The 71,697-nt window shown below is 46.1% G+C and overlaps 5 protein-coding genes and 1 pseudogene across 7 annotated transcripts; 1 reads left to right on the forward strand and 5 right to left on the reverse strand.

Annotated features, from left to right (window-relative positions):
• Positions 1-28,617: 28,617 nt before the first annotated feature.
• On the reverse strand, positions 28,618-35,421 carry LOC120688724 (annotated as a pseudogene).
• Positions 35,422-36,122: 701 nt separating this feature from the next.
• On the reverse strand, positions 36,123-37,184 carry LOC120688725 (putative cyclin-dependent kinase F-2). The gene has a single exon (XM_039971109.1). The coding sequence runs from the start codon at positions 37,182-37,184 to the stop codon at positions 36,123-36,125; it is 1,062 nt and encodes a 353-aa protein (XP_039827043.1).
• A 6,814-nt stretch (positions 37,185-43,998) lies between these two features.
• Positions 43,999-44,969, reverse strand: LOC120692983 (elastin-like). Its single transcript, XM_039976388.1, has one exon. The coding sequence runs from the start codon at positions 44,781-44,783 to the stop codon at positions 44,268-44,270; it is 516 nt and encodes a 171-aa protein (XP_039832322.1). The 5' UTR covers positions 44,784-44,969; the 3' UTR covers positions 43,999-44,267.
• Positions 44,970-49,726: 4,757 nt separating this feature from the next.
• LOC120691822 (thymocyte nuclear protein 1-like) lies at positions 49,727-57,474 on the reverse strand. Of its 2 annotated transcripts, none has more exons than XM_039975018.1 (3): positions 55,816-57,474; positions 50,271-51,684; positions 49,727-50,173 (listed from the first exon to the last, which is right to left on the reverse strand). In XM_039975018.1, the coding sequence occupies exon 2, from the start codon at positions 50,826-50,828 to the stop codon at positions 50,286-50,288; it is 543 nt and encodes a 180-aa protein (XP_039830952.1). In that variant the 5' UTR covers positions 50,829-51,684; positions 55,816-57,474; the 3' UTR covers positions 49,727-50,173; positions 50,271-50,285. The 2 variants fall into 2 exon arrangements, with proteins under 2 accessions (XP_039830952.1, XP_039830951.1); XM_039975017.1 differs by having other exon boundaries at positions 49,727-50,179.
• On the reverse strand, positions 53,858-57,634 carry LOC120691821 (thymocyte nuclear protein 1-like). Of its 2 annotated transcripts, none has more exons than XM_039975015.1 (3): positions 57,492-57,634; positions 54,402-55,601; positions 53,858-54,304 (listed from the first exon to the last, which is right to left on the reverse strand). In XM_039975015.1, exon 2 carries the CDS (start codon positions 54,957-54,959, stop codon positions 54,417-54,419), a length of 543 nt encoding a protein of 180 aa, XP_039830949.1. In that variant the 5' UTR covers positions 54,960-55,601; positions 57,492-57,634; the 3' UTR covers positions 53,858-54,304; positions 54,402-54,416. The 2 variants fall into 2 exon arrangements, with proteins under 2 accessions (XP_039830949.1, XP_039830948.1); XM_039975014.1 differs by having other exon boundaries at positions 53,858-54,310.
• A 1,733-nt stretch (positions 57,635-59,367) lies between these two features.
• LOC120692360 lies at positions 59,368-59,992 on the forward strand. The gene has a single exon (XM_039975631.1). The coding sequence runs from the start codon at positions 59,432-59,434 to the stop codon at positions 59,828-59,830; it is 399 nt and encodes a 132-aa protein (XP_039831565.1). The 5' UTR covers positions 59,368-59,431; the 3' UTR covers positions 59,831-59,992.
• The last annotated feature ends 11,705 nt before the right edge of the window (positions 59,993-71,697 follow it).

Here is a 71,697-nt window from a genome sequence, read left to right on the forward strand (position 1 = left end):
CGAACCGGAGGCCCGGGAGCGCGGCGCCGACCGCGGCGCGGATGAAGGGCGCCGGGTTCGCCTTGCACGGCGCCCCCTCCGGGGTGATGTAGGCGTAGGCGAAGCACCAGGCGAAGTAGCGCATCTCCGGGGGCGGCGAGGGGAGGTACACCACGGCGGTCTCCGGGCGGCTGGTGCGGCGCTCCCGCTCCGGGGTCACCGCGCGGACCGCGGTTGCCGGGATGGGGCGGTTGCCTTGCACGAACCTGTTGATGAAGTCCGGGCGGCCCGGGACGTCCACCTCCTCCGGCAGGGAGGTGGGGTGGGCGCTGCCTGAGCCTGACTGCATCTTGCGGTGGTCGTCCACACCTACGGCCAACGGCAGAGGGGAGGGGTCTGGGCGTCTGGCTGTGTGTGAAGGGATAACCTCGTCTTTATTAATACTAGCAGTCAAAAACTAAATTATTTTTAAATATTTCTATTTGGTTTGACATCTTGGAAATAGAAGGGATGACTTTTCGATTCCCGTGCATAATAACTTCTTAAAAAACGAAGAGTCATTGTACCAAAATAAAATAAGACTATCAAAAAAATAATTGAGGGATAAAATTGCGTTTCAAAATTTTGCAAAGACCGTTGTCTCCAAAGATTGTCGAGATTCACTCCGTTCGCTGTGCTGGTGTTGGTGGCTAGTGCTGGAGTAGTATGAGAGAAAAATATTATTGGCTGGCTGGTGACTGGAGGCTGGTGCTGGAGCTATATAAAAGGAAAATACTGTTGGCTGGCTGGAAAAACCAAACAACGAACAGAGTGATTAAGTGTCGCAAGCTTTTCTTTTAAAGATGCCACGTGTAGGCATGGGTCGTTGTTTTTAAATTTTGAATATTATCGGACCGTTGCGAGGACGAAGATTGACGTGGGTTGGATATAATCGTTGTGTTTGCATCAGTCAACTAGTAATATTTTTTCTCACAATAAATTAGCATCAAACATTAACCATCAATCAACCAATAATATTTTTCTTCCACAATAAATCAGCACCAACCACCAGACACAACCAACCGAACAAAACGAATGGAAAGAAAATTGACATAGTTCAGCCATGTTTTAAGATCTTTTACTTGTTCTTTAATTTTTCTAATAATCATTAAATCCAATTTGGGATTTACCTGCTAATTAGTTGGACTCATTTTGATCCATCCTACCTAAAATTATATACATGTAGAAAGCCTTTTTTTTGCATATCCCACCTACATTAAATGAATTTATACTACATCTTTATTAATTTAACAAATAATTTTCCTACCTATAATCTATCTTAGGGTTGTGTTGCAGGATTAGCACAAGAAAGAGTACGATATCTGACTCTACGATAACAGGCCAATCTTTTGACACCGATAACAGACCAATCTTTTGAGGAAACTTGAGGCTGGTAGGTGGACCATGTGGAGAGTGGAGTTAAAGGTCGGCTGCATCATCGGGTAGCATGCGGTCGACGCGACCACACCAAATACACACCCTGACGCCCTGCCTGGCCGGTGGTATGGTGGAGCGTATAGGCAGTTGGTGTGAGGTTTAAAGGATGCCGGAGACCTGGAGCGGAGTGATGCCATGGACGACGGATTGTGTCGGACTTGAGTGACTGTCATGTGAGTACAGATGTAGTATCTGTTTATATACATACATCTATTCCATACACACCACACACTATCTGTGTACAAACAACTCTACAACTATACACAGATCTAACACCACGTTCTTTTTGAGATCAGCAGAATCCTCCGATTCCATAAACGACGGACGCATCGCATTCCCTTTATGGCTCCACGCGCGAGAGACAAATAGTGAGAAAACCCCGCCCGAGCCAGCGCTCGAACGCGGGGGTTATCTGCAGGAAGCACCCGTGCGGCACGACTCGACTCGATTCGCTGCTACTCCTAGAAGGAAATTGTTGCACAGGACAGCGCGTGCGGTTTGGAGAGTCAAACCATCTCAATATTTGATCAAAATTATAGAGACAAACACAAAAATTTATAACATCAAATAAGTATATTATGAAAATATAACTAACAAAGAATATAATAATATTTAATTGGTTTCGTAAATATTATTATTTTATTGTATAAATTTGGTCAAACTTGAAAAAATTTGACTCTCCAAGATTTTTGGAATGACTTATAATTTGAAACGGCGGGAGTAGCTTCTTGTTTAGTTGCCTTCAAAATTTTAAAATTTTACAAGATTTCTTATCACATCGAATTTATAAACACATACATGAAGTATTAAATGTAGCTAAATAAAATAACTAATTATACAGTTTGTCTGTAATTTGCGAGACGAATCTTTCGAGTCTAGTTAATCTATGATCAAATAATAATTACTAAATATAAACGAAAGTGATACAGCATTTTACACCCCAAACTTTATACATCTAAACAACGGTCAGTACTACTACTAGCTGCTAGTACCCTGCACGAACTATATGTTTGTTTTAGGCCCATGCACGTACTCGTGCTGTAGAAGGAAATTCATACGCGTTCCCTCTTCCCGCGCGCGGGCTAGTTTAAGAAGCATGACGATGAGGACATGGGCTGAGCCCATGCAACGGCCTTGGTTGGCCCAACAGGATCTCCTGACACGGGATACAATACAACAGGAGTCTCTCTAATTTGTTTTTTTAATCAAAGTCATTCTCCAGAATTTTTTTTGGAAGGCGACTGAATTCTTTCATTCAGGATCCTTCATAACTTCCTTTTGGGAATAGGATCCTTCATAACTGGAATTGGTGACCTGTTCCTGCTCGATTCGCGTGACATTTGCTGCTGCAGTTGCGGAGCTATGCTGCAATCGTGCGTGCTCCTGCCGTCTATAGCATGCGCGTCCCGATCGGGGCGCGCGCACTGCCGCCCTGCCCGTGGAAGGCCGCGGCGGGGATTATGTATCGCTTCCTGAAGGTACCGGTACCGTGATTAGTATATATCAACTTCCTCAGGAATGGTATTAATGGACCATCAGCTAATGCGTACATGTATACTGACAATACAAGAGGAGAGAAATCTACATTCATGCAGAAGAGGACAACAAATATAACATGCATCCAATTTCATTAAAAAACTATAACTATTAAATCAAACATTCAAATTAAATTTAAGTGACATTATTATTTTTCTTATGACAAGATTTTCAAAACAAGATCATATTTTGCTATGTTTACATGATATTTTTAAAAAATATTTTTCTAATACTAAATAATTAATTTTAGATCATAGGAACAAATAATTTAACAACATGAGCAAATAATTATTGGTACGAATAAAATAATTAAACATAACGAATAAATAATATACAACAAACAAATAGTTATTGGTACAAATAAAAAAATAAATATAACAAACAAATAGTTATTGGTACAAATAAAATATAAAATATCACGAGCATTTGATTGTTAAGAATAATAATAAAAAATAAATATTACGAATAAAAGAGTCAACATCGCTGAAAAATTAAATCAAAAAAGAAATGGAAATGGAAAAGGAAAATCAAATCAAATCAAATCAAATGAAAAGAAAATAAGAAGAATGAATAGAAAATTTTGAAAGGATCAAAAAAGAAAAAAAAAGAAAAAAGTAACCTACCAATCTCCCACGCGGCCACGCAGCTGGTAAAAAAAAAGGAACTGATGGCCGAATTCAGCTCCTATGAACGTCTCCACATGAGCCTACCGTCGAGCAACTTGTCTCTTGCTCACTATGTCTTACCCTTACTCTGGGATTTAAGATATGGGAAACTCCAGGAAGATGAAGAAACACGACTGTACCTTACTTAATTAGACACAAAAGAGATGGTTAGCTCCAGCAGCAAAAGGAAATGTATATATTTATGCACAAATGGCTTGCCATCATGGACACTGTCGGTACCCCAGGACTGGGGTACCCCCTCTTGCTGTGTCTAGGCAAGAGTCTCGTAGTTATCCTTAACTACGCCCTGACGGCCGAGCAGCCGGACCCCTGTGGTCCGGAGCCCTACTCTCCCGGCAAACGGCCCCGGACCCGCTCCCCGCTTGGTCCGGTGACTCCACGTGTCCCGGGGGAGGTAGCCCTCAGCCAAAACAGCTAGGGGTCCCGGACCTCCCAGGGAGTACCGGACCCCCGCCGGGTCCTGGACCCCCATATACTATCCGGACCCCTCAGCGGGGTGGAACCGACACCCCGCCTAGGGCTGGTCCGGAGCCGCCACGTGTCCCCAGGTGCGGGCACGCGCGCGGGGCCGCGTGGCTTCCACTGGAAGACTCGCCTACCTACCACGTTCAATGCGGTAGGCGGAAGTGCGCTCTGCCACAGCAGAGCCCAAGGCGGCTTTTGCCAGGTTGCACTGTTGGTCGCGTGTACCAAGGCGCACAGTGCAGTCGCTGGCGCAGCCCACGCCGCGTATGTCAGTCTACTATGCCAGTTGGACACGACGGCTCGACTTCGCCCATTATGACGCTGAAAGCATCTAGGCCCCTAATTCGAGTTTTGGTAATTAATGACAACAGTTTGTGGATTAACGATTTCAGTTGAGATAATGAGTATAGGTTGATCCACGGATGAAAGAGATTTGATTGTGAACGTATGGAGTTTTGGAGATGATGAGCAAAGCTCGGGCTCAAGGCAAAGGTATAAAATAGGGCTTTTGTATTTTACCGGTCACAAGACGTTTAGTGGATGAAAAGTGACCAGATTTGTTGGATAGATAGCCGTACTATCAAGAGGGGTTGTGTACTCATGCTTGACGGGTCTTTAGTGCCATTTTGCTCAAAATGTCTAGTTGCATGCATGAGGGCTAACGGCGTTTTGAAAAGATTTGAAAAAGACTAAGTTTGAGAGCTGACTGAGTAACGGCGGACAGTCCGCACCAGAGGGGCGGACAGTCCGCGCCCGTTCCAGAGAGCTTGCAGAGTCTCTGGTGGGCTCGCGGACGGTCCGGCCCAGGTGGGCGGACGGTCCGCCACTGTTTTTCAAATGTGTACCAGAAAGGGTGTCTGTCTGGTGTGAGCTTCAAAGTTGAACGGCGGACAGTCCGCCCATGGGGCGCGAACGGTCCGCTGGCTAATCTCAGGTTTGTACCAGAGAGGATGTTTCTCTGGTTTGGGCTCAAAAGTTAAACTGCGGACGGTCCGCAGCTGAGGCGCGGACGGTCCGCATGCTAATCTCAAAGTTGTTCCAGAGACGATGTTAGTCTCTGGTGGTGTGGAATTCTTAACTGCGGACGGTCCGCCAGGGCTTAACGGCTAGTTCTGACATGTATTTATTGCACTCTAACTCACTGGTTTATAACGGCGGACAGTCCGGTTTTTTAAACGCGGACGGTCCGCGACTTCGCAGAAAAGAGTGTAACGGCTAGTTTTTTGAGGGGTGTCTATATATACCCAATGCCCGGCCATTAGGTGGCTCTCTTGGCCATTTGGACAGCATTCTTGACACATTAGAGCTAAGGCATCCCTCTCTCACACACACTTGCTTAGAGATAGCATTCTTGAGAGTGTGAGAGCTTCCTAGTGCATTGCATCAAGAGTTTGAGCTTTGTGGCATTAGGGAAACTTCAAGCAAGCGTCATCAACTTGTTACTCTTGGGAGTTGCCGCTCCCTAGACGGCTTGGAGAAGAGGATTTCGTGGAGCACCTCCAAGGAGATTGTTGAGGAGCCCCGATTTCGGTTGTGAGAGGTTTTGTGCTCACCTCACCGGAGTGGTGAAGAGCAACTCTAGTGGAATCGAGGTGTGGAGCAGTTTCTTGATTCAAGCCGGCTCAAGATTAAGAGGTTCTTGATAGAGGAGCGGTTGATTCTTGGAATCCACCTCAATGTGGATTAGGGGTGACCGGCAAGTCATCGACACCACGGGATAAACTCTTGTGTCAAGCTTGGTTACTTCTCTTGCTCACTTTAATTGTTGTTTTACTTGATGAACTTGATGAACTTTCATATGATGATCTTGTTGAAATGCTTAATGATGCCGATGAATTCATGACAAAAGAAAAAGCTAAGTTGAAGGATTTGAAGTTGAAGTTTACTTCTCTTCAAGATTCCTATGAGGAGCTAAAGACTTCTCATGAGAATCTCAAAGAAACTCATGAGAAGCTTGAGGAAGCTCACAATACCTTGCTTAGTCATGAAAGAAAAGCAACTTTAAGCATTGGTGTTAGTTGTGATTTAATTGATGATAAATCTTGTGGCTCTAGCTCTACTAGTTCTCTTTGCACCAAAATTGATAACCCTTCTTGCAATGAATCTCTCATTATGGAAAATGATTTGTTAAAGAAAGAGGTTACTTGCTTGACTAATGATTTGAGAAAATGCTATGATAGTAGAGCAAAGTTTAATCATTGTTGGGCAAGCCAAAAGTTCACCTTGAACAAGCAAGGGTTTGGATATATTCCTAAGAAAGGGAAGAAGGCTTTTGTGCAAACCAAAACTACTTTTGTGAAGAGTAGTGGCAAGCCATATTGTGAAAAATGCAAGAAGGTTGGTCATGTTGAGAAGAATTGCACCAACAAGAAAGTCATATCCTTTGATTCAAGTTACATGCTTATGAAAAATTCAAATGGCAATGTTAGTGCAAAATTTGTTGGGATACCTATAAATGGTGCTAAAAAGAATGCCATTTGGGTGCCAAAAGTCTTGGTCACCAATGTGGTCACTAACGTTCAAGGACCCAAGAAAGTTTGGGTACCTAAAAGAGTTACTTCCTCTTTGTAGGTGAATTACAAGTCCGGAGGAAGACATTGGGTGCTTGATAGTGGATGCACTCAACACATGACCGGAGATCAAATGATGTTTTCCTCTCTAGATGAGAATGTGGGTGGATATAGTGACATCATCTTTGGTGACAATAGCCGGGGCAAAGTCAAAGGAGTTGGTACAATTCCTATCTCAAGCAATTATTCTCTTTCAAATGTATTGTTGGTTGATTCTCTCAAGTTTAATCTCTTAGCGGTCACTCAACTTTGTGATTTTGGATATAAGTGTAGTTTCACTAAAGATGATGTTGTAGTGACTAGCTTGGATGGAAAAGATCTCATCTTTACGGGATTTAGACATGAGGATGTATATCTTGTGGATTTTGCTACTAAAGAGACAAACTTGTCCACTTGCTTATTCACTCAATCATCTTTGGGTTGGTTATGGCATAGAAGGCTTGGTCATGTTGGCATGAAGCAACTTAACCGACTTTTGAAGTATGATTTAGTAGTTGGCTTGAAGAATGTGAAGTTTGATAAAGATAAGCTTTGTAGTGCATGTCAAGTCGGAAAGCAAGTTGCAAATACTCATCCCACTAAGAGTGTCATGTCAACCGAGAGACCTTTGAAATTATTGCATATGGATTTATTTGGTCCTACAACATATAGAAGTATTGGTAGAAATTGCTATTGTCTTGTGGTAGTGGATGATTACTCAAGATATATATGGGTTTTCTTTCTTCATGACAAGGCCGATACATATGACACATTCAAGAAATTCTTTACAAGGGCCGAAAATAAATTTGAGCTCAAGGTGAAGAAAGTGAGGAGTGACAATGGAAGTAAGTTTAGAAACACAAGAGTTGAGGAATGGTGTGATGAGAAAGGAATCAAGCATGAATTCTCAACCAAGTACACTCCGGAACAAAATGGTCTTGTTGAGAGGAAAAATAGAATCTTGATTGATATGGCAAGATCAATGCTCTCTGAGTATAATGTTTCGGATAGCTTTTGGGCCGAAGCAATCAACACGGCTTGTCATGCCTCTAATAGATTGTATTGCCATAGATTTCATAACAAGACCCCATATGAGTTGCTCATTGGAAGGAAGCCAAATATATCATATTTTAGAGTGTTTGGTTGCAAATGCTATATTCTCAAGAAGGGAACTCGGTTATCAAAGTTTCAAAGCAAATGTGATGAGGGTTTTCTTCTTGGATATTCATCTTATAGCAAGGCTTATCGGGTCTACAACAAAACTCATGGCATTGCTGAAGAAGCATATGATGTTGAGTTTGATGAAACAAATGGTTCTCATAATGAACAAGAAAATCTTGATGATGTGAGAAGTGATGGCTTGAGAAATGCAATGAAAAATATGTCAATTGGTGATGTTAGACCAAGAGAAGAAGATGAAGATGAAGATGGTCCTTCTATCTCTATTAGAGTTAATCCTTCAACTTCTATCTCAAATGATCAAGCACAACAAATTGTACAAGATTCAAGTAATGATGATTCTCAAGTACAAGATCAAGTTGGTTCATCTAGTGCACCTCCTTCATCAACTCAAGAACCCATTGTTCCTCAAAGAATTCATCATGTTCTTGCAAAGGATCATCCGGTGGATCAAATCATGGGTGATATTAGTAAAGGTGTCCAAACTCGATCTCGCATTGCTTCATTTTGTGAACATTATTCTTTTGTATCTTTTCTTGAACCTAACCGTGTAGATGAAACATTGAGAGATCCGGATTGGGTGAATGCTATGCATGAAGAATTAAATAATTTCACCCGGAATCAAGTTTGGGATTTAGTTGAGAGGCCCAAGAATTATAATGTTATCGGCACTAAATGGGTCTTTAGAAACAAGCAAAATGAAGATGGAATGGTTGTGAGAAACAAGGCAAGATTGGTAGCTCAAGGCTTCACTCAAGTCGAAGGTTTGGATTTCAGTGAAACTTTTGCTCCCGTTGCTAGATTAGAAGCTATTAGAATTTTATTAGCTTATGCTTTCTCTCACAACATAAAACTTTTTCAAATGGATGTGAAAAGTGCTTTCTTGAATGGCAAGATTAGTGAACTTGTTTTTGTTGAGCAACCTCCCGGTTTTGAAGATCCCAAGAAGCCAAATCATGTATACAAGCTCTCTAAAGCTCTTTATGGTCTTAAGCAAGCTCCACGAGGTTGGTATAAAAGATTGAGGGACTTTCTAATCTCTAAGGGCATTAAAATTGGTAAGGTTGACACTACTTTGTTCACTAAAGATATTGGTAAAGATTTGTTTGTTTGTCAAATTTATGTTGATGATATTATCTTTGGTTCAACTAACCCAAGTTTTTGTGAGGAATTTGGTGAAATGATGTCTAGGGAATTTGAAATGTCCATGATTGGTGAATTGAGTTTCTTTCTTGGACTTCAAATCAAGCAACTCAAGGAAGGCACCTTTGTGTGTCAATCAAAATATGTGAAGGATATCTTGAAGAAATTTGGTATGGAAGATGCAAAACCAATCAAGACTCCTATGGCCACCAATGGGCATCTCAACCTAGATGAGGGAGGTAACCCGGTTGACCAAAAGCTTTACCGTTCTATGATTGGTAGTTTGCTTTATTTGACCGCATCTAGGCTCGACATCATGTTTTGTGTTTGCATGTGTGCACGATTTCAAGCCGCACCTAGACAATGTCATTTGACCGCCGTCAAAAGGATATTGAGATACTTGAAATATTCTCCTAATATTGGTTTGTGGTATCCCAAGGGTGCTCATTTTGATTTGGTTGGATTCTCGGATTCGGATTATGCGGGGTGCAAGGTTGATAGGAAAAGCACCTCCGGTGGTTGTCAATTTCTTGGAAGATCTCTTGTATTATGGTCATCAAAGAAGCAAAATTCCGTGGCTCTTTCAACCGCTGAAGCAGAATATATCTCGGCCGGAAGTTGTTGTGCACAATTATTATGGATGAAGCAAACTCTTCTTGACTATGGTGTGAAATTTGATGAAATTCTCTTGTTGTGTGATAATGAAAGTGCCGTGAAGATTGCCTCTAATCCGGTTCAACATTCAAGAACCAAGCATATTGATATCCGCCATCATTTTCTTAAAGATCATGTGAACAAGGGTGATATCAAGATTGATGGTATTGGCACGGATGATCAATTAGCCGATATATTTACCAAGCCTTTGGATGAATCTCGGTTTTGCAAATTGAGAAATGAGTTAAATATCATTGACTTCTCAAATGTGTCTTGAAAACTAGCACATGTGGCATATGGTTCTTTCTTGCACTAGTTGTTTCATTTTTCTGAATTTTTGAGGTATTTTTTAGCCATTTATGAGTTTTCATGATTCTACTCGATTTATTTTTGAATTCTTGTTGAAACTTGCTCATATGAGTCTTTTGAAGGTTTTCATGCAATATTTGAGATTTTTGGATTTTTATATGAGCAATGATCCCAAATTGAGGTTGGAATTGAGAAAGTTGGCACAATTCTGGACAGTCTGATATTTGGTACTGCGGACAGTCCGCGGGTAAGGGGCGGACAGTCCGCCGTTCATTAGACTTGTCCACCAGAGGCTCTGCATAGAAGTTCTCAACCTCAGAAATACATTGCGGACAGTCCGCCAAAGGACCGCGGACAGTCCGCCAAAGGACCGCGGACAGTCCGCCTGTGCTGGGCAAATTTTACCAGAGGCAGTTTCAGTCAGTTGGCAGTGTACAAAATTCAAAGGCGGACGGTCCGCCAGGATATCGCGGACAGTCCGCGACTGGACAGAAAGGTCGGGTCGGCCAGACTTTACTTATATTGGATGTCCCTCTCACTCCCCTCCACCAAACCGCACACAAACATCCAAAAGCTCTCTCTCTTTCTCTCTCAAGCACGTGGGGGAGACCACAAGGTCAAGGCTTTTTGGAGTGGTTCCCGGACGGTCCGAGCACATCCCCGGACTCTTCTCAAGATTGTGCATCATGTCCTCTCGGTATTTCGATGAATCCCTAACTCTTGTTCTTGGTTTTCTTTATTGGAAAGAGTTAGGGTTAGATGCTCCGATCTATTTTTGGACCATGGACTCTTGAAAATACTTGGGGGATCTTATTCCTAGTGATGAGGAGATGCTTTAGTTATAATTTGGTTGGTGGATTTGAATCAAAACTCAAAATATGGGTGAATCAAAGATGAGGGCGATTTTGTGTTCCTGCGCAGAACAGATGGGTCGCGGACAGTCCGCCTGCTGGACGCGGACGGTCCGCCGTGGTAGTTCATGAACCGCGGACGGTCCGCGTTCAGAAGAGCGGACGGTCCGCCAGTATCAGATTTTTCAGAAATGCTGAATTGAGTTATATCTTTATGGATTGATCCTATTGCTTTAGTAATTGTTCTTATGGTTAAATCTTGAACTCAGGCCACCTCGGAAGATCATCAAGGCCACAGCTTCTAAAATCAAGAAGGCAATGACTTCTAAAAGGCAAAGAGACAGTGATGACTCGGATGATGTGGACTATGCTCCAAATGTCAGTGAGATGGCTGCTGCATCTTCAGTGGGAGATGTTGGTGATGAGTCTTCAGAGGAAGATACTGAGGGGGTTGACAATGATGTTACAGATTTGATGGGGCTGGATCTACCTAGTCGACAGTGGACTGCAGAAAGCTATGCAAATGCAAGAGCAGTGGATCAGTTCAGCTTGCCTCGTGACACCAACATTCTCTTCTTCAAAACCGAGGTACAAAAAGATGTTTACTTTGGTCATCTAATTAAGAAAAATGTATTCAAACATCAGACCATTGACCTAGGCTATATGAGACAACATCAAGTCATGTCTGATCTAGTGGATAGATTTCAGCAAATGGGGTTAGCTAATTTTCTGCAGCATAGGTGTGATTGGAATGAAACTGTGATACGCCAGTTCTATGCCACTCTAGAGATCAACATGGTTGAGGAAACTTTTAGGTGGACAACTAGGAAAAGAACCTATGGTGCTACATTTGCACAGTTTGCTGAGGCAAATGAATTGGATTATAATTTCATCACTCGTGAGCAAAGTATGAATATTGTGTTAGAAAACCCTCTAGATGAGAATGACTATCCCATGTTCTATAAGCCTACACATCTTGGAATTGCTAGAACTTTTGGGGGTACTCAGGGTCTGAGGCATCATCCTGCAGTGATCAATAAGATTGCTAGAGTCACATTCATGCCTAAGAGTGGCAACAAGGACAAGATTAGAGGACACTATTGGAATGTGATATCTCATGTCATGAATGGAAATAGGATAAATGTCATTGCTCTCATCATGGATCAGCTTGCAGATTTGAGGCTTAACATGGAGATGAACTTGTATTTTGCTCCATACATTATGTCCATCATCAAGGTTAAGACTAGCTTCAGAGGGTTATGTGAAAGCAAGCACACTCCTTTCAGGCCATTTAAGAATGACAATGCTTTTCTTTTGAGGCCTCTGACTCCTTTCCCTGGAGATGATATGGATGCTGATGCACAGGGGAATGATGATGATAGTGATGATGATGCTCACATGGGAGCAGCTGCAGCTCAGCATGCCATGCCACCACCGCACCCTCCAGCACAGCAGCAGTGGGCTCCTCCAGCTGGCTATTTTGACCCATACTTTGCATCCATGCAGGAGAGCATGTCCTCTCAGATTGCGGGGTTGGCTAATCAGATGCAGAATCAGATGAACCTCAACTTTCAGAACATGCAGCAGCAGATGCTTCAGCCCATGATGGCTCAGATGCAGGGGTTTCAGGAGAGTTTACACTCAGATATAGCAGCACTTGACTCACGTTTTGAGGATTTGCCCTCTTCTGAGCAGTTTGAGCAGCTTGAGCAGAGGCAGGAGCAGCTAGAGCAGAGATTTGATTCTTTCAGCACAGCCTTCACAGGGTTCTCAGACCACTTCTACTCGGTATTTCCGGCTCCAGTGCCGCCTCCAGAGTTCTACCCGCACCAGCCGTTCTACCCACCGCCACCTCCTCCACCGCCGATGGATTGACTTTCTTGGCAATTGATGCCAAAGGGGGAGAAGGAGCTTTGGAGTGCTTGGATCTAGGGGGAGCTCATGGATTTCTCATGGAGATCATTCGCTTTCGGCTTCCGCTTGCCACTCATGATTATTTGTATTGCTTTACATATTTATGTTTGATCGGTTTGAGACTTGTGTTTGGATTTGAACATTTGGTTTGTAATGTGTGATGAACTATGTTAGTTTGTGCTACTCTTATCTATTTATGTTCATCTTGTGGTTATGAGGTTGTGCTAACCATGCTAAAATTCATATCATATATATCTTGTATCTTGTATGCCTCGATTTCCACTTGTAGGGAAAACTCCGTCAAAAGTTTCAAATATATATATGTGTACTTGGTATTCATGAATATTTATATGCATATATCAAGGGGGAGTTCTCTCTACTCATCGAACTTGGTGAATTTATTCATACCATATTCTGAAATTTTCAAGAAAATCAGTAAGTTCTTCCAAAGTTCAATTCCAAGTCCACCTTATGCCTAGTGTATAAAGTTGACTTGAAAACTTTTATCACTCCAAAATTTAGTGTTGTCATCAATTACCTGTGGTCCCGGACCCGCTCCCCGCTTGGTCCGGTGACTCCACGTGTCCCGGGGGAGGTAGCCCTCAGCCAAAACAGCTAGGGGTCCCGGACCTCCCAGGGAGTACCGGACCCCCGCCGGGTCCTGGACCCCCATATACTATCCGGACCCCTCAGCGGGGTGGAACCGACACCCCGCCTAGGGCTGGTCCGGAGCCGCCACGTGTCCACAGGTGCGGGCACGCGCGCGGGGCCGCGTGGCTTCCACTGGAAGACTCGCCTACCTACCACGTTCAATGCGGTAGGCGGAAGTGCGCTCTGCCACAGCAGAGCCCAAGGCGGCTTTTGCCAGGTTGCACTGTTGGTCGCGTGTACCAAGGCGCACAGTGCAGTCGCTGGCGCAGCCCACGCCGCGTATGTCAGTCTACTATGCCAGTTGGACACGACGGCTCGACTTCGCCCATTATGACGCTGAAAGCATCTAGGCCCCTAATTCAAGTTTTGGTAATTAATGACAATAGTTTGTGGATTAACGATTTCAGTTGAGATAATGAGTATAGGTTGATCCACGGATGAAAGAGATTTGATTGTGAACGTATGGAGTTTTGGAGATGATGAGCAAAGCTCAGGGCTCAAGGCAAAGGTATAAAATAGGGCTTTTGTATTTTACCGGTCACAAGGCGTTTAGTGGATGAAAAGTGACCGGATTTGTTGGATAGATAGCCGTACTATCAAGAGGGGTTGTGTACTCATGCTTGACGGGTCTTTAGTGCCATTTTGCTCAAAATGTCTAGTTGCATGCATGAGGGCTAACGGCGTTTTGAAAAGATTTGAAAAAGACTAAGTTTGAGAGCTGACTGAGTAACGGCGGACAGTCCGCACCAGAGGGGCGGACAGTCCGCGCCCGTTCCAGAGAGCTTGCAGAGTCTCTGATGGGCTCGCGGACGGTCCGGCCCAGGTGGGCGGATGGTCCGCCACTGTTTTTCAAATGTGTACCAGAAAGGGTGTCTGTCTGGTGTGAGCTTCAAAGTTGAACGGCAGGACAGTCCGCCCATGGGGCGCGAACGGTCCGCTGGCTAATCTCAGGTTTGTACCAGAGAGGATGTTTCTCTGGTTTGGGCTCAAAAGTTAAACTGCGGACGGTCCGCAGCTGAGGTGCGGACGGTCCGCAGGCTAATCTCAAAGTTGTTCCAGAGACGATGTTAGTCTCTGGTGGTGTGGAACTCTTAACTGCGGACGGTCCGCCAGGGCTTAACGGCTAGTTCTGACATGCATTTATTGCACTCTAACTCACTGGTTTATAACGGCGGACAGTCCGGTTTTTTAAACGCGGACGGTCCGCGACTTCGCAGAAAAGAGTGTAACGGCTAGTTTTTTGAAGGGTGTCTATATATACCCAATGCCCGGCCATTGGGTGGCTCTCTTGGTCATTTGGACAGCATTCTTGACACATTAGAGCTAAGGCATCCCTCTCTCACACACACTTGCTTAGAGATAGCATTCTTGAGAGTGTGAGAGCTTCCTAGTGCATTGCATCAAGAGTTTGAGCTTTGTGGCATTAGGGAAACTTCAAGCAAGCGTCATCAACTTGTTACTCTTGGGAGTTGCCGCTCCCTAGACGGCTTGGAGAAGAGGATTTCGTGGAGCACCTCCAAGGAGATTGTTGAGGAGCCCCGATTTCGGTTGTGAGAGGTTTTGTGCTCACCTCACCGGAGTGGTGAAGAGCAACTCTAGTGGAATCGAGGTGTGGAGTGGTTTCTTGATTCAAGCCGGCTCAAGATCAAGAGGTTCTTGATAGAGGAGCGGTTGATTCTTGGAATCCACCTCAACGTGGATTAGGGGTGACCGGCAAGTCATCGACACCACGGGATAAACTCTTGTGTCAAGCTTGGTTACTTCTCTTGCTCACTTTAATTGTTGTTTTACTTGGAGCAATTTACTTTACTAGAGCTTGATTTGTATCTTGTCACCCTAGGTTGCAAACCCATCTAGAGATAGTAGTAGCATAACTTAGGGCTTTCCTTTGTTACTAATTAAATTTCTCTAGTGTTATTGGTTTTAGTTTTTAAACCGTCTATTCACCCCCTCTAGTCGGTGTTCTTGATCCTACAGATGCCTACACGGTAGCCTCGACAGACTATGCCGCAAGCTACATTGCCCCAACGGGCGCCTCGCCAATGGGACAAATAAAGACTCCCCTCGGTCAGAGAGTCTAGAGGGCGATGAAGCGTATCCGGGAAGAGGTTCTCAACCGCTGTAGCTCCATTGAAGCTCGCTAGAGGAAAGAAAAAAGGGCCCGGCTGGGCAGAGGATAGACTCATTCATACCAAGAGCAATACACCTCACAGTGGACGTAGGGTATTACGCTTCGGCGGCCTGAATCACTCAAAACCCGAGTGTTCTTGTGTTCTTGCCCCCAAGCTAGATTGGCCTAATCACTCAGCACTTTCCCGAGTACTTTCCCTCTGGGATTAGGCAGTTGCGTTCCGCCACCTGGCTGTGGGTACCCCCAAAAAGCCCACGACAGACACCAAGACGATTTGAATCTTTAATAGCTTTTCCATGATGGATGTTATGAAACAAATAAATTAATGACCAATTCTGTAATTAGTTAATTACTTATTTAGATTAATGATATCATTAGGATGTCATCAATTAGTTGTTAATCTCATGAAGGGGTCACTCTCAAAGGGGCATGTCCTTTGGAGAAGAGACACCCTTTCCCTCTTGTACATATAAAAGGAATGGTCCAATCATCAATCTATACAAGAATTCACTCATTTCATTCTCTCTTTATTTTTGACTCTCAACATGTTATCATGCACTGTCTCTTCACTGAGCGCAAGAGAAGGCGGAAGAACTCGCCGAGTTCTCGTGCAACAGGGAGACCGAGAACACTGCCGAACTCACGTCTCTGGAACTCGCCGGCTCCGATTTCCCATGTGAACTCGCCAAGAACACAGAGACTCGACGACTACTACTCTGAGTACTTCGGCATCTCATCGGGAACACGAGGCCTCTGCACACCCATGGCAAGAATGATGAGTAAGAACGGATTTGTTCATCTTCCTTTCTTTAAATCACAAAAGAAGAACACACCTTCATTCTTCGACGATGACAACACCGCCCTCGATGGCGGCGGTGCCCATACGGCCGCCATCGGCAGCAGCGGGCACCAAACTCCCTGGCCGCACCACCGCGGACTCGGAGATGGCCTCGCCGATACCCGACAGCGACGGCACTAGATGTGGCACCCACGGTGCCCACTGCTCCAACAGGGACGGCGCCCATGGCGATCGCTCCTCCTCCACCCGCGACAGCCACTTCTTCCCCGCCTTCGGCGATTACCGCAGGACGTCCTTGCTGCAACGATGCCTTCGACATCATCTGCGATGGCCTCGCTGGAGCCCGCATCACCGCCATCGGCGGCCGCACCCCCACCATCAGCGGCGCCAATGGCGCTGGGCACCGCCCGCGGCGGCACCGGCAGCGCAAGACCCCCGTGGCGGTAGCGCCCTCCGGCGCGAAGGCAATCGGCGCCATCAGCGGCCGGCGCTTCACCACCCGAAGAACCCAGCCACACAGGGGCCCTCCTCCGGCCAGTGGTGGCCGGCAACCGACTGTTGGCCGGCACACAAGGTGGCGGCCGGACCGGCGATGCCCAATCGGGCATCAAGCGGCGGCGGACCCGCAGGGGGCCAAGGGGCGCCGCGGCGTTTGGGGCAGGGGGGCGCACACCAGGAGGAGGCGGCGCTACAACGCCGCACAAGGAGCCACCACGGCGCCCGACGGCGGCACCCACCGGCGGCAGCGCCCACCGGCAGCAATGGCGGCGGCGGCAGCGCGCCAAAGGAGGAGGCGGTTAGGGTTCCCCTACCGCATCCCTCCCTGCCTCTTGAATCGGGCCGAACCAGGCCAGCTCAAGCCGAGCCGGGCCGCCGGCTGGCCGGCCACCCGCAGGTGGGCCGAGCCGAGCCGAACGGGCCCTTGGCAGGCCGCCGAGCCAGGCCAAGCAGGCCGACTGTAGCCAAGCCGAGCCCCTGTTCCCTCTACAATTTCACAAAAAGGCCCCCAAATTTTAAATATATTTACATGTTTTAGTATATTCAATACTACATGTACGTATTTAAGGCCCCAGATTGTTTCATTTGAGCCCTCAGGCTATTCTAAATTTGCATAATTTTGAAAAATGCTATATAGACTATCAATTTTAGAAATTAGCACCAATATAATATAGATATTATAATTACCGCAGTAATTATACATATATGATCCGCAGATCTCATATCGATTATGCAAATATTATTTTAGAACAATTTTTTCATGTGAAATTTATTTTATTTGTATCATTACAAATATAGGACTTGATTTATATTCTACATCATGTAGAGTTATGCTAAATTAAAATTAAGGTATATAAATTTGAATTTTAGAAAAACACAAGGTAATGAAGACCTAGGCATCGGCTGCGATAAATTCTTTACGAATTTATTTGCCCTGAGACCATGCTTTTAGACAGCAAATTATTTGCCCGTTACTAAAGGTCTACATCTTATGATGATTACCTAATGTGTATATCTAAAATATACTACACAATTAAAATTGTATAAATATGACTATCAAGTCATTTATTTCCGCAGGAATATTATAAAAATAGTTACACTATTCAAAACAATATACCTTAAATTATGATTCAAGAATCATCTTGATTTCAAATATTTTGCATAAAATTACACACAATATATTTTAAATATACCTTAGTAAATTAATTCTACACATGATTTCTCATATATCAAAATGACTCATCATTTTATAAGGATTTCTCTGAAACTACAGAAGATAGTCACAACTATCTGACTCGGGCTAAGGATATCAAACTAATGCTAAGAGCAAAGGGTTTTATTGATGACATCAATAAACATAATCCATAAGCCCATATTTCAAGACACAACCAAATAACCACATTATTTCTTTAGACATCATATATTATCGGATCTCAAGAATAATAGAAAAGGATCAAAACAAACTTTGGGTTGCACCCAAATAATCTATGATCAACAAAAAGGCAATAATTTGCCACAAGCACGGCAAGTAATCATTACTTTGCCTTATGAAATTCAAATCTATCGCAGAATACAATTCTGTAGTACCAAAGATTTGTTGCAAGCTTCAGTTTTATGATCAGATTATAGATGATACATAAATGATCGGAAAGACATTATCTATATTTTCCCTTTCAAATAGGTTATTGCAATAGCAATACTGTTGGTACAACTACGCCAAATATTCTGATCTCATACTTGAACTACTCCAAGCAGAAAATCACTATAATGCTCAGAATACCAAAATAAAATTTTGGTGGCATGAAATTCTGACTGAATTTCAAGGGAAAACTAAGAATCATCTCAAAACATGAGTCCTAACAAAGGCAAAGGCACTTTTAGAAAAATACTCATTATGAAAACTTTCAAGTTTGTCAAAGGAGTGATTTTCACAATCACTAAAAGTGCAATAATGCCAAACATTTGGTTGATTTATATCTGAAATCCATTGTAAACAAGTTTAAGGGGACAAGTTTGAAGCTCAATTCACTACTCAACCTATTGATATCAGTTGCTCCAAAGATGTTCCTACGGAACACAATAAAGGCGTTCTATAGAATATGATAATGAGGAGATCCCATTACATGGAACTACCTATTGAGCACTGACAACATGATCATGAAATTTCAATCCAACGACATATTTGGAGACACAACATGATCTCCATAATCCCCAGAAACTTGATTATCTAGCCAAGTTTATATTGTGTTGTAAATATTTGTTGTCAAAGATTATCCTACGGGAATAATCCATATCAATGAAGGAATCTATTTAGTGGATATGGTACCACTAACACTAACGCTAAGGGAAATTAAAATATTTCCAAACTCTTAAAAGGAGTAAAGGAAATTTTACACAAATCGCATGCTGCGATATTGTGATAATTGGTTTTGATCAAATCACATTAAATTTCCCTATGGATACCAAATTATCAATTAAGGATATACTCCTATATCCCAAATTAACTCGTACCCGTTGAGTTACAAAAATATCCGTCACAATGGTTTTCATTAGGAAACACATAATGACAACAATAATAAATATCAATTCATCATAAATATCACGGATATATCAAGCAAATGCTTGAAAGAATTCCTTCAATATCAACGGGATTGTATATTACATACATCAAACCCGTAGAAATGTTGTGTACATGATAATTTTAGAATCTTGATATCCTTAAGATATGGCATCATCGCCTTAGTCATCCTAGGATACGGATGATTTCAAAATTATTGACAATTCAATTGGTCACCACATAAATAATTTAAATTTTCTCAAAATCTTCAGATTTTATGTGCACCGCATGTGCCATGGGAAAATCAATCTTAAGAACCTCTTATCTTAAGATTAAGGCTGAACCACTACAGTTCTTTGAACGCATTCAAGGAGAAATTTGTGGTCCACTCATCCATTAGTCGGACCAAATTGGTACTTCATGGTACTTATTGATGCATCAACTAGATGGTCCCGTATGTATTGTTATCCACAAGAAATCATGCTAAGCATGATTATTTGCTCAAATTATCAAATTAAAGAGCATATTATCCAGAACACGCAATCAAATCCATCAGGATTAACGATGCCGCTAAATTCTCCTCAAAAGCCTTTAATTATTATTTTATGGCTCTAGGCATTAATGTGAAATATTTGTGTATACATATATAAAATGGATTAGCCAAATCTCTTACCAAGAGAATAACTTGCTTGATAGACCATTATCATAGAATTGCAGTCAACATCATGTTGGCATCATACGGTCTTACACACCGTAAACTTAATTCAAATTCATATAACTGCAATCAAAATGGTACCCCTCATTGCAGTAAGTATGTGGAATCTTGGCCTCAGCCAAATATTTCCCATCTGCGTGACGGTCACATTTCACATATATCGATATCACCACCGCAGCATACATCCATGGGCATTGAGGATCCATATAAGATATTTGTCCGTCTTTCATAAAATATCTTGGATCACTCATAAGAGATTAATTTATTTATTCATAAGCCTGTATGATGATTACATTTTGAGGATAATTCCAGGTATTAGGGGGAGATTAATACCATACATATATAATGCCAGGAAATATAAATTATAGAAGAATATCACATTCGATCCTCATATCCACGTATATACAAATAATATCTGAACCAATAGTTCAGAATATCTTTATTTGCAACACATTGTAAATAGTCTACCAAATACATTTACTAATCAAAAGTGTCATCAAATAAAATTCCTACAATTATTGTACCAGAAAGAGTGAAGCAGTTAAAATTATCACTCAACTCCCATATTAAAATAAGAGGGGGAGAAGTATGGTCACAACCTAAGAATTCAGCTTAATAAAAGCATACGCGGAAATAGGAGGAGACATCCTCCTAGATAGTAAATGCAAATCAACATCACAAATGTTGCTAGACACTTTATGGATTTATTTAAATCCAAAGCCTATGAATGCTTTGCATTCAGAAGCCCAGTATATGTGCACGTCAATAAGGCACTGGGTCGTGGAACGCCCTGATTCTATGGTCGTGGGAAATGACGTAAGATTCAAAAGGGTTAATCTCACACAAGATACATATTATTTATGATCAGTCGATCATATTAAGACTACAAATTTATCGACATATACTCCTATTGAAAATTGTTATACACCTTTAACTGGATCCAGACCAAAAAGTCCTAGGCAGAGTGTTAACAAACACTCAAATTGGGTCAAAGCAAAAGGTGTCAATTAAGGAGAAGTGCTCTCATTTTCAAATAAGAAAGTCTTATCTACAAATCATAATACTTTTCTTCGAGAAAGCAAGGTGGTGAGATAACGAGAGCTTGTAGCACAAGATTTCACGCAGAGACCGACAAACATACCATTAAGGTATATGTGAGAATTATGTTCCCATATTCAATTATTGGCAGATCAATTGAATTTGATAAATTTGGATTTATATGTCCCTTGAGGACTTTGTGAGCTAAATCCAAACAAAAAATCGCAACATATAATTATGCACAAGTCACTCTATGACTTGAGATAGTCAAATTTTGATTGTGGTACAATTGACTATATGAGTATATTCCATAAAAGAATTACTCTAATTACAATGAATGCATATATGTGTCCATAAATAAATTCTAAATGGAATTTTCATCATCTCAGCACTCAAACAACAAGCATTCATTTATGACGGAATTCAGGATGAAAATTGGGTAATACCAAAGGATGTTTAAGTTTTCAACTTAAGCACATATATCAGTTTACCAATATTCAATTAATATTGGACAATCATATCCATCAGCACTTGTGTTCATTCCATCCCTAAAAATGGATCAATATCTATTTAGACCCTGGGATGAGAAACTAAGTGCCAAAGCGCTATTGTATCATACAAATTGTAACAGGCCTGATATTGCTTTTGTAGATACCTAGCTAGCTCAAATTAGCGCAACTCCAACAATACCATACAGGTCGGAGTCAAATAAGATATCCACAGATATCTAAATGGCACAAAAGATCTTGATTTGTTATTATAAAATCAGAACACATCAAAAGTGGGATATCGAGATACTGGCTAACTAATCCCTATTTTGCCAGAATATAAACTGATACCCGGATACTAAAGTTTCATATGAATCATCAGAATATATTCTAATGAAAGACTTTGGTCCATCATTATGAAGCATCACATTAATATATGACTTCTATGAATGACTAATTTATGATTCATCAAATCATTGAATATTATCTATAAATGATAATTAAGCTTGTAAATTTACTAGCTTAGATATAGCACAGGTCCAACAAAAAGTCATTGGACGTAAATAAAGAATATATTCAGATATTTCCAAGGCACAAATGATCTTTGCAAGACCATAGTTGGTTAAACTAACGCTAGCTAGAATCATGATCCCCATAATACTAGACCTTAAATAGGTTTATAATTCTTACATGGTGGAACAACTACATCTTGGAAGTCATCAAAGTTGACTCTTGTAGATATGTTCACCAATCATTCTGAAATAATCACATTATATGAAGCTTCACGTGAATCATATGGCTTCACAGAATGATTAACCACATAAAACAGTCATGTGGCATTGTTTCAATCATGAAATAAATAATTATCTATTAAGATAGTTCGCCTTGCATTTGGACAAAGGAATGCAAGCTATATAAAGGGCAATATCACAAAATAGATTGCTCCTAACTATTTTATGGGGAAATAGAAACCTTGCAAACCAAAACATGAGATTTGCAAGGCTCTGGGAGAGATTCTATTTGAATCATAACCAATTCAACCAACCATAATCATCAGATTATATAATTGTACTCTTTTCCTAAATGAGTTTTCCTATTAAGGTTTTTCTCATTTGTTTAGGTTTTTAATGAGGCAATATTTTATGTCATATCTCAAATTTTCTCCTCAGGGGTTTTTAAAGGGATATTCGAGACATTTTAGATATATCATATCTTCTGTTTTCTCACTAGAGTTTTTAAGAAGATATCCAAGATATAATTTCTCCTCATATTTTCCCATTGGGTTTTGGGGGAGAGTTAGTTCAGATATGATCCACAGATCATAATACATTCAAACTTACTTATGAGTTTTTCTTTCGAGGTTTTTTCTCATATAAGTTTGCAATCAATGATATTCCATACCATTTTCTCCTTTTATTTTTCCCACTGAGTTTTAAAGGAGTTTTTAGTGGAATACCAACACATATATGTCATATCAATATTTTCTCCTATTTTCCCAAAAGGGTTTAAGGAGTTTTTCCAATGACATATCCATACACAAATAGGTTTCTCCTCAGATTTTTCCCACAGGGTTTTTAGAGGAGTTTTACCATACAATCAAATAACGAATGATGATTACAGGACCACAAGAAGAACAAATTGATCAAGGGGGAGTGTTATGAAACAAATAAATTAGTGATCAATTATGTAATTAGTTAATTACTTATTTAGATTAATGACATCATTAAGATCTCATCAAGTAGTTGTTAATCTCATGAAGGGGTCACTCTCAAAGGGGCATGTCCTTTGGAGAAGAGACACCCTTTCCCTCTTGTATGTATAAAAGGAATGGTCCAATCATCAATCTATACAAGAATTCACTCATTTCATTCTCTCTTCATTTTTGACTCCCAACAATGGACAACAGCCCTGTTGTAGCACTAACGTTTTGAGTGGAACAAAAAGTTCAATGAAGTTTCAAAATAAAGTTGAAAAGTCACTACCAGATCTCGGGGCTTTGCCGAGTGCCATAGCCACTCGGCGAAGGCCTAAATACACTCGGCAAAGTGTTTGCCGAGTGTTACACTCGGTAAACAACACACAGCAACCTTTTACTCGGCAAAGAGCTCTTTGCCGAGTGTTTTCTATCGGACACTCGGCAAAGAAGTTGTCGTGTGTCTACCTCGGCACTCGGCAAAAAAATTTTGAATAAAAAAAAATCCCGACGCCGACCGTGGCTCTACCCACGCCGGCCGCCGCAGCCGCTCCCCGCCACCGCCGGCCGCCGCCGACAGCCAGATCTGAGGGCGGGCCCCGCGCGCCGCCGCCGCCGGAGGAGGGGGCCGGGCCCCACGCGCCGCCGGCGCCGGAGGAGGGGGCCGGGCCCCGCGCACCGCAGCCGGAGGAGGAGGGGGCTGGGCTCCACGCGTCGCCGCCGCCGGAGAAGAGAGCGTGCGCGATGGGTTGGAGAGCGGAGGCGAGCGGGAGGAGGGAGCCGATGGGTGGTGTGGATAAGGTCCGCGTGAGGACTGAGGAGGGCCGCGTGTGTGGATAAGGCCGACCGGAGGGAAAATGGAGGAAAAAAGACAAACAAAATGGTGTGCGCGCGGTGCGGATTCATGGGCCCACATTATTTGCCGAGTGTCCTCTATTTAGCACTCGGAAAAGGTTTTTTACTTTTTATTTGCTTCGAGTTTGAATGATTCATTTCATGTTCTAAATGAATTCAAATTAAAAAATTATTAACTACAAAGTTTCATAACTTTTCAAGATCTAAAACTTTCATCTCGATACTTTCTCCATCCGATGTTGTTTACGAAAATTGAATTTTGAATTTCAGAAGTTCAAATGTACTTTTCGTTGAGAAGATGATTTGAAATTAAAAAAAATCAACTACAAAGTTGTTCAACTTCAGAAGATCAACAACTTTTATTTTAGTTTTTTTCTCATTCGACATAGTGGTAGTAATATTGTTCACAAACCTTATAAGTCTCATATATAGTTTTTGAAACTATATCAGAGAGCTATAGATTTTGTGAACAAATTTACTATCACTTTATCAAAAAATAAAAAAATAATATAAAAGTTGTAGATCTTGTGAAGCTACACAGTTTTGTAGTTGAAAACTTTTTCATTTAAATTTATTTAGTGGTTAAATATTAGATTTGAAATTTATATTTGCCTAATGTCTCCATTTGACACTTGGCAACGACGTTTTTTGCCGAGTGTTTTTTTTTGCCGAGGGTCCTTACTTCGACACTCGGCAAAGAGGCACTTTGCCGAGTGTCCGATAAAAAATACTTGGCAAAGAGTCTAACACTCGGCAAATTAAGGATTTCCGGTAGTGTGTGAGCCGTATAGCCTACCGTTATTACTGTTCAACATCCATTATTGACTGAAGCCGCTACTTAACAAAGCGCACGCATCTCATCACATCTGCAAGATCTACGGCTGCATGTGTTGGTGGGCACCTGCCCCCGTATGCACAAAATCCATACTCACTTTTATAAAAAGTACTTTTCAAAACAAATCTATTTATATGGTTTCTGTATTTGAAAAGTTATTCATGTTTTATATTTTCAATGCTTGACTCAAATCTTGTCCAAAACGACTTTCTTTTTTAGTATGGAGGGAGTATATACACAAAAGATGGACTTGGAATTGTTTTGGCTTTTGGAAAATTCAGAGAGAAATGTTTCAACAAAAATGAGAGAAAGTTGTTAATTTTTTCATGTAAATATCCACAGAGGCCCTTCAATATTGTTTGGGTGCAACCAGGGTTCACCAAACCGGTGGGAATCGGTCCGGTTTGACCGATCAAACCGGTCCAGACCGGTTCCGGTTTGGGCTGGTACCAAACCGGCCCAAATTCAAAATTTAAATTTAAATTCAAAAAAATGAAAAAATCCCAAAAAAATTCCTAAAAATACTTCAAGGTGCGACGAATCTAATGGTGTCAAATTTTCTCAAAAATTAATTCATTTAGTATAGTTTGCGGGGATTTGAAGTTAAACAAAAAAAGTGTGCATACAAAAGTATACAAATACAATGTAAAAGTAGTACAAAAGAGGGTTGTAGGGTTCATTTAGGCTAAAATATGTTATACAAACATTTATTTAGTATAATTTGCGAGCATTTGAATTTAAACCAAAAAAGAAAAAAATTTGAATTTGACCGGTTACCAGTCAAACCGGCCGGTATACCGGTACGAACCGGTTGAACTGCGAAATTTGAATTCAAATTTGAATTCCACTGGTACCGACCGGTTTCCGGCCAAACCGGACCGGTATACCAGTACCGGACCCGGCTAGTTTGGCCAGTCCGGTCGGTAATCAAAACCCTGGGTGCAACACTGAAAACCATGTCTTATGTGACATGGGAAATCTGAATAAAACATTTGAATTATTCGTCTAGTTCATCCTCGACGACATTTAATCCAGTTGCGGCTGCGGCTGCGGCTGCGGCTGCGGCTGCGGCTGCTGCTCCAGCTATATCAGCTGGCCATTTTATGTAGCTCGAGCTGCAACGGCAGAGGCAGCCACAGCTGGAGTGAGTTTTCTTACCAATTTTTGATAAAAAGGGTTATCAGATGAGCTAGTTGGAGTTAATGTAAAGATTACCGTATCGGTAGACCATGTCGTTTGTAGAACCGCGTAAATGCTATTTCTGAAATGGCGCGGTATTCAAAATAATAGATACAGACCAACTCGTATTGTACAGCTTGAGATACGGAACATGAATTGGATGTTCTCGAATCATATTAGGAATGAGATACTACAAATGTCATTTTTTTTCCAGAATGGCAAGTGTATTCCAATTAGTAGCTACAAGCAAACCCCATCTAAAATCAGATTAGGAATAAGGTACATCATAAATGTCATTTTCGAGATGGTGAGGGTACGGTATTCGAATAGTAGCAACAAGTAAGCCAACCCATGGCACAACTCGGAGATGCAAAACGGTGGATAAAATGTTCTCAAATCAAATTAGAAATGAGATACCTATTGGTAACCAGCTCGGTAATACAACGAAGTAAGGTTTATATGATCTCTTGAATCATGTCAGTGGAGATGAACACGTTAATTCTTACCGTTTTCAGGTTAAAAATACTTATGACAAGCCTGTTTGGATGGGCTAAAACTAAATATTGTTTTCTATATTTTTTTATCATCTTTTCGCGGTGCAACTATGATCGTTGTTTTCTGGTGGAGTATATTTATAAAATTTATTGATTTTTAGGTTATGAGATTTTCAAGATGAATCCACGAATATATTGTTTATGTATATATATCTAAAGTGAACATTCAGTTATTGGTTCCAAATTATAAAAGTTGGACGAAGGTTTGTCCAATTCATCAAGTATATTTGTGACCTATGCCCTAAAAAAAGAGTATATTTTTTTACCATAGGAAATAAGACATTGGAACTCAACCTGATAATGGTTCGGTGGCAAACCGGTATTTTTGGTTCGGACTTCCCACGGTTGAGCTTCGGTTCGGTGCAAACGGGCTGATATTAGTAAATAGTTTGGGTCGGTTTAGTTCCATGCGGGAAACAGTTCAGGCCAGTTTAGATTGGGCCTCAATGGTTCTGATCACGCCAATAAAGCAGAAGTCATATATACTAAGAAATAGTAGAGGTTTAGAACTGGTTTGAGCTACGTGGTGTGGTTTGTTTTGGTATATCCTGCAGCTGGTCGGGTCTAGTTTGGTGTTAGAAAATCTGTGGGGGTGGGGTGGGGTGGTCTGAGGCGCACATGATTTTGCAGAAAGTTTGGTGTAGCTTTGGTGTGGTTAGGGCTGGACGAAAAACTCGTAACTGGCTAGCTCACTCGACTCGCTCGTTAATGGCTCGGCTCGAGCTCGACTCGTTTTATAATGAGCCAGCTCATTTTATAACGTGCCAGTTCGGTTTATATCGAGCCAACTTGAGCTGGAGCTGGCTCGCGAGCTGCTCGCGAGCCATAACAAGTCAAGTTAAATCTCAAGCTAACAACTAAAATTGGCTCGCGAACTGCTTCCATCTTGATTTTGGTGTTTATATATTACCTACAAAACTGATCAGTCTAGCACTCAAGTTGTTGCTCATTTATTTTAATTATGTAAAGTGTATGAGTATGACTATGGTGGACTTATGGTCATGGTTGTGTCATAGTTGTGGTGGGCTAGACAAAAACTTTGTGGAATTGCGGATCAATCGCTGGATGGATTATATTCTCCATTGTTAAAATTATAAATACTTTGTGTTTGTTGCTCACTGCTTTAATAAAACTCTCTGTACTGCGTTTTTGTGGTTTGGCTCGCGAGCCAAACGAGCTGGCTTGAGCTTTTTAGCGAGCCGAGCTATAACGAGCCGAGCTGGCTCGATATCCAGCCCTAGGTGTGGTTTTGAAACCATTAGCAGCTTGAATTGGAACACAAGAAATTCAATGTTCCCAAGGGATCGAGGGAGTTATTTCTTGGTGAGTTAAACACTGGTCATAGGTGGTTGACTGCAATATGATTTTTGTTTTGTGCTTACTTCCGGCTCCAATGAGTAAACATGAAATTTGAGCTTAAATAAAAACTTGTGGAACAAGAAATAAAAAGAAAAACCAGCACGTGAAGAACTGTTTGTGCAACTGTATGTTAGTGTGACCTAGCTGCGAGTGAGGTTGAGAGCGGAAGCTGTGGCTGGCGAGGCTATCTGGGTGAAACGCCATTGTGGATGGCTGCGGCAACTCATGCGACATGGCGGCTAACGAGGACAAAGTGGTTAGTGCCTCCGTGGCTCCATCGCACAAAGGAAAATTTTCCCAGAGCTTGGGAACACACTACAGGGCTAATATAAGGTTCATTCACAAAACACGTTGAAAAGGATTAGGTTAAAACGCTACCATTAGAAGCTCTGTTCTGAAGAGTAGACTCCTATTTTACATCCACATTTACATAGCATTGAATGACAACATTATCGACATTACAATCTCTGCTCCGAAAGAATCAACTAACTTTACATCATACGACGATCAAAGGGAGTCTCAGATCAGGCCACGCACACAGCATGCAGCCTCTGTCTCTTGGAAATCTGCGGTGCCAATTCCTCCTTTGGCAGCTCCTCGGCCTGCAAAGGGGGCGGAGCGGGGTGCTCCTGATGCTGATCCGCTGCCCCATTTCACCAAAGACAGGGTCAAGTGTCAACCCGCCCCTCCTTCCATTTGGTCAGAGATGATCCGTGGAGCACCACGGGTTGAACCTCCCTAGCTAGCTGGCTAGTCTAGCAAGTCATAGTGCACATGCAAAAACAAAACTTAACAGAGCGGGAGGGTTAATGGCTGATTAACTCTCAGCACTTGCGACCTCTTTGATGCATGCATATACTTGCTCAATGATTAAACAACAGAGAAATTGCAAGGAGCAGGAATCGCTCACGGGAACCAGGCTGCGGCAAGAAGCATTTAAGAGTGGAGGTTCGACCCTAGGGTCTCCGGGGGTCAATAGGATATTGACCCTGCCGCTCCTTTTTTTCTTAGGGTCGGTCCGCTTTGATCCATGGGCTGATCTGAGGAGCGGGGTGACGTTGGAAAAGGTTTGACCCGGTCCCCTTGCAGCCCGAGCAGCTCCAGCGCGTCGATCTTGGCGAACCACGGATGCCTGAGCGCCGCCGCCGCCGTGAGGCGCTTCTCCGGGTTGCACGTGAGGAGGCCGCTCAGGACCTCGAATCCTTCCTTGGACAGCTTTGTTGGCATAATCTCGTGCATACTTATCATCATTCTGTAATTAGGCAGTTGCATTTAGTTGCACGTTTACATTCCTAAAAGTTAGCTAGCTGCATGTGAGATGAGCGGTGGAGAGGGCCAGAACCATGCTGCGTTCATGGTGCGGCTATGAGTGGTCACCGCCATGCGTGTATGAAACGTTCCCGCGCACAAGGCGGGCACGACGCAGCGTGAGGCGCGCATGGCGGGGGGGGGGGGATCGTTGGTCACAGACCGTGTAAGCACCGCGAATAAATAACAAGAAAGACCGAGAAAAGCTGCAACGTTTTTGGCAGCGCCACTTCTTTCGCATTCAGTTACATTCAGAGCGAGCGAGAGAGAAAGTTCAGGCGACGTCGTGCGCGAGCGCGGTCACCGAGCGTTGAGAGATCGCCGTCGGCGTAGCCATTCCGGCAGCCGGCGCCAACATCTGGTATCAGAGCGAGGACGGTGTATGTTATACGGCGGTTCTGTGAGCCCACCGCGTGAACCACCTCGCAAGAAGTTTGTTGTTCCACGAAGATCGCCGTCGCCGGAGATGACTGGGTCGGCCGCGTCGGGCTCAGGCGGATCGGGACATGGAGTCCGTGAGGGCTCTCTCATGTGGCCGATGCTCACCCGCTCGAATTATGCCGAGTGGGCAGTCCTGATGAAGTGCAACTTCGAGATCCTGGAGGTGTGGGAGGCGATCGAGCCAGGAGGTCAGACGGTGAAGAGGAGCCAAGATCGCCAAGCCATGGGCGGACTTCTCCGGTCTGTTCCACAGGAGATGTGGCAGATGCTGGGGGCGAAGAAGACTGTCAAGGAGGCGTGGGAGGCGGTGAAGAGCATGCGCGTTGGAGCTGAACGCGTGAAAGAAGCCAACGCCCAGCATCTGCTCCAAGAATTCGAGAATATCGCGTTCAAGGAGGGAGAGACAGTAGATGATTTCGCCCTGCGCATCAATGCGCTGGCGGCGGATCTGCGCACATCAGGAGAGGCAATTGAGGATACTCGAGTGGTGAAGAAGATGCTCCGCGTACTCCCCAAGAGGTACTTGCAGATCGCGATCTCCATCGAGACTTTACTCGATCTGAAAACTCTGACAATCGAGGAGCTCGTTGGGAGACTGAAGATGGCGGAGGATCGCCTCGGGATCGAGGCCGTCACCGACAAGGCCAGCAAACTCCTGCTGACAGAGGAGGACTGGGCGGCAAGGAACCGTCACCGACTCAAGCCTGAAGCGTCGGGGTCAGTCGGAGGAGAGAAGAAGGCCTGGAAGTCGAAGAGTGCTGGTGGCGGTGGCTCAGGTGAACGCGGTGATCGCGGCGACAAGAAGGAACCCATTGTCAAACTGACAACGATGGGCACTCCCAGGCGCAAGGGACGCTGCAGAAACTGTGGCATCTACGGCCACTGGGCAGAAGACTGCAAGAGGCCCAAGCGGGAGCGCAAGGAGGAAGCACATCATGTGCAAGCTGAGAAGGAGCCAGCGTTGTTGCTGGCCACCGTGAACACCGTGCATGTTCAGGGAGGAACGCGACGGGCTTTGAGCCAGGTCGTGCACCTGAACGAGAAGGATGTGGTTCCTGCTGATCGTGACGAGGACAGTGATGTTTGGGTCCTGGATACCGGGGCCAGCAATCATATGACCGGGCGGCGTGATGCATTGGCGTCGCTCGACACGTCGATTGGCGGCACGGTGCGGTTTGGCGACGGATCACTCGTCGCGATCGAGGGCATGGGCTCTGTCATGCTCCAAACGAAGAAGGATGGTCACAAGGTATTGACTGAAGTCTATTTCATTCCTAAATTGAAAAGCAACATAGTCAGTTTAGGCCAATTGGAAGAGGGGGGATGCAAAGTTGTGCTAGAAGATGGTTACTGTAGTGTGTTTGATGTGGAACGCACACTGCTTGCTCGTGCACCTCGTGTTGGGAATCGTCTTTATTTGCTGAAAGTGCATCTAGCTGCTCCTGTTTGTTTGGCTGCAAAGACAACTGCAAGGCATGGTTGTGGCATGGCCGGTATGGTCATCTCAATTTCCGAGCACTTCGTGAGCTTGGAGTGAAAGGAATGGTGGAAGGATTGCCACTGCTGGATCGTGTGGAAGAGTTTTGTGATGGCTGTGCACTTGGCAAGCAACATCGACAACCATTCCCACAAGTGGCAAATTACCGGGCTGACAGTCAATTGGACCTGTTTCATGCTGATCTTTGTGGCCAGATCAAGCCAAAGACACCAGGGGGTAAGAGCTACTTCCTACTTTTGGTTGATGATTATTCTCGGTATATGTGGATTGAACTGTTGACAACCAAGGATGAGGCTTTCATGTGCTTCAAGCGTGTCAAGGCACTAGCTGAAACTGAGCTAGGTGGCAAGCTTTGGGCTTTTCGCAGTGAGCGTGGAGGTGAATTCAATTCCATAGAGTTCAAAGAATATTGTGATGAGCATGGAGTGAAGCATTTCACCACCACACCGTACACGCCACAGCAAAATGGTGTGGTAGAATGGCGCAACAGGACCGTGGTGGAGATGGCTAGGTGTCTGTTGAAGAGTAAGAACTTGCCGGGAGAATTTTGGGGGGAGGCTGTCACCACTGCAGTGTATCTGCTGAATCGCTCTCCTACCAAAAGTCTTCAAGGCATAACTCCTTATGAAGTGTGGTACAACAGGAAGCCCAGTGTACATCACCTGAGAACCTTCGGTTGTGTTGTTCATGTGAAGAAAGTAGGGCCGGGTATATCCAAGTTGACTGATAGATCAACACCCATGGTGTTCATTGGTTATGAGAAAGGGACAAAAGGCTATAGAGTATATGATCCAGTAGCAAAAAAGCTTCACATATCTCGTGATGTGATTTTTGAAGAGAGTCGGGCTTGGAATTGGGATTCTGAAGCTCAGACAAACACAGCTGCCCCGGAGTTTGAAGTTGAACATTACACTACTGCCGGACCAGGAACAGTACCTGAATTCGGAAATGCAGAACAGATGGCTGAAGGAGATGACCCATTTGCAGCAGCCTCGGGAGGATCACACTCTCCAGGTCAGTCGTCTGCAGCACAAACATCTTAAGGAAGTCCTGCAACACCAGCTATGGAATTTGAAAGCCCACCAACAGGACAAACAGTGGATTCAGAAGGAGTACCAGTGAGATTTCGATCTCTGCAGAATATTTTTGACACTACTGATGAAATCCATGGGTTCGAGTATAGTGGGCTGTGCTACTTAGCTGCTGAAGAACCAGGAAGTGTTGATGAGGCCTTGGGAGAACAGTGTTGGAGAGAAGCAATGAAAGCTGAAATGGAGTCGATTCAGTCAAATAAAACATGGGAACTGACTGACTTACCTGCAGGACATCGTGCTATTGGCCTGAAATGGGTGTTCAAAGTTAAGAAAGATCCTGAAGGCAATGTAACCAAGCACAAAGCAAGGTTAGTCGCGAAGGGATATGCTCAGCGTGAGGGGGTGGACTTTGAAGAAGTGTTTGCCCCAGTTGCAAGAATTGAAACAGTTAGGCTGTTGATAGCACTGGCAGCTAGAAGTGGTTGGAAGGTACATCACATGGATGTTAAATCGGCATTTTTGAATGGAGACTTGTGTGAGGAGGTATATGTCCAGCAGCCTCCTGGCTTTGTTGTAGAGAATGGGAGTGGCAAGGTGCTGAAATTAAGGAAGGCTTTGTATGGGCTGCGTCAGGCACCCAGAGCTTGGAATGCAAGATTAGATAAGGAGCTGCTGAAACTTGGCTTTGCTAGAAATCCACTTGAGCATGCAGTGTACAGACGTTCAGATAACAATGGAAACTTTCTTATAGTGGGAGTATATGTGGATGATTTAATCATCACAGGGCCAAGCCAGGACAGCATTGCTGCATTCAAGCGACAAATGATGAAAAGCTTCAGTATGAGTGACCTTGGGCTGCTCACATATTACTTGGGAATACAAGTAGATCAGAAAGAGAGAGAGACAACCTTGTGTCAGAGTTCCTATGCAAAAAAAATTCTAGAACAGGCTGGAATGAGTGGGTGCAATCCCTGCTATGTTCCAATGGAAAACAAGTTAAAGCTGAGCAAGGAAGATAAGTCTTCTCTGGTTGATGCAACAAAGTACAGGAGTGTGATTGGGAGTTTGAGATACTTGGTGAACACAAGACCAGATCTTGCATATTCTGTGGGGATAGTGAGCAGGTACATGGAGAAGCCAAGGGCGAGTCATTGGGCGGCAGTCAAACAGATACTTCGGTACATAGCTGGAACTCTGAATTTTGGGTGCAGATACACCAGATCAGGCTTGTCTGAACCAAAATTACTAGGTTTCAGTGACAACGATCTGGCTGGTGACATTGACGACAGGAAGAGTACCAGTGGCTCAGTGTTCTTTGTGGGAATGAATCTGGTAACTTGGGTGTCTCAGAAGCAAAGAGTAGTCGCCCTATCCTCTTGTGAGGCTGAGTACATAGCTAGTGCAAATGCTGCATGCCAAGGCATTTGGCTCAGTCGTCTATTGGGTGAGCTGCTGGGAATTCAAGCTCCGAAAGTAAATCTCCTTGTTGATAACAAGTCTGCCATAGCCCTGAGTAAGAATCCAGTTCATCATGAACGGAGCAAGCACATAGACACAAAATATCACTTTGTGAGAGAATGTGTTGACAGTGGGAGCATTGACATTGATCATGTGAGTACACAGAACCAGCTAGCAGATATACTCACGAAGGCACTGGGCAAAGTCAGGTTCATCGAGCTGAGACAGCAGCTAGGCGTGAGTGAGGTGCAGCGAGATTAGGGGGTGAAATGTTGGCATAATCTCGTGCATACTTATCATCATTCTGTAATTAGGCAGTTGCATTTAGTTGCACGTTTACATTCCTAAAAGTTAGCTAGCTGCATGTGAGATGAGCGGTGGAGAGGGCCAGAACCATGCTGCGTTCATGGTGCGGCTATGAGTGGTCACCGCCATGCGTGTATGAAAGTTCCCGCGCACAAGGCGGGCACGACGCAGCGTGAGGCGCGCATGGCGGGGGGGATCGTTGGTCACAGACCGTGTAAGCACCGCGAATAAATAACAAGAAAGACCGAGAAAAGCTGCAACGTTTTTGGCAGCGCCACTTCTTTCGCATTCAGTTACATTCAGAGCGAGCGAGAGAGAAAGTTCAGGCGACGCCGTGCGCAAGCGCGGTCACCGAGCGTTGAGAGATCGCCGTCGGCGTAGCCATTCCGGCAGCCGGCGCCAACAAGCTTCGTCTCCGGGAAGAGCTCGCGCAGGTAGTTGTCCCGATGCATGTCCAGCTCCGGCATCCACACCGTGGCGAACGTCGTGGACGAGATCCCTGGCCACGTGCTGTCGTCGGGCACGCCGAGCACGTCGAAGATGGCGCAGAGCTGCCCGTGGTCGTAGAATCCCTGGAACAGAGGCCTCCCGTTGTTGATGAGCTCCGCCATGACGCAGCCGAGGGATCAGATGTCGACGCGCTCGTCGTAGTCGGGCTTCTCCAGCAGCAACTCCGGCGCCATGTACCAGAGCGTGCCGGCCGGCTCGTACGGCGGCCGCTCGTCCGTGGACATGGCGAGCCCGAAGTCGCAGAGCTTGACGACGCCGCAGCGACCGCCGCCGCCGCCGACGAGTATGTTCTGGGGCTTGATGTCGCGGTGCACGATGCGGGCGTCGTGCATCTTCTTGGCGCCCGTGAGCAGCTGCCACATGGCGGCGCGCACCGTGGTCTCGGGCAGCGGCGGGCTCCCGGGGCCGCGCTGGCGGAGGAGGTCGTGGAGGCTGGGGCCCACGCGCTCCATGACGAGGCGGAGGTCCAAGGTGGCCGGGGCGCGGACGACGCCGTGGAAGCCGACGACGAACGGGTTGGCGCCGCCGCCTGACGCCTCCTCGAGGAAGCGCGCCTCCCGCAGCAGCGCCGCGTGCCCGCCGTGGTCCTCGGCGACGCGCTTGATGGCGACGATCCGGCCGGTGGCGCGGTGGCGCGCCTTGACGACCGCGCCGAACCCCCCCTCGCCGAGGCGGCTGATCTCCTCGTACTGCTCTGAGCTGCTGACGGCGATGCGCCTCCTCTTGAGGCCGGCCGGTCTCGCCGCGGCAGCGGGCTCTACGCAGGCGGCCATCGCGAGCAGGAGAAGGCACAAGGCGGAGGATTGCCTGCCCTAGGCAGGGGACGGCTGCGCGAGGCGGGGGAGAGGCGGCCGACGTCGGGCGGCGGCGATGCGAGGAATGCGCGCGGGTCGAGTACTCGAGTGGCGAGGCGTGGAGTATTTATTATCGAGCGAGTCCGACACTCCGACTGCGAGTTGAAATCAATCCGACATCAACGCAAAATCGATCCCGGAGCAGCCGGATGCGATCTGGGGATGTTGTGCGTGCCCGTAACGCATCTCTCTCGGCGCGCGTGGTCTGCGAAACCAGCAGTGGGCACACGGCCGGAACAAGTTGAAGATTCAGTTTGCAGACATGGAAAGCCTTTCACATTCAGTATTTCAGTTTGCAGATCGCTCTTCCTCAAGGCCTCAGTGATCGATGAACGATGAATCCCGGCCTGCGTGCATTCCTGAGATCCAAACAAGGCCCTAAGCCCATGTTTAGCATAACTAGAAACATTTAGGCGTCTCAGGGCTCAGCGTGAGATGCTTACAGTTACAGCAACACCCGTCAATGCAAATTCATTCCAAAACACCAGAAAAGGATTCAATTCAAAACCTCAAATTATAATGCAATTTACATCACAGTACAGCAGCCATCACAAAGATCCGTTCTGAAGAACGAACATACTTACTAATTCTACATGCATAACAAAACGATCGGAAGAAATCTAAGATGTGCACACAGCATGCCGCCTGGGTCTCTTGGGCAACGGCGACACTGCTTCTTCTTCCCTTGGCACCTCCTGTGATTGGATCTTGGAGAACCACGGATGCTTGAGCGCCGCGGCTGCCGTGAGCCGCTTGTCGGGGTTGCACGTGAGGAGGCCGCTAAGGAGGTCGAGTCCTTCCTTAGACAGCTTTGACTCGGGGAACATGCAGCGTAGGACGCTACCCTTGCACCGCTGGCGCTGCTTCTCCAGTTCTGGCATCCCGGCGGCGAGCGGCGTGGACGAGAACCACGGCCATGTCGCGTCATCCGGCACGCCGAGCACGCCGAAGATCTCGCAGAGCTGGTCTTCGTAGTCGATGCCCTGGAACAGAGCAGACCCGTCGATGAGCTCCGCCATCACGCAGCCGAGGGACCAGATGTCGACGAGCGCGTCGTAGTCGGGCTTCCCCAGCAGCATCTCGGGCGCCATGTACCACATGGTGCCGGCCGCCTCGTACGGCGGCGGCTCGGCCATGCACACGGCGAGTCCGAAGTCGCAGAACCTGACGATCTGGTCGCCGCCGACGAGGATGTTCCCAGGCTTGATGTCCCGGTGGATGATGTGGCCGTCGTGCATCCTCTTGGCGCCCGTCAGCAGCTGCCACATGGCGGCGCGCACCGTGTCCTCGGGCAGCGGCGGCCGCTGGCAGCGCAGGGCGTCGTGGAGGCTCTGGCCGGCGCAGTCCATGACGAGGCAGAGCTCCGAGGTGGCCGGGTCGCGCGCGAGGCCGTGGAAGCCGACGACGAACGGGTTCCCGGCGCACGCCTCGAGGAAGCACGCCTCCCGCAGCAGTGCCGCGTAGCTGCCGCCGCCGCCGCCGGGCACGCGGAGGTACTTCATGGCGACGGCGCGGCCGGTGCCGCGGTGGCGCGCCATGACGACGGCGCCGAAGGCCCCCTCGCCGAGGCAGCAGCCCCCCTCGTAGTCGTCGGTGGTGCCCATGGCGACGCGCGTCCTCTTGCGGGTCTGCTGCGCGGCGGCGTGGCGGGGAGCGGCCGCCTCCACGACGCAGGCGACCATCGCGAGCGGAAGAAGAGATGACGGCGGTTGGCCTGCCCTAGGCAGGGAGGCGGCGGCCGGTGGCGATGCGAGCGAGAATGCGCGCAAGTTGAGTACTCGAGTGTCGGAGGCAAGTCGAGTATTTATTGCCGGAGTGAGTCCGACTTGCATTAGTTGATGGCGTGCCCGTAACGCATGTCTCGGTACGCATGGTCTGTGAGTTGGCAGGAGGCCGGATCAAACTAGACGATTCAGTTTGCATATTTGAAATGGTTTTCACGTTCAGTTTGCGGATCGGTCTTCCTCCCGGCCTCGGTGATCGATGAGCCCCGATCGACCTGCGTGCGTTTCCTGAACATCTTAGCAATGTCTGAAACTCTGAATAGTTATGGGGCCGATCAGACAATGTGCTTCTGCAGCAGACACATTATACTACGTAACCTGAAATAGGCATCATCTAACAGCAGACAGTGGCAGGAATCAGCTCAAGAAACGTCTTCCTCCACTGGAAACATGCAACCCTTGAAGGCAAACATGGAAACGGAAGACTGAAACTCTTTCTCCTTTCTCCTTTTCTTTTGCGAGAAAATGGAGACTGAATTTTTTTTTAAATAAAGAAGACTGAAATTCTGAGAGTGCCCTCAGGCCCTCAGGCGACGCATGGTCTGCCTCCATTGCTTAATTCCTCCAGAGGCTGATGGTCACGTACTGTGCAATTTCAGCATGTGACTTTGCATTCATATGACATAGTAGCACAATAGCAGTGCACCTCAAGGAAGTGTGCTGCCACGAACACTAATTGGTGAGTAGTGAGTGAACTCCCTCGAACGTTGTACTATGCATTAGGACAGTGTTAGTAAGTGTGGGCATGATTTGTTAACCATGGCTAAAACCAGTGAAGCTCAAACCTATTAGCAATATTAGTACAGGCTACATTCAGAAGAAAAGGACTCCACCATGACACTTTTAATGAGGCCGGTTTGAACCTAGACTGCATGAACAAATATAAAATGCCTTTGGCTCCCCAGAACATATAAAATCCAGGTAGAGAGCACCACAAGATCCTGTTTAACAACAATCACCAGGGCAGACACTGCCATAATCCCATAACATAACCTGTCATACAATGCATTCTGCAGTTAATTCAGATCAAGGCCACGCAAATTGGCAATGCCTCTACGCATCAAAACAGGCAGACGCCCAGTCGACTCGTCCCACCAGATTACAACCGCATTCCCTACCAAGGACGCAGCTCAACCCACTGCGCTAGTGCTCTGCTTCAGGCTGCTTCAAGCCATCCCATCGTGTCTTTCCAGGCTAGCGGCGCGAGCGAGTGGGCCAGAACGCGATCTGGGCCACGGTATGACTAGGCCTCCTCATTTATTTTGCTATGGAACATGATCGACGGCCCACTAGACTTAAACCCGACGGGTAAATAGATGGGCTAGGTACGGAATTTAGAGATGAAAAAAAAAACATTTTTTTCGGCCCAGTCCGTGCAGCGGGATGTCTGCTCAGGTCCGTCAAAATCAGCGTTTTTTTCTATTTTTATATTTTTTAAAAACTTTTTTTACAGAAATATATTTTTGGTTTCACAATTTACAGTTTTATACCCCTACTGCCCGTCTGCGGGGCGGCCGGCCCCCTGCCGCCCCCCTGCGGGGCGGTAGTGATCTATATGTAATTAAAATTTGAGTGCTATCGCATAGAGGCCCCTACCGCCCGGTGGAGGGGCGGCAGTCAGGCCGACCGCCCGGCAGGCTCCCCCCGATATAAAAGCAGAGGTCCCCCACACACCTGCATTTGCAGCAAACAACATCCATAGAGGGAAAAAGAAAAGACGTGGGGTGAGAGAGAGAGTTGAAACAACGAAGTCCTGCCGGATTTTGGATCCGAACCGCAGGTAACTAATATTTCCCATCCAATGCTCATCCCAGATCCAGCTATGAAGAGGGGCATAGGCCGACGGCAGACGCGTCGTATCCAGAACGGAATGGACGAGTCCGAGGTTGGAAAGAAGAAAAAACGTTGCAACTTGTGTGGAACAGACAGCCACACTTACAAAAAGTGCCCACAGCTTTCAGTACCCACTGCTGCTGCCGAGGCTGGACCTTCCGGGAATCCGACGGATGGATCGGCTCCACCTACAAGAATTCGCCGCATCTAGTTGTGCACGCAACAGCTTGCAATGTATTTGTGTGTACGAAAATAAGTATATTATGTATATACTATGTCTAAATGTCTTGTTTAATTAGTTGGCAGTGCGTATTTCTCTCGAATTTGGTTGTAACGAATAAAACCTTCAATGTAATATGTTATGTGGTATTTTGTTTAACGTTCTATTTATATTTCGTTCATTGTATCTTATGTGGTATTGTATCATAGAGCCACACGAGGTTCAAGATTCACAAATAAATATAATCATTGCAATCAAACATAGCAAACATATAAGTATTGCAATTAAAGGTACAGGAGGTCTGCCGTCCCGTCACAATTTACATCACAATCTAAAACCGATGAACATCATATGTTATAGATCATGTCATGAAATCATCTAGATCGTCATCCCAGTTGACAGATGGTGGTGCTGCAGGTGGTGTAGCATGACTTGACGAACCTCTCGACTTTCTCTTTCTCTCTTTTCTGGTTCTAGGTTCTTATACAGGGGGACAAACATCATGTGTTGGAGGTCATGGTTTTGGGGGCATAAAGTCATCTATATCGTCATCCCAGTTAACACAAGTTGGTGGTTGAGGTGGTGCAGCATTACTTGACGAACCTCTTACCTTTCCCTCTTTTCTGGTTCTAGGTTCGTGTAAGGGGGAGGAATATCATGTGTTGGAGGCCATGGTTTGGGGGGCATGAAGTCATCCATATCGTCATCCCAGTTAATACAAGTTGATGCTTGAGGTGGTGCAGCATGACTTGACGAACCTCCGGCCATCTGTTCTTGTGGAGGCCAAGAATTATCACCCGAAGATCTTCTCCACCTCCTTCGTCTAGTTTGCGGCATAAGTCCACCGAAGATACATACCAATTTACGGAAATTTGGTATCGATTTGTTAATCAACTCCGTGTCCTCGGGGTAATCCTAGCATATAATTACATAATAATTTTACTATTTCGTAAATATGGATTAAATGACAGACGAGATTAGAACTGAATAAGATTAACCTTAATATACATCTCATACACCTCTGACCGCAAACATATCTTACAAATACTTTGTAAGAATCCAATAACATTAGGATGATTCGCTAGTTCACATACCCTCATGTATATCTTCCGACGTTCTAGCAGGTGTTCCTTTACATCTTGTGTTGTAATACCTCGAAACAATGTGAAATTTTTAAACTCAACTAATTTTGACAACATCATCTCTATCGTACCATCCGCTAATAGATCCAATTTCTTACTGATTACAAGATGTGTCATGATCTCAAGTATTATACTAGATTTTCTTCGGTCCATGAAAATCCTCCAAAATTAGAGGCAGTCATTGCCTTATACTGCAATATTTAGAAACAAGTTTAATAGTATATTTCACTATCCAAAACTTAATTCTATTTTAATTTATAATTAATTTAGAAACAAGTCTGTAATAAACTGAAATTTTAATACTATAGCATTAATTAAATTAAATTGCTTTACAATATTAATGGATTCATACGTAATTGCTGCAGATCAGAAGTGCGGAATCCGGCAGGGCTTCGCTGTTGCAACTCTCTCCCTCACCCCACGTCTCTCCTTTTTCCCTTTATGGATGTTGTTTGCTGCAAATGTATGTGTGGGAGGGGGGACCTCAGCTTTTATATTGGGGGGAGCCTGCCGCCCCTCCACCGGGCGGTAGGGGCCTCCATGCGATAGCACTCAAATTTTAGTTACATATAGGTCCGTACCGCCCCCTGTCGGGCGGTAGGGGTATAAAACTGTAAATTATGAAACCAAAAATATATTTCTGTAAAAAATATTTTTAAAAAATATAAAAATCACGAATCAGCCATGCCGTTTGCCTTCTTTTCACTAGTGATTAACGGCGCGTCCATGCGCGCGTGTTGTTGATGTGTAGTGTTATAATCTTCAAAAAAAATTATATAGTGCGTTATTAAAATAGTTTGTTCAAATGATGCAGCAAACTGTTTTATTTAGTGAACGTTCGAACTCAAGGCATCTATAAGCTATAAATATGAGGCCATATAATATAAAAAAACACGATAACTAACCTGAGATTCTAAAGAAGAGTTTCTATCCAAGTTGTTGCCTGATCTTGTGGTGATATGCTAAGCAGATAAAACGGATGCAGCAAGCATATATACCAGCTATATAGCTGTAGTACGCCACAATGGCAAACAAAATTAGTAGAATAGTTACTATCAATCGTCAATCATATTGTAATATAGATGTAAAATGACGCAACAAGAAAACAATGACCTTGTTTAGTTGTAAAATTTAAAATTTCAAAACTATCATATCGAAAAAGAATTTTACATGCATGGAGTATCTAGACGAAATAAAAAACGAATTGCATAGATTGTTTGTAAATTGCGAGATGAAGCTAATGAGCCTAATTAGGCTATGATTAGATACTACATTGCTACATAATTGTGCAGTACAAACGTTCTAATAATGAATTAATTAGTTTTAATAAATTTATCTTGTAGTTTACAGACGAGTTCTGTAATTAGTTTTGTGATTGGTCTATGTTTAATATTTTAAATATGCAAAGATTTTATTTCAAAAAATTTACGGATGCAACTAAACGAGGCCAATGTTCTATTTATGGGATCACTATATTTATGGTAGCACGGCCGCCGCGCCGGGGCCAGCCGCGCAGCAGAGGGCGGTGACGCCGGCGGTTGTCCCGGAGAGCAGGCGCCTGGAGGCGGCGGCGGCGGCGGCACCGGAGCAGCAGTTCGATTACGCGTCGTGGCACTCGGCGCCGCTGCTCAGCCCGGCGTACGGCGCGGCCGGCTTCGGCGGCCACCAGCTCTAGTAGTAGTCTAGTGTAGAAACAGAGTCTCGGGTATATTGATTTATTTGTAAAGGCAAGCTCCATCAGTTGTTCGTGTTCCGGTCTCACTAGAAACTCTGGCGCGGCCTTGCCGCGCCCTAACTGAGTTGGGCCAGTGCCTGGACACCTTTTCATGGAATATACAATACTCCCTCCGTATTGGTATTAGAGGTCGTTTAGGACATGATTGTGCATACCAAGGAGTAGCCAAATAGGGGTAAGTTTTCCCTGTCTACCCTTGTTAAATGAATCTGGGGTTATATTTCATACGAGTACACACAAATGGTCGACTGGTTAGCGCATCGAGGCCGGTGCTGGGGCCAATACGGTGCCGGTTCGAACTCCCGCAGGCTCCCACATTTTTTGCAGGTCTGTTTCGGTTTTGCATGGGCTTGCATGCATGGCGTCGCCTGGGCGCACGCTGGGTACGTTTTTTTTTTGTTTTTTGCATGGGCTTGCATGCATGGCGTCGCCTGGGCGCACGCTGGGTACGTTTTTTTTGTTTTGCCTGGGCGCGCGGCGCAAAGGAGTCCGGCACGAGCTTGACTCCGGGACGAGCGACGATGCCGGCGCCGGCGCCGCGAAGGAGTCCTGGACGAGCGTCGAGCGACGACGCCGGCGCAAAGGAGCCTGGCACGAGCGACGCGGCGACGGAGTCTGGCGCGAGGTCCTCTGCGGCGTCCATCTGCACGGAGCCAAGCGCGAGCGGCGAGGCGATGAAGGAAGGCGAGGCGATGAAGGAGGCGAGGAAGGAAGCCAGCATGCAGCGTTATTTACTCAGCGCGTGAGACGGGGGCAGTTACGAGGCGATGCGAGGATGATACGGCCAGTTACGACGCGAGGCGTGCGATGGGGGCAGTTACGGCGCGGCGCAATTAAGGAGGGGCATGGACGTCCAAACTCCCCATGAGTGCGCAGAACGACTTCTATTATGCTCTGGTGTGCAGCGCGCAGAACGACCTCTAATATTGATACGGAGAAACAAAAATAAATCAAGCATGGTACTATCTTTGTTGCCTGGTTTTGCAGAAAACAATAATCTTTGTATTCAATGATGATATAGCATCATAGCATGCTTTGCTTTTTTTCATGTAATCATTGAATCATTTTTCATTGCCGTATTTCGTTGAATTCGTTCGGCATGTGAGAATTAAGCTTCAGAAGTAGAGAATCTGAGAAAATAATGATTATATTCACAAAAACGAAAAACGAAAATACCTGTGCACATAATTTTCGCCCTATAAATTGAATGTTCTCTAACAGCATACGATCGAGGAAATCCTTTATTTTTTGAACTTCCTTGCAGGAAAAAAGAGAGAGGTCAAATGAGAACTTGTTAATAGCTAAGCGTGACAAGTCCATCAGGAATCAAGATACCTCGGCTTTGATACCACAATGTACTGTAGGAACCCATTTTCATTTAACAGCCTAAACTGAAGAACAAAGTTGACAATAGCCTTCTACTTAGACACTAGGGCTTTTGTTTCAAAGCTTCTACCAAGTGCGAGTAATTTTAGGGTGAGAGTGGAACATTTTGAACAAAATTGTATTTTAAGGTTGTAAAATTCATTTACAAGGGTTTTTTTTCCTCGATATTCTTTTACTTTGTCGTCAAATGGTCTACAAGTGGAGATTGATGGTATCATGAGAATTGAGAAATTGAGAATGTTTTTTTCTGAAAGAAAAGTACTTCCCACCAAATGATGACCCACTGCTGGGTGGATAAATTATGGTGAAATGTCATTTGAGGAATTGTATCAAACCGTGGCAAGGTAGAAATTTCATAAGAAATTTGTAACAATTTTGCTCACTCCGTAACAAAAATGACATGACATTTGTATGTTTATGAAGCTCTTTATTGATTCATAGTGGATTTCATACGGACAACTTTACGAGAAGTACAGGAGCATAATGTAGACGATTACGCACCATAACCAGAGCATCTTAACCAAACATGGAGCCCGGAAGTACGCTAGTACTGTTACAACACTGCAGTTAACAATAACAACTCAGCCCACCGACGCGCGCGGTCACACCAGCAGCAAGCTGGCCACGAAGCTCCCTGCTGCGCGGCGACGGGCGGGGTGAGCCGATCAACAGTACGCCGTGCACTTGACCTTGCAGTCGACGGTGCAGCTGCCCCCGCCGCCGCCGCCACCGTACCCCTTGCCGGCGCCGCTGTAGGAGGAGAAGCACTTCTTGGGGCAGGTGACCTTCTTCCTGTAGCAGGGCCCCTTCTCGGTGCAGGTGACCGTGGGCGCCACCACGCCGCCGCGGGCGTACCCGCCCGCCGGCCCGCCGTAGCCGCCGCCCCACCCGCCGGCCATCCCGGGGATGCCGTTCCCGAACCCGCCCATCCCGGGGATGCCGCCGCCGAAGCCCGGGATGGTCGGGATCGCGCCGCCGACGCCTCCCGCGCCCGCGCCGGGGCTGGGCACCGCGGGCGGCGGCCTGACGGCAGGCTTCTTGGTGGGCACCGCTGGGGCGGGCTTCTTGGTTGACGTGACGAGCTCGGCGTCCACGGCGCCGGCGAGGGCGGCGGTGGAGAGGAGGCCGAGCAGCAGCTGGGCGAGCAGGAGCGCGGCGTGGCGGGGAGCCGCCGCGGCCATGGCTGGTGGTCTCGTTGCTTCGAGTTCGATCGGGCCTCTTGCGTTCGCTCGACGAGGTAGGTGTACGTTCGCGTGCGCTGGCTGGCCCTGATGGGCTCGTGAGATTAGGGCGCTGAATAAGTAGGGGGCCGGCGATTTGCGTCGCGCCCTGCGCGCATTAAAGGAGGCGCGTGAGGAGGCTGGGGGTTGGGGATCTCGCGGGCAGCGCAAGCCGGCAGAAAGGCAGCTCGAGCAGTAGCCGAGCTCACCGTGGTGAAGCCATTATGATCGGCAACAGCGGTTCGCGGCTTCGCGCCAGCGGTTTGACGCTTGGGCCCCGCCGGCGACGGGTGAGATCGCCCCTCAAGAAAAATCTCAATCCGGCCACGGTCAATCCTCTCAGCAGCCACCGGCGCGTTCCGCGACACCAGTGGTCGGAGCGAGGCACGCGCGCGAGCCGTTCATGTGCGCATTTATGGCGCGGGGGCGCCGTCGTGGCCCCGGCCGTCCATGTCCAGCCACCGGCGGCGGCCAGGTGACCTAGCACGTACACCCGCGCCGCCGCGTTTCCCGCTCGCCGCTGGGCGCTAGACTACTCGTCCTAGGTGTGTTTAGATCCTCAAAAACCCCTCCGAAATCCAAATTTTCTATCACATCTCCATCACATCGAAACATTAAATATAGCAAATGACCCACACATGGAGTACTAAATGTATGTAAATAAAAAAACTAATTGCATATTTTTGATGTACGTTACGAGACGAATCTTTTGAGCCTAGTTAGGTCATGGTAGGACAATATTTACCACAAACAAACAAAAAGTGCTACAATATACTACATTGTCCGATGTGATTTTTCGCATTCCTTTCTCCTCCATCTAAACACAGCCTAGACGCTTTCGGTGCGGTGCGGTGCAGGCTGGCGGAGAGCCTGGTCCGGGCTCTCCGGCGTTGGGCGTCCATCCACTTTCTCATCTGCACCAGGCATTCAGAGATGGTGACCCTATCCATTACGACTTGGGAGTGCCGGTACTCAATGCTCTGGCAGGATCGCTGTGCCGGTGGTAGCGAGAACGGAGGAAAATGCCACTCCGGCAAGCAAGTCGCCGACAGGGAACATGGGACGAATTCAAGGCGGAAGAGGATGGACGGTTTGGCTCAGAGTTTGCTACACAGCTCACTACCGGCGGTGGCACCGGCACCGGCCCCGCTCGAGTGCTCGATCGCCCGGCCCCAGCGCATGCATCGGCGTCAGGTCTCGGTCACATCTTAAGTACATCGCTGGACCAAAAGGAGGCCTCCGGAGGCCTTTGCGTCCTCTAACCACTCACGGTGCTCCGCGTGTCAGTTGCTGCATTGGCAGACGCGTCCACGATGTGCACCGCTTTTGCTTTGGGTTGGCTTCGTAACTGGGGCGGTGACCCCTACGTCATCCATGTCTGCACATTATTTCGGCCTTTCATCGTCATCTCCTGGCCCATTGTTCCTGCCGATGCTCCGCGGCTCGGTTGGTGGACTGCGTGCCTCTTATGCGAGATTGGCTGCTCCGGACCTTGCTTCTGCACGATCTACGCGTGCCGCGGCGTGTCCATGGAGACCTCACACCTGCATTCTCCCTCCTTTGCTTCCCCCGCGCTTGTGCGCAGAAAAAATCGGCTCCGCCTGGTTCCTTTTGCGCCTTCCTCTCTCTCCAAATCGCTGCCTCGGCCGCTCCGCCCCCGATCTTCCGCGTCGTCGCCAGCCTCCACCGCGGTGACCACGTCGGGGTCCCCCGAGCAACGCTGCGCCGGTGGTGCCGTGCCTAACCAGCTCGCTACTTTTCTCTCCTCCCTCATCCTCCCGTGCGAGCAGGCGCCGCCATTGTGGGGTCTGCTTTGTCTCCGTTCGCACCACCGCATCCATCTTGCTGCGTCCTTCTCCCTTGCTGTCCTCCTACAGCTGCTACGGTGAGCCTCCCGTCCCTTGCACCTCTCCTCCTATACCTGTTGCAGCGATCCTCCCGCTTCCGTTCTAAGCGCCGTTCTCTTCGCCGTGTGTAGGGCCATACGGTGGCTCCTGCTGGATGAAGCGGACATGTTTGTTGCTGTGCAGGGGTGGCCTGCACACTAAATTGGATCGCCCGCTCCCTACCATGGCCCATGGGTCACCAACCAGATAAAGGAGATGGATGGCCAACGGCAGCAGCGGCATCAGAAGGACCTCCTAGAGGGCCAACTGGAACCTCCCCCTGCTTCCTGCTCTGTTCTTGCCGGCCGCCGACTTTGGTCACTATGCCCAGGTGATTTTTTTATGCTTCCTGTTGTGCTACTGCTACTTGCACATAATCCGAGGAAATGTCAGTTCCAGAAAAAAAAAATTGTTGCTCCTTCTTTCAGTATATGTTGTTATTGCCTTGGCAGATGAGAAACTATTTGAGATACAGTTGTGGAGGAGGCAGTGCTTCCATTTGAGTTTCTATAGAGATTGGGCGATATGTTTAATGGTTTCATTGTTTTCTTCATTCTAATTTGATAGATAGCAAATCTCTTTTAGATACAATATATTTATTTGTCTCTTACATGTGATCTGTTTTATGGTTAGTCTTGGAGTAACCCTCCAATTTCTGGAAGGTTTCCTGCTAATTTTGAAAGAAGAAAAATCCTAATCATCATGGGAAATATTTGGCAAAAATGAGACAATGTGGCAAGTGGCATTGTCTCTTATTTTTCTGAAATCTAGGGGGAAAATGTGCAACTTGCAACTAAGCCACTGACTTCATTTTAGGTCAATAATTTGTTGTCGTCTTCTATTTATGTGACAGCAATAGGAAGGTCTTAATAAAAAAGGGAAAATAAGTATTGGGAATTGGCCTACACATTCCTGTTTTTCTTTATTCTCTCAACAGCATCATCTACAAGCCTCTCACTACATTACTGACAGATGCTTCCACACATGATACCTTGACTTCATTATGGCTGATGAAGCATTTTTTTCTTGGTCGTCTTATGGTTCATCATTGTAACCTTCTGAAGCACCCATTGTGTTCTCTATTTCACAGGGCAAGCCATGAATGTTCACAGACCTGACATGCTCTTGACCTATTTAGGCCCTCAATGAATGGTGCAAATGTAGAGTCCAAATATTATCCTATTGTTTGTTGATTTCCTTCTTATTGTAGAATTTACATGCCACACCGAATTCACTGAAATGCTGACATACTCCTATAGTCCTATGTAATGCCTCTTACCTCTATAAAACTTTGAGAAGTCATAGCTAACAACACCATTATTTCTCCAAATATTTGACACTTTACTTTTATACGATCAATTGTGTATGCAGATCTTCAGCAATTGCAATCGTACTTTCTCTGCTTCATAGTTAGCCTTTTCAATGCTATGTTGTTGTCCATAGTACGACGGCTGCGTCACAGGCTACTTCCAAACGCATCCTAGAATCTGGAAGATCTTATAAAACGATGCCAGTTTGTATTTACTTTGTATTCCTTCTCTCTTCTTAATTGTCTTAACTTCGTTTATAGATTTATAGTAGTACTGTAATTGTACATCGCAATGCTTACTAGCTGGCATCACATTTTGTGGCGTCTTAATTGTCTTCTTAATTTTCTTCCTTCTCACAGTAGTAGTTTTGCCCCTTTGTTTAATTACTCACCTTTTAACAATTCATACAATATGGACCTAATTTAGGCAGTGGCCTACATGTAACATACCCGAGCCTCATCGCATCATTCTTAACTGCTTAAAACCTTTGTCCGCCGCCCATGGTCAGCCTCACCAACGTACCCCACAAATCATACCAGTACATACGCACGTACCTGCAGGCGCGGCGTTAGCGCGCCAATTTTACTAGTTTATTACAGGCGCTATCTGAATCTGGTTGAATGGTGACGCCGCGTGATGATAATTATTTCACTCCAATCTGAACCGGCTAGCCAGCTGCTGTTTTCATGCCACGTCAGTGTGACACGCAAGCCGTGTCGCTGACTGCATGTACGCCGATCAAACGGTGTTGATTACATCTAGGATCTTTCTCACATTGCTGCTGTTGGAGAAAGAACAGGCGCTCCCTTAAAAAAAGAAAAAGAAAAGAACAGGCGCTCAAATTTACCAAGCAAGTCGAAATGAGAGCGGGCAAACCCTTGTACGACCACGTAAACAGAACCAACCATTTTTTCAGGTGCACAGCTCCTGAAGTCCTAAGCCACAAGTCACCGTCAGGTGCACAAATCTGTTGCGGGCTCAGCTGACCACCAACCACATTTGTATCTGCATTATAAGACCAACACAGCTGCATCCAACATGAGCACAGTCGTTCTCTTTTTCCCCTTTTGAGGATACTGCGAGCATCAATTCAGATCCAAGAGCCTGCTTTCTGTCTGAATTTCTAGCTCCATTCCAGCGAGCAGCTTGTAGACACGGCATCCTTCATCGCTCGATATATAGTACAATCCTTCTTTATTTTACATTGAATCATTGATAACTGAATACTTGCTACGGAACTGTCCGTGCACAGAAAGTGGGCAATGGATCAATGGGCCACCTGCAGACCTGGCCTGTTTGGTTTGTTCCTAGAATGTTTTAGAACGTACTTTAACCGCTAATTAGAGGTATTAAATGAAGCCAATTTATAAAACCAACTCCAGAAACCACGCGCTAGGAACCTTAAAGAATCTAATGATACCTTTGACCGCGTGATTAGAGAATGGTTACTGTAGTATCACTGTAACTAATCATCAATTAATTACCGTCATTAGATTCGTCGCAAGAAGTTACACCCATCCCTGAAGAAGTTTTGCAAATAGACTCCATTTAGTACTCCATGCATACGATATTCCCTTCTCAAGAGACGTGTTCTAGAATTCCTAGAACGGAACCAAACACGGCCCTTCATAGTGTTCGCTGCGGAATTAAAACAGAGCGCCTAAGGTCGACGCCCCCGTGATGATCCAATAAGTGGGCATCAAGGTACTAGTCACCAATTAACAACTAGTAACATCTAACACTATGGATGCCCATAGCATCGAAAGCACGAGCTGCCTGCTTGAAACTTCAGTGAACCGTGCATCAAACTTGCCCATTCAGAGCAGCAAGTAGATTACCTGGTTACAGGAAGTCACAAGCTACAAAAGGAGGCCCACGCAACACTAGTGAGGCCCACGCAACACTAGTGATAGAGCACAAGCCACTCCAGCCACATCAGCCACTGAATTTACGAAGCAACTAGTAACTGCACCTACAAGCCTTGTTCGGCAGACTTCGGTTCCGAGATGCCAAAACACTGAACAACGATGAACTGAATACTGCTGATACTGATGCAATCCCTCTTCTGAAGAAGGGGTGCCAAGATGGGAATTAGCAATCCCCTTACAGGCCAAAAAGGAATCCACAAAATGCAGCCTTGCAGTTGGGTATCACCCTGCAGCTAGAACCAGTTCAAGATCAGCAAACATTTACCAAGATTAATGTAACAAGGCAATGATGCCCTTGTTGCTCTGCAAAATTAAGATGTGTACCTTACGGTTGCAGCATCAACCCTCTTCTTCCTCAGCTTCGCCGTCCTGCACGAAGCCCCCACCCGCGTCGCAAATCCAGTCCCAGATCTTGCCCGGGACCGGCATCACCGACAGCCGCGGCTGCCGGAGCAGCGCGAAGTCCCTCATCCCCTCCACCTCGCCCGCCGCTTTCTTGACCTCACCCAGAGGGACGGGGTTCCGGAACTCCCCGACCGCCCGCACGTCCACGGCGCCGCCAGACGCTGCCTCCTTCCCCTCCCCTTCCCCCTCCCCTTCGTACCAGGTCCGGGCGACCTCCACGACGCCGACGACGCGGCGGGAGGCGGCGCCGGCGCCGGAGTGGTAGAACAGGCACCGGTCGCCGGTGCGCATGGCGCGGAGGTTTTTCATGGCCTGGTGGTTGCGGACGCCGTCCCGCGGCGCAACGCCGCCCGGGGCGCTCGCCTGGTCGGACCACGACCACTCGCCCGGCTCCGTCTTCAGAAGCCAGTACTGGACGCCGGTGGCGGCGGTCGCCGCCGCGGTGGCTTGGGCGGCGGGCTTTGCTTTCCTCGTCATCCTGTGCGGGGTTGAGATTGTGGCCTCTGGCGATCGCCGGAGGAGGCTAGGTTCTTGTTTTGGCGGGAATGTGGGCTGCTAGGGCTCGTAGTGGCGGGGATTTTTTTCTACAATAGCAGTTCGTCTTCCCGCGCCCCGCCTGCCTTGACAAAAGTGGATAAGCGTGGGCTGAGATGGGCCCAACCGGGGCTCAAATGGACGGCCCAAACAGGACACCAACGCTGAGATTGCAAGTCAACTCAACAGAGGACAACAGACGTACTCTGCATACAACGAAATACTGCTATCTTTGCAATGGGGTCAACCTGAATAATAAACAAAATCCAAACAGATCAGAATTATGGATGGATTTCAACTCATACTGTGCTTTATACATTGTTTCTTTCCACTACGAAGGCTACCAATTCAACAACTGCTAACGATAACTGAAGTTAGATCGACATAACTGCAATAACAAAGTACACATTTTATGAATGTCAGCATTCAGAGTGTTCCATTGACAGAGCTGGATAATAAAAACTAGGGGCCCTTTATTAGGTTGAACCAGCTTGACCCTCCTTTGCTGCCTCTTGCTGCTGCTTCTCTGCCCAATACTTCTGAAGCGGTGGTCCAAATATAACATTCCCAGAAATCACTCCAATTCTGAGGCATTTGCAAAAAGGAATGAATAAGAACATCAAGATAGGATAGACAGTAACAGGAAAGTTATGCTGGCAAGTTATGCTGGCAATGTGAGAGAAGCAGGTATGCAATTTTGACAGTAATGAACAACACACCAAGAAACATGATTTTCTAGGACAAAGTAGAGAACGAGGAACAGCCACAAAAAAAAAGCAACAATGGGCATGTACAACACCTGGTCAGCAATAGGAAGGTCTTAATAAAAAAGGGAAAATAAGTATTGGGAATTGGCCTACACATTCCTGTTTTTCTTTATTCTCTCAACAGCATCATCTACAAGCCTCTCACTATATTACTGACAGATGCTTCCACACATGATACCTTGACTTCATTATGGCTGATGAAGCATTTTTTTCTTGGTCGTCTTATGGTTCATCATTGTAACCTTCTGAAGCACCCATTGTGTTCTCTATTTCACAGGGCAAGCCATGAATGTTCACAGACCTGACATGCTCTTGACCTATTTAGGCCCTCAATGAATGGTGCAAATGTAGAGTCCAAATATTATCCTATTGTTTGTTGATTTCCTTCTTATTGTAGAATTTACATGCCACACCGAATTCACTGAAATGCTGACATACTCCTATAGTCCTATGTAATGCCTCTTACCTCTATAAAACTTTGAGAAGTCATAGCTAACAACACCATTATTTCTCCAAATATTTGACACTTTACTTTTATACGATCAATTGTGTATGCAGATCTTCAGCAATTGCAATCGTACTTTCTCTGCTTCATAGTTAGCCTTTTCAATGCTATGTTGTTGTCCATAGTACGACGGCTGCGTCACAGGCTACTTCCAAACGCATCCTAGAATCTGGAAGATCTTATAAAACGATGCCAGTTTGTATTTACTTTGTATTCCTTCTCTCTTCTTAATTGTCTTAACTTCGTTTATAGATTTATAGTAGTACTGTAATTGTACATCGCAATGCTTACTAGCTGGCATCACATTTTGTGGCGTCTTAATTGTCTTCTTAATTTTCTTCCTTCTCACAGTAGTAGTTTTGCCCCTTTGTTTAATTACTCACCTTTTAACAATTCATACAATATGGACCTAATTTAGGCAGTGGCCTACATGTAACATACCCGAGCCTCATCGCATCATTCTTAACTGCTTAAAACCTTTGTCCGCCGCCCATGGTCAGCCTCACCAACGTACCCCACAAATCATACCAGTACATACGCACGTACCTGCAGGCGCGGCGTTAGCGCGCCAATTTTACTAGTTTATTACAGGCGCTATCTGAATCTGGTTGAATGGTGACGCCGCGTGATGATAATTATTTCACTCCAATCTGAACCGGCTAGCCAGCTGCTGTTTTCATGCCACGTCAGTGTGACACGCAAGCCGTGTCGCTGACTGCATGTACGCCGATCAAACGGTGTTGATTACATCTAGGATCTTTCTCACATTGCTGCTGTTGGAGAAAGAACAGGCGCTCCCTTAAAAAAAGAAAAAGAAAAGAACAGGCGCTCAAATTTACCAAGCAAGTCGAAATGAGAGCGGGCAAACCCTTGTACGACCACGTAAACAGAACCAACCATTTTTTCAGGTGCACAGCTCCTGAAGTCCTAAGCCACAAGTCACCGTCAGGTGCACAAATCTGTTGCGGGCTCAGCTGACCACCAACCACATTTGTATCTGCATTATAAGACCAACACAGCTGCATCCAACATGAGCACAGTCGTTCTCTTTTTCCCCTTTTGAGGATACTGCGAGCATCAATTCAGATCCAAGAGCCTGCTTTCTGTCTGAATTTCTAGCTCCATTCCAGCGAGCAGCTTGTAGACACGGCATCCTTCATCGCTCGATATATAGTACAATCCTTCTTTATTTTACATTGAATCATTGATAACTGAATACTTGCTACGGAACTGTCCGTGCACAGAAAGTGGGCAATGGATCAATGGGCCACCTGCAGACCTGGCCTGTTTGGTTTGTTCCTAGAATGTTTTAGAACGTACTTTAACCGCTAATTAGAGGTATTAAATGAAGCCAATTTATAAAACCAACTCCAGAAACCACGCGCTAGGAACCTTAAAGAATCTAATGATACCTTTGACCGCGTGATTAGAGAATGGTTACTGTAGTATCACTGTAACTAATCATCAATTAATTACCGTCATTAGATTCGTCGCAAGAAGTTACACCCATCCCTGAAGAAGTTTTGCAAATAGACTCCATTTAGTACTCCATGCATACGATATTCCCTTCTCAAGAGACGTGTTCTAGAATTCCTAGAACGGAACCAAACACGGCCCTTCATAGTGTTCGCTGCGGAATTAAAACAGAGCGCCTAAGGTCGACGCCCCCGTGATGATCCAATAAGTGGGCATCAAGGTACTAGTCACCAATTAACAACTAGTAACATCTAACACTATGGATGCCCATAGCATCGAAAGCACGAGCTGCCTGCTTGAAACTTCAGTGAACCGTGCATCAAACTTGCCCATTCAGAGCAGCAAGTAGATTACCTGGTTACAGGAAGTCACAAGCTACAAAAGGAGGCCCACGCAACACTAGTGAGGCCCACGCAACACTAGTGATAGAGCACAAGCCACTCCAGCCACATCAGCCACTGAATTTACGAAGCAACTAGTAACTGCACCTACAAGCCTTGTTCGGCAGACTTCGGTTCCGAGATGCCAAAACACTGAACAACGATGAACTGAATACTGCTGATACTGATGCAATCCCTCTTCTGAAGAAGGGGTGCCAAGATGGGAATTAGCAATCCCCTTACAGGCCAAAAAGGAATCCACAAAATGCAGCCTTGCAGTTGGGTATCACCCTGCAGCTAGAACCAGTTCAAGATCAGCAAACATTTACCAAGATTAATGTAACAAGGCAATGATGCCCTTGTTGCTCTGCAAAATTAAGATGTGTACCTTACGGTTGCAGCATCAACCCTCTTCTTCCTCAGCTTCGCCGTCCTGCACGAAGCCCCCACCCGCGTCGCAAATCCAGTCCCAGATCTTGCCCGGGACCGGCATCACCGACAGCCGCGGCTGCCGGAGCAGCGCGAAGTCCCTCATCCCCTCCACCTCGCCCGCCGCTTTCTTGACCTCACCCAGAGGGACGGGGTTCCGGAACTCCCCGACCGCCCGCACGTCCACGGCGCCGCCAGACGCTGCCTCCTTCCCCTCCCCTTCCCCCTCCCCTTCGTACCAGGTCCGGGCGACCTCCACGACGCCGACGACGCGGCGGGAGGCGGCGCCGGCGCCGGAGTGGTAGAACAGGCACCGGTCGCCGGTGCGCATGGCGCGGAGGTTTTTCATGGCCTGGTGGTTGCGGACGCCGTCCCGCGGCGCAACGCCGCCCGGGGCGCTCGCCTGGTCGGACCACGACCACTCGCCCGGCTCCGTCTTCAGAAGCCAGTACTGGACGCCGGTGGCGGCGGTCGCCGCCGCGGTGGCTTGGGCGGCGGGCTTTGCTTTCCTCGTCATCCTGTGCGGGGTTGAGATTGTGGCCTCTGGCGATCGCCGGAGGAGGCTAGGTTCTTGTTTTGGCGGGAATGTGGGCTGCTAGGGCTCGTAGTGGCGGGGATTTTTTTCTACAATAGCAGTTCGTCTTCCCGCGCCCCGCCTGCCTTGACAAAAGTGGATAAGCGTGGGCTGAGATGGGCCCAACCGGGGCTCAAATGGACGGCCCAAACAGGACACCAACGCTGAGATTGCAAGTCAACTCAACAGAGGACAACAGACGTACTCTGCATACAACGAAATACTGCTATCTTTGCAATGGGGTCAACCTGAATAATAAACAAAATCCAAACAGATCAGAATTATGGATGGATTTCAACTCATACTGTGCTTTATACATTGTTTCTTTCCACTACGAAGGCTACCAATTCAACAACTGCTAACGATAACTGAAGTTAGATCGACATAACTGCAATAACAAAGTACACATTTTATGAATGTCAGCATTCAGAGTGTTCCATTGACAGAGCTGGATAATAAAAACTAGGGGCCCTTTATTAGGTTGAACCAGCTTGACCCTCCTTTGCTGCCTCTTGCTGCTGCTTCTCTGCCCAATACTTCTGAAGCGGTGGTCCAAATATAACATTCCCAGAAATCACTCCAATTCTGAGGCATTTGCAAAAAGGAATGAATAAGAACATCAAGATAGGATAGACAGTAACAGGAAAGTTATGCTGGCAAGTTATGCTGGCAATGTGAGAGAAGCAGGTATGCAATTTTGACAGTAATGAACAACACACCAAGAAACATGATTTTCTAGGACAAAGTAGAGAACGAGGAACAGCCACAAAAAAAAAGCAACAATGGGCATGTACAACACCTGGTCAGCACTAGCAATTTTTTTTTTGAAATTAAAGTCAGCACTAGCAAATAAGATGGCATTGCATCGACGCCACATAGATTCTCAGTATTACTGCAACAGAACTACAAAATCACTACCAACTTAACTTCCTGGTGCCACTGCTCCCTAGTCATACAGCAACAGAAGTGCAGAACTACTAGCATCACTTCATTCAGATTTCAGAAGCAGCTTTCCTCAGGCAGTCTACTCACCAAGCCATGTACCGATATCCTTACTCATTCAAGCATTGGAGATGCTTTTACCATTTTGCATATGGAAAAACACGACAAGGCACCCACCACCCAGTGCAATTATTCCAAAAAAAAAACATTTTCTGAGCCAAACTTTTGCATGGGACAAAAGATATAACATTAAGTTTCATGTAGTAGGATATTAGAAACTTAGCTATGCACATAAGACAAAATATGATTTTTTTTTTGTAACAGGCTCTAAAACAACTTTTTATACACCTCTACATGTGCATAATTGCATAGCCAGGTAATTTTTATTATTTCACGATAACATCAACTATTGGACCCTTTGCTCAAACAAAAAAAAAAAGTAAGCAGATGAATTTTATATTTTTAATACACATTACTATCCCAACCAAGTGAAGTGCCAATAGCTGTTTAGTAACAACATTTTCGATAGTAATACTCTCTCTATAAAAGCACAACTTTTTATTGGGATGCATACCCAAAATGTAGTCTCCTGCAGTTATCAATGTCTTTAGTTAGCTTGAGGTATCTGGGAAATGGAGATGTTTGTAAATGTGCCATCCCACTATCAAGCAGAACTGTTGGGTTATAAGTTGCGATCAAATTAACTGAATACCATGCACATTAGGGAACAACTTGGTCTTACTAAAGTAGAAGTATTTGCACAATCCTGCATAATTATCTTGACCCTATAAGTCTATTGTCAAATTATCAGGTAAATAAAATTGCTGCCTAACGAATAAGCTAACCAAGAATAAATTTTATTCAATTGAAACTGGAAAGACTTTTTGCACATCCTTCAAATTATCTGCTCTATCAATAGTTAGTTGAATTTATCCAATCCTGCTAAGCAGTCAGTGACTGTCAAGCTTTGAAGCATGCGTCTATGATATCTCAAACTGACTAAAAGCACTCTGTGGATGCCCGGCTTACAAAATCACTAACAAATAATATCACATCACCAAACATCTGAAGAAAAAAAATAATAGCAAGATGGCACTAAGAGATGCATTTGAAGCTAGTACCGTGACTATACCCTACACCAGACCAACCCTCGTAACCTGAAAGAAATGCTTGTGCATTCGCTCAACACACCTGCAACTGCAACGCTCCTACCTCCACCACGAGTACCTAACACAATATGAGCAAGCTACCGCCTACCGATACGGCGCAGATGTGCTCCCAGCGAAGCTTCGCACGGACGCACCTAATCGGGACTCTTGAAGGCACCCACAACCCTTTGGCGCTACACGCAGGGACTAACTACGCGGTGGGAAACAACCAGGTCGAGAGCCGGAGTGATCCAGCAGCGGAGGAACCTACCCAACGGCGCGTCTAGATCGGCGTCGAGCTGGCGGCACACAGGGACGCCGCGTAAGATCCACGAGGGGGTGATGCTAGGGGAGAGCCGTAGATATGAGGAATCGAGAGACTCACACGACGGCGCCGGCGACGAGGGGGAAGGAGAGCCGCATCCTGTCCCCCTTTTGGTCTCTCGCTCTCGCTGTGTCTGGCGAAGACGACGGACGCCCTCGCAAAATAAGAAAAAAAAAAGAGAAGACGACGGACCGCAAAGGCAAAGCAAGTGACCCCGGGCCCTAGAGAAGCAAGAGGTCGAATGGGATTTGTGGGCCTGGGCCGTGGTGGTCGTGCCGGGGCGAACTTGAGCAGGCCGTGTTCAGTCAATTGAATTTGGATTGAGCCTAAAAAAAATTGATTTTGGATTTTCTTTTAATATTTTTCTTTCTTCCCCAGCCGAGCAAAATGGGAAGGACTTCCGTTTCAAGGAAAGAAGAGAGGAAAATGAGGACGCCTCCGAGATTGGTGGTGCGCGCGCGGAGAGCTGTGGCAGGCAACCGACGCCAGCCACGCGAGTTCCCCGCCTTCCTCTTGCACGGTGCACGCGCCGTGCGACGGCGGCGGTGCACGCGACTTTGCACGGGTGCACACGCGCAGGCGCAGCCGGTGGGCGCCGTCCGGGCGCGGCTGCTTCCGCACGACGTCACGTTCCCGGCGCGCCATCTCGTGACACCCCCGCGCCGGGGAGGCCGGCTTTCATGTGACCGGCCGATGTGACGCGCCTCCTAGCTAGCAGATGGCTACCAATCAGCACCGTTGACGCCACACCGGCCGGCCGGACCTCGCCGCCCCAGATGCCGCGCGCTGGACTCAAACGGCTCTGCCGGTGTAACTGCGTCTGCCGCGTTTACCGGTTGCCCGACAAGTAACTTCTACCTTGCGTGCGTCAGGCCTCTGTTACTCGAGTTTCATGATTCATGGGCAGGTCACCGCGCGGCGACTTCTTAAGATCTGCTTTACGTCAGTGCATTCTACAAAATAGAGGAACAAAAATATGACAAAAGATCACGGAAACAACACAAATTTCTTTCGAATGTGGCAAAAAGGGTGAAATGGCAATGATGAAGGGCAGCTTTTCTATTTTCATAAAAAAAAGGGCAGCTTTTCTTTGGGGCACCATCATGCTACTCCAGCTAGCCGTTTTATTTGTTTATTACGTCCGTGACATTATTTATGCGCACCTAATGTGACCCCATGCCATCATCCTAGCAAGAAAAAGAAGACTACTTAACAGAAAACCAACAGGAGCTGTTCTTCTTATTGCTGCTACCTCTGCTTTTATATGATGAGTGGTGGCCACCGAATTTGATGTCCTTTTTGACGAGCAACGCCTCTCGGAGAAAGTTATGCGAAATAGTTGGACATTCATCTACTACTGAGAGAAATAGTTATGTGAATAAGCCGCAAGACACACAATGCATCAAATATCAAGTTTGGTCCATGAAAAGTGATGCAACGTGCAACCAATTTCGCTGACAGTCTGGTCTTTCAAAAAAAAATCGCTGACAGTCTAAAACTATAGCATCGGCTCCTACCAACGCATAGGCTTGCATGCACAGATGCACTACATAGGGGCAAAGATTATATAGGCTCATTCCTTACCACAATAATCGGCAGCTCTCTGCATTTCATACATCATATCGCCAAAAATAAGTTTGTAAGGAAATATATTTATATTCTACATTATCAAATATACATGACATATTTCAAATTTGACTAGTGTGATGTTTGTAGATGTCAATGTATTTTTCTATAAACTTGACTAAAATTGAAAAAAGTATTTAGGATAAACTAAATTGTTAAAAATTTTGAAAAAGGAGGAGCACCATGTATGGGTTTAAAAAATTGCCAAGGGCAAAATAGGAAAGGACCGGTAGCGGCGCGCTCCCTCCCCCCCCCGATAAGCAACACAGCAGCCTAAAGGCCGCGAGTCAATTGGCCTTTCCTCCCATTTCATTCCATTGCCATCGCCAATTCGCCATTGCAGCGCTCACCTTGGCAGCTTAGCTAGCCGGCGGATGCCAATCCTCACGTCGGACTCCATTGCGTCCCCGAGGTGGGGCGTCCCCTTCTTCGCCGCCCGCTCGGGCGCGCCACGCACGCGCCGGCCGCCTTCCTCCGGTAGCCAAGGGCACGGCTGCGGGTGGCCGCTGGACCGCGTGGCTGGCTGGGTCGGTGGCGGCATCGCCGCGGTGTTCTTCGCGTCGCTGGAGCGGTGCTCGTGCGTCAACGTGCGCACGCACGACGACCTCCTCGACGACGAGCAGAGGGACTCGGAGGCGCCGCTCATGTTCGACGACGGCAACGGTAGCTACTCCATGGCCGGGGCCGCCGGCGCGGCGAGGAGGAGAGGAGGCGGGAGGAGCGACAAGGGCAAGAGAACTGGTGGTGGCATGTGGTGCTATGGGGAATTTTAGCGTACTTCAAGTTAATTTTTGGACCTTGTGATGCTATTTCTTACGTTTCCGTTGTTTAAATTAAGAGTATGTATATCAGTATATGGATGTTTGATTGTATCCAAGTTGATCCAAAATTAATGCATGTAAAGTTGAAAACTAATTAAGTTCTCTGTTGCCCCCTTTTCTCTTCTTCAAGTGTAAACTGATCTTATTAGTTGATCATACTCTCCGCTGAGTGGCTGCAGTTTTAACTGGAACTTAGTTGATCATACACACTGTTTTTTTTATTCGATCGGAATGGGTGCAAAATGACGTTTAAAATAATTAAACGGGTAGTTTCCGGAAGTTGTGCAGATTCATATAAAATATATTCAGAAGTTTTCAAAAGTTGTCAAAGAAGGCTATATATATATATATATATCCTTATAGAAGCTATTGCGTTATTGCCCCTATTTTACTTTGAATCCCAATTGTAATTTTACTTTCATTTTCTTTTACTTTGTATTTTTACCATTATTATTTCGAAACGAAGTCCCATTTTGCACATGTGAATGGGCGCTTTGCTCGCTGCACCCTCAGCCGCGCACGCCTGCCATGTGCTCCTCCAGGTCATGCGCGCCGTGTGCTCCCGCAGCAGCACCGTGCGGTGAGCCCGCAGCCGTGCCCGCCGCCGCGCGCACCGGCCATGCACTCCTCCAGGGCCGCGCCCCAGGCCCGCCGCTCATCGCTCCTAGGGCACCGGCCTCCAGACGTGAGAGAAAACGAAAGGAAGAGAGAGAGATGTCTCGATCTGGGAGAAGACATAAGTGATAAGGGGTATGTTTATCTTTTTGCAGGGCTTTTGTTATTTTTTAATTATTTTGTTCGGAATGCAGCTAACGGTGTTAGAAATAGGGGTAAACGGAGGTTTTATTTTTAAACAGTAAGGGTAAAAATGCAAAGTGAAAGAAAGTTTGGGTAAAATCACAATTGAGGTTCAAAACAGGAACAAGAGAACGCAATAATCCCTATATTCTAGTCATGTTGAAGTTGATTGGTGTAAAAAATTGGAGCATGTCTAGACTCAATCATTGTGATTGATGGGGAGCTAATTAGCCACGATTTTTTCCAGCAAGAACAATAGGTAGATTAATACAACTTTAGCCCTAATATATACAATTTTATATTAAAACTTCGATGGTAATGCCAGAAATAATGTTATTGGGTGGCCTTTTGTTTAAAATACAGGTAGTACGGTCTTAATAAACACGGCTCGTAAGGAGCTTTTCTAAAGAAGTGCATATCCATTGATGGTTGCATGTTCTCCTGGTTGAATGGACTTAATAATTGCAGGGGCAGCATGGACAAATTAAGATTATTACCTCTTGCTTTTCTGTAGTCGATGTTAGCTACAGGTGGAAACTGTATATATAGGTTTAAGAATTTCCGTAGAAACAATATTTGGCGTATTATGCAAACCTTTTCTACACGCTGGATGCTGCTGGAAGAAAAGTTGCTTCGCTGTCTTAGACACTCTGTCCTCAAAATCGGACAATGGTCAAAAGTGTGTCCATCCATTTTTCTGAGGTTCCAGGCTTAGCAAACACCTTATGCACGAAGGGAGATTATTGTTAGGAGAATCCTGCATTTGGTTGTAATCCTACATAAATGATTTAGAGAATAACTAAACTACACAAACGTAAATGACTCTAGCCGGTTCATACGGACGGAACACAGGCACAGCACAGTGCGCAGCAGCACACAGCGACGTCGTCGTCGGAGACGGAGACAGGAGCTGTGCCCGTGTTCCTCGAGGCCGCTCGGGGGGCATCGCCGTGCTGGCTGGGCCTGGGCGAAGCGAATCGATGCCGCTCACAGTCACGCTCCTCACTGTTGGAGACTTGGAGCTCGGACTTGGAACCGGAGCTTGCACGGCCCTCTTAATCTTGATTGTCAAAACTGCTTAGCGTCGTCAGGTCAGTCTAGCGTTGCCAAGGACTTTCCTGGGAATCTCAGTCAAGCAATGATCGTCTGATCTCTGTAGCATGAGGTTCAGGACTGAATGCATGGAGCATGTTTGACGGAGAACTGATGACACAGCGAGTATGAGTGTCTATGAAACTAGCAAGCAGGGCCCTATCCATCTGGGCCCGGTGATCGGAATCTGTAGCCCTGGCCCAAAACCAGATTCCGTAGTATTGAGCCTAACAACTTTAGTAGCCCAATACTAACTGCCGCGGAATATTATTTCAGCCCACACTTACGGCGCGAGGGCCCAGAAGAGTTTTTCCGAGGGCATATGGGCATATGAGCTGAAATGGCTTGATTGTAAATGGTGCGAATGCGTCAAATTCATCTGCATAAGATATATCAAAATTAAGAGGGAAAATTCTCAAGCACAGATTAAAAAATGAACTAGGATAAAGAAAAAAAGCCACTATTAAATATAAAAAGACAAGACTATCCTCACCATCTTATAGAATCTCACAATTTACCACCATCATCTAAGAACCAAAGGAACGACAAAGATAGGAAAGCTCATATATGAAAACAAAGCAAAGGACACTAAGGAAAACACACAACGCTTGGCGAGGCCTCCGCGTGCGGTGTCTTCTGCGAGGCGACGAGAGTGTGGTGGAGTCCAACGGCGGATGTGGCAAGGCCCCATACGTTGTGTGTTTGCGGTGGTGACTGCGAGGCAGTCTGTATGCGGTCCGGATTCGGTGTTTTCACCCTGTCAGATGGTGTGTGATGTTGCAGCGGCACTACGGCGTCGGGTCCTGCATAGCGGTGGCCTTCTCGGTGCGATGTGGTCTGTTTCTCTCGTTTCTCCATCGGCGCGGGGCTATGCCTTGCTGGCGACTTCATGGGATGGAAAAGGTCGTTAGCCGCCGCGGCTATATTTTGTTTCTGCCTCCGTTACCCTGAGGATTGGCCCTGTTCGTGTCAATGTCCCAATTTGATCGGACTGTTTGGTCTCGCGGAGACAAGTTGTGTGGCTTGTGTCGATGACCCAATCCGACCAGCCTGAGTTGAGTTGTTTTCGGCGCGTGTTGATGCCTCAATCCAACCCGCCGGCGTGTGTTTTTTCTTTCTTTTTATTTTTCCTAGTTTTGGCCTCCCTGGGACATAACCTTGTATTTTTTCCTGCTATATCAATGAAACGCACTCGTCGAGTGTTGTTTCAAAAAAAATCTCTCCCAAGCGGTGCGTTCCCCCTGTCTGAATTGAAACTCATCAGGACCAGACCAAAACCGCTCACATGCTTGCAACCTTGTTCAAATAAAGCTGAATTCGATTGGTATCCAAATCCAATAATCGAATCCCAAAAAGCACCAGCAAGCGGCTTTATCCCCAGATGTTGATGCACCCCATGTTATCTGCCTCTGATTTGTTGGCTTCGCTACAAGCCCTCAATACACTGCATTGCATTGCACGACAACCGCTTGGCCCCTAGCCAAAAGGCTAAATCTACGAGGCGTAAAGCCATGGATTGCTACTGCTCTGCTCGTGCCTGCAACCAACGAACTCTACACATAGACAAAGTATACGCATGTCGGCATGTACCTTGGAGTTACGCCTGCTAATGGGGTTGAACCCACCCCAAATCCGCCCCTACCCATATTTCAAGAGCCTTAACTACCACCCGCCCCGACCCACCCCGTCGGTCCAATGCCCCAACCCGCCCCAACCCGAAGTCACGATAGAAGATGATATGCGACTTACGTGCCGATCTACTACCATAGCGCCCCAACCCGTCCCAACCCGTCTATGTCGTCAACCCAACCCGCCCCAACCCATTTCATAGTGTCACCCATTTCATAGTGTCACCCGTTTCCACCCATCCAATAGTACCCGTATTAAAACCCACCCAAAAAACCTATCAAACCCCGCCCCATTAGCAGGAGTACTTGGAGTGATGACACCTGTGCGTTGCAAGCCTGGAGCCTTTCTCTTGTGCCTGACAGACTCAGAGGGCTGTCTCCATTGCAACAAAAAGCAGCACGCGCCTCCTTTTCTTTTTTGTTTTTGCTCAACAACCAACAGTATTTTGGCACTTCAAACAGAGAGAGAAGCATAAGGAGGTTTAATTTCAAAAAATATAGTTGGACACTGGAATGCACAAGAAGGCTAGCTAGCTAGGGTTTAGCCGGGTTGGCTTTACGAGCAAAGCACTGTTTGCTTTGGTGAAACAAACTCATGGCCTGTCGCTACTCGTTGTAAAGCCAGCTAAAGCATAACTGATGAGCGGTCGCCGATAATAAGAGAGTATGGCCAGCGGGTTTGTGGACAGTGCATGCGTGCACCGTGCAGACTGATTAAAATGTAAAGAGATGCATTGAGGGAGGCACCTGCACCTCTCTCCTTTCGGTGTTCCATCTCTAGTGCCACCACAGTCCCACCCACACTAGGTGAACTTGTTAAGACAAAATGGCTTAGCCAAATGCAGAAAGCTATAGCCTTATAAAGTAGAGGGGGGAGAAGGTTTGCAACCTAAAACCATGAGGGCATGTTTTCCCTCATGGTTTTAGGTTTCAGATCCCTAAAATTTAGTATACACAAACCCTAAAAATTCCTATATCAATCATTTCCTTCCAAACAGCTCTTGTGAGAGTAAGATTAGAGGAATACAGTCACCATCACCAGGGTACTATTGCTAGTGCACCTGCTGAGGATAATATTCCCTGAGTGGCTGAGTGATCAGAAATTTCATATCCGTTTTGTCTTTCCCCTAATAACCAAGCAACTCTAATGATTGGTGACACTCACACCACCGGCAGTACCGGGTTCTGCAGACGTGCATAAGATTTTCATGAGTTCCCATCTGAGGGATCCGGCTGTCCAGTAGTTCAGCATATTCTGTTATCCTTTGTTCAAGTTTCTTTATCATGTGACTAAAGGTTCGTCTTTGTATAACCTATATTGCTTTTGGACGACTAGGACCGCGAATTAACTTGTGGTTCACTTTATTCAGTTCTATTTTTCAGACGCTCGTCATGGTCTCGCGAGTTAAAAAGACTTGCTGTATGCATTTTCTTGACTTCTGCGCTCTTGTGTCTGGCAAGTCACCGAGTCATGTAGCAGTGACTTACCACTCCATAGAAATCGTCCATCACAAGGTCAACAGTTAGATCTGGATGAACAGTACATCTACTACATTATCAAACAGAACTCATACAATACACTACTAGAAAACAAGCCTTAGGTCCACCCCAAAAGTACCAGTATGGAGATGAACCGGTACCTATGGTAGCATAGGTACCGGTTCATCTCTATACCGGTACTTTTGGGTGGATGGAATCTTTGAATGGGCCTTAGGCACCGGTTGGTATTATCAACCGGTACCTAAGGCTCTCCATAGGTACCGGGTGGTAATTTTTATATTAGTACCGGGTGGTACCACCAACCAGTACCTATAGACGAGCCTTAGGTACCGGTTGGTGTTACCAACTGTTGATAGCCAAATTTGGCATCTGCTGAGGCCGACCGGTCTGACCGGTCGGGTCTGTATAGTCTGAGTAGAATTAGGTTTTTTGTAAAGAGTCCTCATGTAATCCTACTCGTGAAGGGGTACGTCTTCCCCGGCCTATAAATATAAAGGCTCAGGCCGATTGAGGTTATTCCCAATCGAATCAATCAAAATATCGCATTACTTTTACCTCTCAAACCCTAGTCTTTTCCAACCCTAGATTGCTTTCTTCCTTCGTCCCGGCGGCGTTTGAAGACGTTCTGAGTGGCCTGCCGACCTCAGAGCAACCCTACGATCACGAGCTCCGACGGGGTCCCTCCCGAGCTCGCTGTTCTAGGTTTCCAGCGAGCCCCTGCTTACACCGGTCAGACCGGTCGGCGATACCGGTCAGACCGGTCCGCCCAGGGTTTCGCGGGTGTTGATCGTTTTGACAATCGTTCGCGCGTTCTAGCGCACTCGAGTGTGTTGGCGCGATTTTGTGTCAACACACTTTTTGGCGACTCCGCTGGGGAACAGATTAATCTGGTTTAAAAAAAACGATCTAATCTAGATTCTCCAAGAAGATGGGTACTCATGGTGAGATCCACAACGACAACATCATCAAGGCAACCATGGAGGAGCTCACTGAAGAGGAGCGCAAGGCCTACCTCATCGCTGAAGAGCACCTGAAGGAGCAGTTTCTTCAGGGATTCAAGAAGGAGCGAGGAGGCCTAGTCAAGAGGGTCGGGGAGTTCGTGATGCCATCGTTCAAGTTAAACCAAGACAAGGTACAATCGGCCATTAATGAAGGACGATTGGTACTTTCTGAGATGCAAATTGACAAAGCTCCTTTCCCTGTTCATACGCTAGAATTGAACAATCCAAAGGTGCTCATTCGGCCGGAACAAGCCGGAGGAGCTAAGGGGAAGCATGTTGTCATCGGTGATCCAAGACCGATGGATACAAGTGATAAAATCCTTGCTCGTGAAGTTGTCAAAGAAAAAACTGATGATGGCAAGGATACTTTGAAGATCATTGTCAGGAATTCCAGACTCGGGGGGGCAAGGAAGCTCTCCACCAGAAAATTGGTCTGCTGATCAGGCACGACCGATCAGACCGGTGCCTGCGACCGGTCCAACCGGTCAAACCGCCCTGGTGACCGTCCCCGGACCTTCAAGCCGAAACGTCCGGAAGTGGGTACTTGGAAGACCAACGAAGTGAAGGTGCAGGGAAGAACTGCTAATCAGAAGCCCACCTTCAACCAGTTGTTGAACAAGTACACAAAGGCCGTTCAAAACGATCGGCCGTTAAAAAAGAGACCGCGTTCATCACCGCGTCAAGATCGTCCAGCGTCCCCAAGGGGGGAATCCAGCAGGCGCAGAGGTGATGTTGTCACGTTATATCCTTCTCAGAAGATGTATACTACCATGCCGTGGATGCCGCCGGCTTCAAACGCAACAAATCCGGCATGGGAGCATGGGGGGATATGGATGCAGTGTTTCCCGATGCCTTATCCTCCATACTATCAAGGGGAAAGCTCTAGGATGCCGTTGCATGACCGATTGGGACCACGCCAATCCGATCCAGTGCAGCAGGTTTCACCGGTCAGACCGGTACACACCGACCGGTCAGACCGGTCTCATCAGAAGCCGGGTCAAGCTCCTATTCCAAGGTTTGAGTATCGCGTCAAAGAAAAGAGGGGGGAGCAGAAGACCGTGGTTGATTCAGAAAAGCCCAAAGCCGATGTTATTCAAATCAGTGAAATCGAAGTGCCCATAAGAGATACGGGCAAGAGACCGATGGATGTAGATACATCGGTTGATGTTACTTCACAAAAGCCGGTCATGTCCAATGATCATGAGGCTGGTAGCAGCAAGGATGCAGCGGATAAGTACCATCAGCCTAGATGGTGCCCTTCGGGATTAACTCATACTCAAAAAAGGAAATTGCAGCACCTCCGCAACAAAGAAAAGAAGGAACAGGAGAAGGAGAAAATGAGGGATGAGGAATTCAACAGATATAGGCCTATGTTCCCTCAAAGCAAGGTGTGGAAAGCTAAGACAGCTGACCAGCCAGACGGACCGGTCGGACCGCCACAGCCGACCGGTCAGACCGGTCAAGAGGACCGGTCAGACCGCTCTGACCAACCGGTCAGACCGATCGAGCCCAGTGCAGAGGCAACAGCCGAATCGGTGCCGCCCATTTCGATTTCTTCTATTGATGAAGCTCCAGTAGTTCCTCCGACAGCTGAAGACGAGGAATTGGTAGACTACGAAGTGTCTCCAGAGCGCACCAACATGGAGATCAATGTGGTGCACTTATCTTCGGATTACTTTGTGGTTCCGGAGGAGGATTTGGCTCATCTTCAGTTCGGGCCCCGTGAGGCTGTGTTCCAGAAGCCAAGCGAGAAGGACAATCACCTCAAGGCTCTTTACATGAGGGGACACATCAACGGGAAGCCGGTGACTCGCATGCTAGTAGATGGTGGGGCCATTGTGAATCTTATGCCCTACTCGCTGTACAAGAAGCTTGGTGGCCAAGACGAAGATTTGATCAAGACGAACATGACCGTTAGTGGTGTTGGAGGGAGCGAGCCCCTTAGCGCCAAAGGAGTTGCTTCCATGGAGCTCACCATTGGAAGTAAGACGCTTGCTACAGCTTTCTTCGTCGCGGAAGTGCAAGGTAATTACAATTTGATTCTGGGGAGGGATTGGATTCATGCAAATCAGTGTGTTCCTTCTACCTTGCATCAGTTTCTTGTTCAGTGGGTCGGCGATGAGGTTGAGATTGTCCATGGGGACACTTCATCCTTTGTTGCTTTAGCTGATTCAGATTCCATTAGTGCACACGACAACGTCAAGTGTTTGTCGGGCGTGGACCTGTCCGATTATGATTTGATCAGTTGCACTAAGGATGGTTTTGTTTCTGCTGTACTAAAGCCGATGGATAATCGGCTAAATCATTTAATGTAAATTAGATGAGTACAACAGACACTCCAGAGGAGACCGGTCAGACCGCCAGTGCCGACCGGTCAGACCGGTCCTGTCCCGTTCGGCGCACAGGGCCGACCGGTCAGACCGGACACCCCGACCGGTCAGACCGGTCCAACGCAGAATGGCTGCAGCAGAGGCTAGATCAATATCGGGCGCGTACGAACGATATGTGTGAAGCCATTCATGATTCTGGTGATCTAGATAAGTTGGGCCAAGGATTTACATCGGCTGATCCTTTAGAGAAGGTAGATATTGGTGATGGAACTATTCCTAGGCCGACTTTTGTAAACAAAAATTTATCGGCTGAATATAAAGCCGATTTGGTTAATTTATTGAAGGAATATGTTGATTGTTTTGCTTGGGAGTATCTTGAAATGCCTGGTTTGAGTCGTGATCTTGTTGAGCATCGTTTACCAATTAAAGCCGGTTTTAGACCTTATAAACAATCGGTTAGGCATTTCAATCCCGTTATTTATGACCGAATTAAAACTGAAATTAACCGTTTACTTGATGCTGGATTTATTCGGTCTTGTCGTTATGCTGATTGGATCTCTAATATTGTGCCCGTTGAGAAAAAAGATTCGGGAAAAATTAGAGTATGCATTGATTTTAGAGATCTTAATAAAGCTACTCCCAAGGATGAATATCCTATGCCTATAGCCGATATGTTGATCAACGAAGCTTCCGGACATCGTGTCATTAGTTTTCTTGATGGTAACGCCGGTTACAATCAAATATTTATGGCCGAAGAAGATATATCTAAAACGGCCTTTAGATGTCCGGGATTTGTCGGCTTATTTGAGTGGGTGGTTATGACTTTTGGTTTGAAAAATGCGGGTGCTACTTATCAAAGAGCTATGAATTTGATCTTCCATGATTTGATTGGTGTCATCTTGGAAGTGTATATTGATGATATTGTCATTAAATCGGCCGGTTTAGATCATCATTTAGCCGATTTAAGGATTGCTCTTGAAAGGATGCGCCGGTATGGTTTAAAGATGAATCCACTCAAATGTGCTTTTGGTGTATCGGCTGGAAAGTTTCTTGGCTTCATTATTCATGAGAAGGGAATAGAGATTGATCCTAAGAGAGTTGAAGCCATGAAGAAGGTTGAAGCTCCTACATGCAAGAAAGATTTACAGAAGTTCTTGGGCAAAGTAAATTTCTTGAGAAGATTTATATCTAACTTGTCCGGGAAGATCGATGTTTTTACTCCTATTCTTCGGTTAAAAGATGAAACCGAATTTACTTGGGGGGCAAAACAGCAAGAAGCATTTGAGAAGATCAAGATTTATTTGTCTTCACCACCCGTACTCAAAGCACCTAGGAGAAGAGTACCTTTCAGACTTTATGTGGCTGCTGAAGACAAGGTTATTGGGGCTGTTTTGACTCAAGAGACCGAAGGGAAGGAGTATATTATTACATATTTAAGCCGACGACTTATTGATGCAGAAACGAGGTATACATTTATTGAGAAGTTATGTTTGTCTCTTTATTATGCTTGTACTAAATTGAGACATTATCTATTATCTAGTACTTGCGTAGTAGTATGTCAAACCGATGTGATCAAACATATGTTACAGAAACCGATTTTGAGTGGTAGAATCGGTAAATGGGCTTATGCTTTGGTTGAGTATGATTTGGCTTGTGAACCTTTAAAATCTGTGAGAGGCCAAATTGTAGCGGATTTTATTGTTGAGCATCGGATTAATGATAAGCATGATTTAGAAGTCGGCTATATTACTTGCACACCGTGGAAGTTGTACTTTGATGGATCGGTTTGTGATGATGGTCAAGGGATTGGTGCTGTTCTTATTTCTCCGAATGGTGCTGTTTTGAATTTTCAAACCGATTGGAAGAAGAGTGCACAAATAACCAAGTTGAATATGAGGCTCTTCTATTTGGCTTGGAATTCTTGCAATCCATGGGCCTGAAGCATGTTGAAGCCTTTGGAGATTCTCTTCTGGTGGTGCAGCAAGTATCTAAGGTATGCCAGTGTTATAATGGTTCTCTAAATGCATATATTCATAAATGCCTTGATATTATTTCCTCCTTCGATGAATTTATTATTAAACATATACCGAGGGAAGAAAATGAAAAGGCAAATGCTCTGGCTCAGCAAGCATCCGGTTATAATGTTACGAAAAAATATTTCAACATTCGTAAGCCGATGCAAACGAAAGCCGAGTTCCTGGTTCTGGACACACCGGTCCGACCGGTCGGCGATACCGGTCTGACCGCCCAGACCGGTCTAACCGGTCCAGAGACCGGTCTGACCGGTGATGCAGCTGTTAGTTCTGATTCGGCTAAAAAAGATGATTCAATCGTCTCGGCCGAATCCCAGGATTGGAGGGTTCCTCTTATATCATATTTGAGAGATCCTGGTCGTGGCGCAGAGAGAAATATTCGGCGTTTGGCTTTCAAATATGTTTTAATTGACAACGAACTTTATCGTCGAACTGCCGAAGATTTGCTCCTCAAATGTTTAGACTCGGATCAGGCCCGGATTGCTATGGGTGAGGTTCATGAAGGTATTTGTGGTACTCATCAATCGACTCCTAAGATGAAGTGGTTACTTAGAAGAGCCGGTTTTATTGGCCCACCATGCTATCCGATTGTTTCAAGTACTATAAAGGATGTGAAGAATGTCAATGGTTTGGTGATTTACAATTGGTGCCTGCTGCGTTGATGCATCCTATTATTAAACCATGGCCGTTCCGAGGTTGGGGGTTGGATTTCATTGGGCAAATTAATCCTCCATCTTCAAAGGGGCATCGCTTCGTGTTGGTTGCTACGGATTATTTCACTAAATGGACCGAAGCGGTTCCTTTGAAGAATATGACGCATAAAGAGGTAATTGAGTTTATTACTGGGCGTATTATTCATAGATTCAGCATTCCACAAACTTTGACAACGGATCAAGGTACTTCATTTATATCAAAAGAGGTGCGTGCTTTTGCCGAATCTTACAAGATTAAATTGCTCAATTCCTCTCCATACTATGCTCAGGCCAATGGGCAGGCCGAGTCTAGTAATAAGATTTTGATCAAACTCGTCAAGAAGAAGATAGAAGAAAATCCTAGGAGGTGGCATGAAGTGTTATCCGAAGCATTATGGGCTCATCGTATATCTAGACATGGTGCTACTAAGGTTACTCCTTTTGAGCTTGTGTATGGTCAAGAGGCCGTTTTACCCGTTGAGGTAAATCTGGACGCATATAGATTAGCAAAACAAAATGACCTCTCCGCTGTTGATTATCATGATATGATGATGGATAATATTGATGAGGTGACCGACAAGCGTTTGAAGGCTTTGAAGGAAATTGAGAAGGACAAGCTTCGGGTGGCTAGAGCCTACAACAAAAAGGTAAAACTTAAATTTTTTCAGGTTGGAGATCTAGTTTGGAAGACAATTTTGCCTCTTGGGATGAAAAGCAACAAGTTTGGCAAATTGTCGCCAAGTTG

The sequence above is a fragment of the Panicum virgatum genome, chromosome 9N, assembly GCF_016808335.1.
Source record: "Panicum virgatum strain AP13 chromosome 9N, P.virgatum_v5, whole genome shotgun sequence".
In the NCBI taxonomy this organism is placed as follows: Eukaryota; Viridiplantae; Streptophyta; class Magnoliopsida; order Poales; family Poaceae; genus Panicum; species Panicum virgatum.

Coding starts and splice junctions, on each gene's coding strand:
- LOC120688725 (XM_039971109.1), bottom strand. CDS start 37,184: ATGGTCGCCTGCGTCGTGGAGGCGGCCGCTCCCCGCCACGCCGCCGCG.
- LOC120692983 (XM_039976388.1), bottom strand. CDS start 44,783: ATGGCCGCGGCGGCTCCCCGCCACGCCGCGCTCCTGCTCGCCCAGCTG.
- LOC120691822 (XM_039975018.1), bottom strand. CDS start 50,828: ATGACGAGGAAAGCAAAGCCCGCCGCCCAAGCCACCGCGGCGGCGACC.
- LOC120691821 (XM_039975015.1), bottom strand. CDS start 54,959: ATGACGAGGAAAGCAAAGCCCGCCGCCCAAGCCACCGCGGCGGCGACC.
- LOC120692360 (XM_039975631.1), top strand. CDS start 59,432: ATGCCAATCCTCACGTCGGACTCCATTGCGTCCCCGAGGTGGGGCGTC.